The sequence below is a fragment of the Rhamphochromis longiceps genome, linkage group LG22, assembly GCF_057381845.1.
Source record: "Rhamphochromis longiceps isolate RC_006_pf linkage group LG22, R_longiceps_female_GT1.1, whole genome shotgun sequence".
Taxonomy (NCBI): Eukaryota; Metazoa; Chordata; class Actinopteri; order Cichliformes; family Cichlidae; genus Rhamphochromis; species Rhamphochromis longiceps.
This window is the reverse complement of record NC_140577.1, coordinates 27,555,548-27,626,780: the sequence shown is the minus strand read 5'-3', so window position 1 is coordinate 27,626,780 and position 71,233 is coordinate 27,555,548. Positions and strand designations below refer to the sequence as shown.

General features: G+C 39.6%; 4 protein-coding genes and 1 long non-coding RNA gene across 7 annotated transcripts; 2 read left to right on the top strand and 3 right to left on the bottom strand.

The window, feature by feature from the left end:
• Positions 1-2,526: 2,526 nt before the first annotated feature.
• Positions 2,527-4,657, bottom strand: LOC146644241 (uncharacterized). The gene is made up of 3 exons (XR_014909307.1): positions 4,502-4,657; positions 4,336-4,402; positions 2,527-2,716 (listed from the first exon to the last, which is right to left on the bottom strand). It is a non-coding gene; the product is annotated as an uncharacterized LOC146644241 (long non-coding RNA).
• Positions 4,658-10,376: 5,719 nt separating this feature from the next.
• On the top strand, positions 10,377-13,645 carry tbxta (T-box transcription factor Ta). The gene is made up of 8 exons (XM_085396591.1): positions 10,377-10,647; positions 10,914-11,178; positions 11,494-11,628; positions 11,738-11,799; positions 11,886-11,947; positions 12,061-12,234; positions 12,324-12,447; positions 12,541-13,645. Exons 1-8 carry the CDS (start codon positions 10,463-10,465, stop codon positions 12,797-12,799), a joined length of 1,266 nt encoding a protein of 421 aa, XP_085252717.1. The 5' UTR covers positions 10,377-10,462; the 3' UTR covers positions 12,800-13,645.
• A 9,430-nt stretch (positions 13,646-23,075) lies between these two features.
• nudc (nudC nuclear distribution protein) lies at positions 23,076-28,407 on the bottom strand. The gene is made up of 9 exons (XM_085396454.1): positions 28,206-28,407; positions 27,456-27,533; positions 27,137-27,346; positions 26,958-27,029; positions 26,727-26,840; positions 25,529-25,723; positions 25,353-25,436; positions 25,130-25,248; positions 23,076-23,385 (listed from the first exon to the last, which is right to left on the bottom strand). Exons 1-9 carry the CDS (start codon positions 28,278-28,280, stop codon positions 23,334-23,336), a joined length of 999 nt encoding a protein of 332 aa, XP_085252580.1. The 5' UTR covers positions 28,281-28,407; the 3' UTR covers positions 23,076-23,333.
• A 3,243-nt stretch (positions 28,408-31,650) lies between these two features.
• On the bottom strand, positions 31,651-43,419 carry kdf1b (keratinocyte differentiation factor 1b). 3 transcript variants are annotated; one of them, XM_085396384.1, is made up of 4 exons: positions 43,205-43,419; positions 41,367-42,318; positions 41,171-41,257; positions 31,651-34,012 (listed from the first exon to the last, which is right to left on the bottom strand). In XM_085396384.1, the coding sequence occupies exons 2-4, from the start codon at positions 42,310-42,312 to the stop codon at positions 33,918-33,920; spliced, it is 1,128 nt and encodes a 375-aa protein (XP_085252510.1). In that variant the 5' UTR covers positions 42,313-42,318; positions 43,205-43,419; the 3' UTR covers positions 31,651-33,917. The 3 variants fall into 3 exon arrangements, with proteins under 3 accessions (XP_085252510.1, XP_085252511.1, XP_085252508.1); XM_085396385.1 differs by having other exon boundaries at positions 43,377-43,416; XM_085396382.1 differs by having other exon boundaries at positions 31,653-34,012; positions 43,219-43,419.
• A 500-nt stretch (positions 43,420-43,919) lies between these two features.
• zdhhc18b (zDHHC palmitoyltransferase 18b) lies at positions 43,920-60,343 on the top strand. Its single transcript, XM_085395802.1, has 9 exons — positions 43,920-44,745; positions 45,372-45,532; positions 48,980-49,129; positions 49,283-49,420; positions 49,646-49,697; positions 50,129-50,231; positions 50,653-50,762; positions 51,328-51,430; positions 57,587-60,343. The coding sequence occupies exons 1-9, from the start codon at positions 44,495-44,497 to the stop codon at positions 57,941-57,943; spliced, it is 1,425 nt and encodes a 474-aa protein (XP_085251928.1). The 5' UTR covers positions 43,920-44,494; the 3' UTR covers positions 57,944-60,343.
• The last annotated feature ends 10,890 nt before the right edge of the window (positions 60,344-71,233 follow it).

The window sequence follows — 71,233 nt, the reverse complement described above, 5'->3', positions numbered from 1 at the left end:
GTTCACATTTGGATCAGAGTGCTAAGTTATCAGCTAAGCCTAACAGGCTTGGTTAGCAAGCTGTACAGGTGCAAAGGACAGATATATACAGATATATATAGTTTTTGACCCAGCTTTGGTTTCAGAGGTTGTAATTGTATGTTTTGTTATTCCAGAAAGTTTTTACACTTCACTCAAAGCACTGAAATCTGTTTAAAACGAATTTAAGGCCGTGGCTCATCATGAAATTTCAGTAATTTTGCTCACTTAAGTCGATTTCCAGTCATAGCATGTCAGGTTTCCTCTGCACTTTTCAGTTGGGCCCCCATGTAGACGTGTCAGAGCTCAGTTCAAAGGTCAGGAAAATCTCAGGAACTCCACTTCAACTGCTGTGATGCTTACTTCTAAATGTTTGCAGTAGTTTGGGAAGCTGATGCTGCAAATATATTATTTAAGTGCACTCAGCCACATTAAATCAGTTCCTAAATTTGAAAATCATACTTGTAATGATGGAGAAAAGAAAAGGGTTTGTGAAGAAAATATTGGTTTTTACACCCTAAAAAGAATGAATATAGAAAAAAGCTTTTTTCCTGTGGGTTTCTCTGGACTTTACAGGGACAGAGAGCAGACTGATGGAGAGGGACTGAGTGAGAGAAGGAGGAGGGGGGCTAAAAAAAGTATAAGAAAAGAAAAGACACTCCAAGATGAAGGGCCAGCAGAAGAAAAGGGGCAATTACTGTTCCTTTCTTATGGAAATCGTAATGAAGTGGGACATGGGGCTCAGGACAATAGAGGCCACAGGCAGGTTGAGCGTCACCGTGTAAACTGCTTCCTGTTAGGGAGCCATTTAGCCCTCACTTTTACTGACTAACAAGCCATCTCCAGGCCAACTACAAAGAGGCTTCCCCATCAAAGCTGGAGGCTGTCTGTGGAGTCCAGATAGGCTTTTCCCAGGACAGCTCACATCTAACGGCACAGCGCCGGCCTTTAGGCTGCTGCTTTAAAACGTCTGTGTGTTTATTTATTTTGTTACAGGAATGACGTCTTCCCGCTGTGCACATCTCCTAGCTAGTGGTTGTGCAGCTTGATCCAAAAGGTTTTCCACCTTTGACTTTAGGGACTCAATTTAAAATTCAAGGTTCATGTCAGAGATGAAGACGCTGATACCAGGAGGAGAAAAAGCATGATGGCGAAATCCTTTTTGCCCCCAGCGAGAAGCTGTTTTTGCTTATAACAAACATGGCTGCACAGAGAGATGTCCTGTTGATTAAAAAAATCTGTTTTAAAAATTTCATTGACTTCATGTAGCACTACTACCAACTGCACATTTGGCAGCACATTCTTCTGCTGTTCCAGGCAACCATTGATTTTCATTTATTTATTTATTTTCATTTATTTCATTCATTTATTTACACACACACATGCACAATTTGTGTTTTGTCCCATTTCTCATCCATCGTCTCTCCTGCTCCTTTTTCCTCATTTCTCCATCCAGCTGCTTGGGGCTCAGGACAGCCCCTCTCTGAGTCTTTTTCCCTATTAAATTGGAGTTCTTCTTCCCCACTGTCACCAGTGGGGCTCTTTCTCTAATATTCTTTACTATTTTTTTCCCAACATAAATGCTTCTGTCACTATATCAGTAAGATAAAAACAACAGTTCACTGAAGATTTACTTGAGTAAAGCATGTCTTTAATTGATCACAGCAAGCTGTGATTCAAAGTATTTGCAATTTTTTTTACAAATAGGCCCAAAAAGTCACCGCTTCAATAACGATACCATTCTTCCTAATTCAAATGTAATCTGAATTTGATTAATCAACAGTGTCTGCTATAGTGAGAGGGGTTTTTTTGCACCAGGAAGAGCGTCTGATGTAAAAATCTACCACATCAAGTAGTCGGATCAATCTGCTGTGTGAATAAGTGAGCAGCTAAAAGAAAGTTCAGTCAAAGTACTTTGTGTAGCTGTGTGTATGTGTGTGTGTACTTGAGCACACATGTGTGTGTGTGTTTGGGGAGGTGAAGGAAGATATCAGTCCAGTGTTTTTAAAGTTTCTTTTTCAAAGCTGGATTTATATGGGACATAAATGTTGACTGATGCATGGAGTGAACTTGAAAGTGGTGCTTGAAACATGAGAGCTCACACAAAACAGATTTGCATCTATTAAGTGATAAAAAAAATGCAAATGACAAAATATTTGCAGAGATATTTTCTATACGTTGCACTGAGCGGCTCTGCAGCAGTTCACCACAGGACTCACTGAGGAGGGCGGTGTGCTCAGCGGGGATAGGGTGGATCTGGAAGGCCCGTGCTCTGTGGTAAAAAGCACTGGCAGGGCTTGAAGGGGGAGATCTGCTTCTATTGTCTTTTAATGAGAGCCTTTGATGTGGCCCTACTGTTTGCTGTTTGTACACCTGGGTCACTACGCCTGCATTCAGATGAGCTGTCTGCTGGTGAAGGGGAGGCGGGGGGGAGGGGGGGGGGGCGATTAGGCATATTCCAGGTAACACTTTCCAGTCAGCTGCTGCTGCTCTGCCTGGCGTGGGAAGGCAATAAAAGCAGCTCAACCCCCTTTGTTTACCCCCCTACTTCTGTTTACGGTGCAGGGAAGCTTCCCTAACACCACCTCTCACCTATGACGCTGCCTGTCCTGCAGACTCCATGGACACTCAGAGAGGTTGAGGCAGCCTGCCGCAGCTCACAGGCTGTCATGCTTCCTTGCAGCCGAGAACGCAACGCCTGTTGGAAACAGGATGTATAAGACTGAGGAGCAAGGCATCAGTAAAGCTACGATACAGAATCAAAGAAGAGCTTTGTGACAGCAGCAGACGACAACAACAGTGGGGAAACCATAGACAGGTCATCCCAGTGTTAGGAACACATTACAGTTACATCTGAACCTATAAGATTATAATAAAATATATTCTTCATCTCAGGAGCGTCACTTGGTGGTAACATTAAAAAAAGATTAGTAAGACTTTTTCAGGGAGTTATAGAAAACATTCCAGAAACTGGCCCAGATGGAGTAACTCTGGTGGCTGGTTAACTTATAAAATAGCATAACTGATAACTGAACTGAATATTTACTGATCAGCTAGTTACTTGAGTCATTATTAAAGTTTAATTACCAACAAAAGTAGCTACACAACTAGTTCATCTGTCCCCAACACCAGATGACACATCTTATAAAGGTGAAGGTCTCTCTTTCTCCAACTATGGAGTTTTTAAAAGAATGAAGTAAAAAAAAATATTTCTCAGCAATGTGAGACACAACATTGTGTTTTGGAAACAATATGTCAGTTACTGTGGACGGTCCACAGACCTATCTCTAACCCATTTTTGTAAGTACAACTGTTGAGAAACATGTTAGCTTGTGAAATTCTGCGCGTGCTTTCGACTTGCGCTAATGTCAGTAATGCAAGTGATCAGTTTTGTTTTATCCTCTCTTCTTTTGAAGGGCATTTATTTTTCATATTTGTCACATAACTGTTTAAAATGAAGACAGATTCTGAGATCTGAAAGTTGCAATTCATTGAAAAATCCCTAAAAAAAGTCGCCCGCTAACCCAGAGAGGAAACACTAGAATATTAATATATGTAAAGTTTAGATCGTGGCCTTTCAAAACAGTGTGATTTATCAGAGTTATGTCACTGAAACCAATGTAAGGAAACACAAACATTGCACAAATAAGTTTAAATATTTTTTTCTTTCTTACTTCAGTCAGGAGATTAGGAGAAGGAGCAAGGGAGGGGTAGTATATGAACATGATGCTACGTGCTTTCAAATTATAGCTGAAGTTCAAAGGGAATTTAACAGAAAATCACAACAACGATGAAACTCATCTTTCTGTTTGTATTTCACCTTTTACCTTGTTTTGTTAGACACACACACACACACACGCACGCACGCACGCACGCACGCACGCACGCACGCACGCACACACACACACACACACACACACACACACACACACAAGGAAAATCCATATCGTGTAGCGCTTGACTAGAACTCATAGGTTAAAGAAACTGTATGCATTACAGGATCCGAGTCATTTGACTTTACTTATTTTCTCTTTCATGTCTTTTTCATTTCATTTCACTGGCATTTCCAGGTTGGCTGCATATATAATGTCCTGTTACCAATCCTCTGTATAAGATGCTGACAGCTCATTGGTCATGCGCCAGAAGGTGACGCCGTCGTGTGTGAACATCTCATTTTAATTGTGCATTTATAGAGAGAGAGGAAGTGCTGGCAGAGGAAGAGGGTGATGAGCTCTGAAGTCACACGTCCTCTGACTCTGGGTAAATAATGTTCCCGGCTTGCACCTATCATTATTCCTCTCTCTCTTTAACACTTACTGTTTGTCAGTGGAAACTGGCCTCGCTCCTTTTGATCTCTCGCTCCTCTGCCCATTCAGCCTGCTCACTAAAAAACAAAACAAAACAATAAAACTTTCCCTTCCTTCAGGTCTGTACAGAGAGACAGAGAAAGCGCTCTGCATCAGGAACTGAGGTTATAACATACCCAGCAGACAGTGGGGCCCGGTTCAGGTAATCCACCCGGAAATATCTGTTGATATTTACTAATGTCTTTCAAGGCCTCTCAGCACAGCCGAAGTCCATCCCTCTTCATGTCAGACAGAGATAGGCTACAGCGTAACCTCACACAGAGTCTGCTGGTATTATGTGTTTGTGTGCCCGTGGGTGCATGTGCACACAGCTGGGGGCTGCAGCAAGGAGATTTAACTGTGTTTTTTCACACATTGGTGTCTGCTGAACTCAGCTGCCCATATTTGCATCAAGCAACCCCGATCACGCTGGAGAAAAGAAACCTTCGAGAACCTTCAAGAAAATCTGCTTGCTTGTCAGCTGGAGCTGAAAAATACACTTGATAACTCGACAGAGTAGAGCTGGAAACAAGCCAAATCACTGAGCGCATTTAAATGTTAACAAGATTTATTTCTAGAAAGTTAATGAAAGGGCAAAAAACTCTGTGTGATTGCTAAATTTTACTCTGTTGTTTGTTAATCCTGGATGAGGGGCCCCAAATTTCTGATTTTGAATGAATGAATGAAGTTTCTCCTTTGGACGGCAGATTCATGACAGCGTAAACAGCTGTGTCAATGCTCCAGTAAAGATTCAAATCAAACTAGCCATTGAAACTTTACAAATAGTCTGTTTGCTAAATCATTAAATAGAAAAATGTATGTGTGCTCTTTTTCCTTGCTGCTGTAAGTTGAAGGACTCGTCCTGCAGATATTTTTTATGTAATGTGTCCTAAAGAAACGTAATCCCAAATGAAATCACGTCTAGTTGTTTGTGTTTTCATTATATAAAAGAAGGATTAATCTGGGAAAAGGCAAAAAAGTATTTTATTAAGAAATACTTCAGGCTTTATCAGTTATTAGTTTATCAGATATGTAAAAGCTCAGTATGTAGCCATAAGAAACTGTGATTCCTGTGGTCAGCACTTCTCCTTCAAATTCGGTTGGGTCAGTTCCTGTAGTGTCAAAGCTCAGTCGCTTATCATTAGCATGCCAAAGGTCTCAAGATCTACTTTGGGGCACCTAGATGAAGGCTGGCTAGGCTGGGGGTGGAGGGTAGTGGGGTAGGGGGACATTTACTGTCCCCACTAATTATTTTTATCCCCTTCAAAGGGACGGGTGATTAGGAGAGGAAAGTTTAGATTTCCTGAACTTGAAGTGGAAACGCAAAAGTGACAGACGGAGCTCAGGGCTCAATCCACATCTAGATAGCAGGGGACTAGTGTGTGTGTGTGTGTGTGTGTGTGTGGGGGGGGTTTGTGTGCTGGGGGGTTGCTCACTCTTTGCTGGTTTGAGGTTTAAGGAAACAGCAGTTGGAAGTTGTCTTACTTGCAGCTTTTTCTTCTGTCTTTGTAACGCTACAGTGGAAATCAAAGAGAGACGTGAATATAATAAAGTTCACAGAGTTTCAGTCTACTCCACCAATGTAGGATGTTCAGTTGTACTGTACTGTATCAGTGGATTGTATTGTATCGTAGGTATTGTATTATGTCATATCGTATAGTTGCATTCATCACATTGAATGTATCGTTTTGTAAATATAGTATCATGCTGCATTGAATTGTGTTGTAAACCTCTAGATAAAAAAAACAAAACGGATAATTCATCCCAAGTTAATAAACTCTCACTGAGGACTGAAACACATTTCATTCTGTGTCTCTGTTCAGTTAGATCTACTAAAGGCCCAGTTTTTATGATTTGTAGCTTTAATTACTTCCTTTTAATCTTATTATTGATCATTTTAGTTGCTGCCATTAAATTATTGTCTGTGCACGCTGTGCTGTGTTGGTTATCAGAGTAAGAATTTATTTTGCTGTGCACCAAAAAAAATGCATCACACTTAGGTTTTGTAGTATAGATGCACTGCACTTTACTTAGGTACAGTATCGACAGTCTGTACTACTTTATACTATTAAAATTTTCCAAAAAGAAAATCAAATATATTTGTTTTCACTTTATTTATTTATGTATTGAGCAGCATTGTGCTTTCAGTTTTACACAGAAAGGACACGTTACTCAAACAGTTACTCAAACAAATTGATTAAACTAGTTTGTTCCAGCTTTTTACAGCTTTATGCATCTGGACCAGCTTTAAGTATGTGACTATATTTTCCACATGTGGAAAAACTTTATCAGTTAAGTTAATATAATAAGACGTTTTGCTGCCTCAACCTCATGGCTGGTTTAGACTTGATGAATCTTTCTAAAGGCTGTGACATGACTACATAAGTAGCTGATGCTGTTGCCATAGTGCCAGTCACAATAGAAACAGGTAAAATCTTGGAAGATTTTTCCCAGAACATGGCACATAACCCACCATCATGTCAAATACTCACACTAATCCAGAAGCAAAAGGACAATTTAACAGTGTTCACAATTAAGAACAATTCTGCTTGTTTTAAGCAATCTATCTATGGTAGATATACATGTATACTGCTCACTGCCCCCTGGGAGTGGTATATGTGTTTTTATCAAGTTCAGGTCGTCTGCCAGAGGCCTGAGAGTTTGAGAGTTCTGTGCAGTATCTCAGCTGTTCCTGGGACTGCGCTCTTCTGGACAGAGACCTTTGAGGTTGTGCCTGAGTTCTGCTGGAACAACTCCTACAGACCACGTTGGTTCTTACCTTCCACATCTGGCTCAGTTGTGCCTTCAGCCTGTGGTACAGCTTAATTATCTTGTGCTCATTCTTTCTAATGTTGCTGTTTGTTGGGATTACAACATCTATCACAGCTGCACTCTTCTGCCCTCTGACCAGTCACAGAACACCCCACCCCCATAACAAACAAACAAAAAACATTTTATGTATTTGTATATGAGAGAGACAAAGAGAGATAAAGAAGGACACTGTATGTTTTCTCTTCCCAGAGCTGACTCATATGCCTGCCTGTGTTTACTTCTTTAGGCCAGTGCAGTCCTCTGGAAAATATGCATCCATATAACTGTCTCTTTGTGAAGCACCAGACCTCTGTAATATTTCTCACCTAGGTGAGTGTGTGCTGATGCCAGAGCAAGGCCTGAATCAGTTAACCCTCAGCTGTCTGCGCTGCACAGTGTGTGTGTGTGTGTGTGTGTGTGTGTGTGTGTGTGTGTGTGTGTGTGTGTGTGTGTGTGTGTGTGTGTGTGTTTAGAGAGAGAAAAGCGGTGAGAAACCGCTTTTCTCAGGTAACTTTTCAAGCAAACTTCATATCTTGGAGCAGACGTTTGCTCACCTGCTCCTCATCCACACTCTGCCCGTCACCCGGGGAGGATGTTTTCGTCTTGTTTTATGTATCCACCTTCTCACTGGGCAACACATGACAACTGCGTGTTCTGGTGCTGCTACAGAACGCTCACACACGACGCTTGTCAAATGAAATCTTAATTAGGCGGCTCCCTGTGACGTGTGTGTGTCTGAAGGGGGTTAGCGGAGCCCGAAGGCCCGGTCGGTGGGGGATCTGTTCTGTATGCAGCCTCTTTTTAACGCTCTCTGTGTCTTTCTATCAGCCTTCTGAAATAAAAAGAAAGCGACTGTTGAATGATACGGGATGGAAAGGTGTGAGAGAACCCCTTTACATTTATGGCCTCTGTAGAACTGGAGGAAGTGGTGTAGTAAAGTGGAGTCACACTCCAAAGCCCTCACTCAATTCCAAGTACATCACAGACTGAGGACTCAGAGGCAATGAAGAAACAAACGAAAAGAAAAACCCCAAAAGGCTGAGCTCTACAGCAATCAACTGTGTTTTATTATTTTATATGTTAGAAACTGTTACCATAGGTTTTTCCTCACACCTCAAATACTAAAGATAAAACACTTTTTTTTGTTTCGCTTCAGTTGCTTTTGGATCTTTATGCAAATTATTGTTTTTTTTAAATTAGCTAATATATCATTTGTATGCTTAGCTGCAAATGCAATTGAAAAAATAATTTCAGTGTAAGTTTATGGGAATATCGATCCAAGCTGACAGTACAGTAAAAAACATTTTCTTAAAACGTGTTTTTAAAAACAAAACATCAAACGTTCCAGTTTTGTTCTTGCCTCTTCACTGAGGTCATTTATTTGATTCACCTGTGATCCTTACAGCACTGAGACAGTCAGCTTTATCTGTCTGTTGATGTTATTTTCTAAATGTAAAGCTGTCCTAAACACACCTGTAAAACCCTTTGAGACTAGTGTGTCAACAAAATGAAACAAACATTTTGAACCTGACCTTAATGACATTGTTCACTGTTTAATTTCAAGCTTCTGTTCTGTAAACGTGAATTGTTGCATTTTTACAGAGAAAATACCTCATTTAGTACTAAAGTACCTCAGATCATGCACTGAGTAATCTGTTTCACTTTCCCACCATTGAAAGCCACAGACACAGACACAGAAAAGTGGCAAAAATAAACCAGTATAAGTATAAGTACAAGTAAAATGCGGCTTTTTCGTATTATATTATTACACAGCAGAGATTATAATACTTAACCTCTTAATGCCCAGTTCATCATATTTGGTTTGTACAGTTTTTGTGAGTTTTTTTTTTTAGATTTCTCTATTCTCTCTAATTTCCCCCCCCAAATACTAAACAAATTGCATGAATAAATAAATAATAAAACGTGAATAAAAAATAAATAAAATATGATACAAATCAAAACGCATGCAAATTAATATTAATTTTTAAAAACATGTGTCAGAAGTTTAATAAATCACTTTCCAGCTGTAATGTTTATTATTTCATGGTTCAGGCATTAGAGGGTTAACAATGTGCATGTAGTACAACTGCGTGGTGCATCTTTTTATGTCGTATAACTAAAATATTATTTTGATTCTCATTAAAACGATTGTTAATTTTTTTCTGATTTAACTGTATTTAGTGTAAAAAAAAAAATCAGAACGATGTCTTGTTGTTTAACAATTTTATGGCACCCACTGCATCATAGCAGCACACGTATAATTTTGCTATAATGCTATAATATTAATACTGAGTTTAAAAAAACTTTCTAATTAACAGAAATACAATTAGAATGAAAATAGTGGAGACCATCTATAATTATTTCCTGTTTTTTTGTTTGTTTGTTGTTATCTCGCGCTCACTCTCTCTCTCTTCCATGCACAGTTTGACTCCATGTATGTCAGAACAGAAAAACAAAAGTAAAGGAGCAATTCTAAAACTGCACTAACTTAATTACCTTTTCCCCATTTTTGTGCTCAAATTTTGCGTTGGGTGTAAATCTCGTGGTTTAAAATACATTACACAGTGTTTATTAAATAAGTATTTAACATCTAGGCCTTCTGAAATATTTAATATCACTGCCATGAAAAGAGTTTCCACGGCCCATTATGCAAATTCAGGCATCACTTGTTGGGCCATCCACACTTTTGCACGACAGCAGCGCAGAGTCTCCCCTAATGGTCCTCACTCAGTAAACACCGGTCCCCATGTGGATTTGAGACAACAAAAGATTAGCACTATTTGCAAATATGCAACTGAGTTCAAAGGCACGGCTCCCTCTCCTCGCTTCCCTTCTTTTGTTTTGCATGCACAGCTTTGAATGTGTAAGGCTTCAGCTGCAACAAGCTGCAAGATATTTTTGGGGGTTAAAGTAAAAATACCAAACTTTACCCATTAAGTTTTTCTTTTCTGACAGCGGAGTTATTTCGTTGAATTCGATGATCCAATAAATTTAATAAATAGATTTTTTACGTGGACTTTGGTTGAAAGAAATATGTGTTTCACGTGTTTCTCTTTCACAAGAAAGAAAAGAAACTGATAAATTATAAAGAAGTTCGGTGTGAAGTGGGGCGGCGTTTAGAGACGGAGAAGTCCGCTAATAAACCACGCCCCACATCCCCATGAGGTCCCTGAGGGCCCTTAAATGAGGAGGCCTGGAGGTATAGAAACCAATATCTACTCGGGCCTGTCTCGCAGTCTTTGAGACCCTTCCCTTCGGATTTAGGTCTGTTGACACACCTTGGAAATATGACTTCTTCCAACCCTGACCAGCGTCTGGAACATCTCCTCAGCGCCGTGGAGAGCGAGTTCCAGAAGGGCAGCGAGAAGGGAGACGCGTCCGAGAGGGATATTAAACTGACGCTGGAGGACGCAGACTTATGGAACAAGTTTAAAGAATTGACCAACGAGATGATTGTCACCAAGACGGGAAGGTAGGCCCAGCGTGTGGGGAGACCTGGTGGTGTTCTGTGGGAACGGGGCCGGGCGCATTTTACGCGCGGCGTTTTAAATGTGTTTGCAAATTTGAAATTAAATTGAAAATGTATAAAAACACGATTTTAAATCTGACACGTCAGCACGGGAGCGCTGTTTGTGTTGTTTCGGAGGCCTTTGCAGGTTTAAAACATGTTAATTAAACTTGTGTTTCTGTAAACTGTAAATTCACAAACCACATAAATTCTTATTTTTCTTTTTTCAGGAGAATGTTTCCGGTTCTGAGGGCCAGCGTAACAGGTCTGGACCCAAACGCCATGTACTCGGTACTGCTGGATTTCGTCGCCGCAGACAATAACCGCTGGAAGTACGTGAACGGGGAGTGGGTTCCCGGAGGCAAACCGGAACCCCAGAGCCCGAGCTGCGTCTACATCCATCCGGATTCCCCAAACTTCGGAGCGCACTGGATGAAAGCGCCGGTGTCCTTCAGCAAAGTCAAACTCTCCAATAAACTTAACGGCGGCGGTCAGGTGAGAGAGAAACGCACAGTTAAAATTATTAGTTACAATAACAGTAACTTAAAAAAAAAAAAAACTTTTCTTTTAAGAAACAATCATAGGATATGTTTAAAGATTTAATGATGTTCTGGTTTAGACACACCAAAATGGAGTTTAGTGCTTTTGTCAGAATGTTGGATTACTCTGGAGTTATTTCATGGCATCATAATGTAGATGATTTGTTTTAATATACGTAATTCAGTGAATGTTATTACTTTCACTTGACATCATTTGTTGTCTTCTCTTGAGTGCAAAAAAGATGAAATAGTGACATCAGTTCCTTTACAGATCATGCTGAATTCTCTGCACAAATATGAGCCGAGGATACACATCGTGAAGGTGGGAGGCATCCAGAAGATGATCAGCAGCCAGTCCTTCCCAGAAACACAGTTCATTGCAGTCACTGCTTATCAAAATGAGGAGGTCAGTGGTGTTAGAGTAGCCTGAGGATAAATCTCCATCTGAAACTGTTATCAGTGCTTACGTGTTTTACATATTGACTGAAATGCTAACAGCCGTTTGCTTCTTTCAGATCACAGCTCTGAAGATAAAGCACAATCCTTTTGCTAAAGCCTTCCTGGATGCCAAGGAGAGGTTAAGGCCGAGAACTCAGCTTACTCCTCAATGAGTCAAGTTAGCATGCTCTCATGTAGCATCTAATCCTGTCTTTTTGATTGCAGGAGTGACCATAAAGAAGTGTCCGATCATAGCACGGACAGTCAACAGTCTGGATATTCTCAACGTGAGTACTGGATGGCATCTTTGCATCAAGGCTGATGCTGGTTGTTACATGTATATATTTTAATTCTGACAGCTTCCATGCGTGACTCAGTTGTACATGTTTTTCCTCCACAGTTGGAGGTTGGTTCATTCCAGGCCAGAGTCCCATCTGCCCCAGCAGTAGCCCCCCTCAGTTCAGCAGCACAACAGGCCACTCTTCTGGATCCTACTGCGAGCGCTACTCCAGCCTGAGGAGCCACAGAGCGGCCCCGTACCCCAGCCACTACCCCCACCGCACCACCAGTACAAGTAAGACTCCTAGTCAACGTACTATATTGATGAAATAAATAAATGGAAGAACTGGAATTTGATTTGTGGTGCATTAATTTTAATTTCAGATAACTACATGGACAACACTTCAGGGACTCTGCCAACTCATGACAGCTGGTCTGCTCTTCAGATCCCCAACTCCACAGGCATGGGCACTCTGTCCCACACCACCAACTCCACATCCAATTCTAGGTGAGCTTATTTGGTTTTATGCTGCACTTTAGGCTGGGAAATTAGCACTGAAGCAATAAGTCACTCCAACCCTCTTCTTTCTCTGGTCCACAGTCAGTACCCTAGCCTCTGGTCAGTAGCTGGCACCACGCTCACCCCTTCAGGTTCGGCTTCGGGCTCCATACCTGGAGGTCTGACCTCCCAGTTCCTTAGGGGCTCTTCATACACAGGCCTGACCTCCTCGCTGCCTGTCTCCTCACCTTCCCCAATGTACGACCCCAGCCTGGGTGAGGTTGGGGTCGGGGAAGCCCAGTTTGAGAGTTCCATTGCCAGGCTGACTGCTAGCTGGACGCCTGTAGCTCAGACCTACTGAGCAGCTGAAGCTACCTGGCCATCGTCTACAGGGGTCGGAGGGATTTGGAGTAGGACCACAGACATGAACGCAGCTCCTGGAGAATATGTGGAAATTTCACCACGTCTAAAAGGATTTTGTGAAACAGCTTAGAGCAGAGGAGGGCATATAATTTCCCCAAGGAGCCACATGAGAAACTGGGACTGTTGTGGAGAGCCACACCGATTTGCGTATAGAGTGCGGCTCTCCACAACAGTCCCAGTTTCTAATCCAGCTCATTGGGAAATAATAATTGCCCACCCCTAGAGATATTTGAACAAGATGACTTGAATAAAGCTGAGAGAACTTTGAAATTGAAGACAATCAGTTTCCCTCTAAGAGATAAGCTTTAGAATAGCTGCACAGACAGAAATTATTGCTCTTAGTAAATCCTCTATGCTTATTTCATATTTGTTACATGGTTGTGCTGCATCACCACCTTGCTGACATCACACAGCTAAAGTGAACTGAAGAGTATCTTGATGCACGCTAATCATCCAGGTAAGGAAATCTCCCAAACTTGTATCCCTTCATCTGGATGGAGCGTTGCAAAGGTTTCGTCACTCATCCCAGTGACTTCTTCAGTCGTTTCACTTTTATTATTAACTGTATAAGAGGAAAGGTTCTGCTAATATTAATGTGTATATGAGTGTATATAGAATAAATTAATGTCCTGTGTTTTTTCATATAAATGTGCCTTTTGTGAGTCCAATATAAATGTTCTGTGTTCAGACTGAGCGACATGTGCCTTCTCTTCTACATCTTGTAAGGGAATAAAAAGATGCCCCCTACACAAGAGTCTGTATATATAAATCTATCTTATTTGTATCTGGTGAACTCTCTTGAGTTTTATTTATGTCATTTAATAATAAATTATAAATGTTTGTTTTCTCAAATATTTCTTCCTTTTGTATTCTTGGCACCTCATGTTAATGTAAAACAATATAATATATATATTCAGATTCACATTTCAGCACAGAGAGAAGACTATGAACAAATCCTAAGATGCAAACTCTTTCAATGGCTGCATTTTTAATTTCTCTTGGCTATTTGGGCTGATTGGGACCTAATGAATGTAAAAACAAAGAATTACATGAATTTTTTCATGTATTTATTTATTTTTTTACCTGATTTTTGTTTCTGAGAAAAATGAGATCCACATATGAGGACATTCGCTTTAAATTTCAATAGACCAGTTGCAATATAATGTCCTTGTAAGTGGATATCAGGCCCTTGTAGAGCAAAATTTAGTATTTTGGTCTAGACAACCCAAAATGTGATGTCCACATATGTGGACGTCAGGTCCTAGGAGGCTTATGTAAACCATAAACCAAACATAAACCAGGCTTATGTTTGGTTTATGTAAACTACATAAACCAAACAAGTGCCATTGGCTGAATTGCTTTTTTATTGTTCATTACAGTGATTGATTAAAACACTGGTTTAATTAACAGAAACACTTTCCTAATGTACCAAACACCTGTTCTTATTTTAGACCCTACAGGTTTTGTTCTTGAGGTGTAACTTTGTGTCGCTTTGCCCTCAACTTTAAACCTTTGGCCCTGCAACACAACCTCTCTTTAAATATCACCGACCACATGCTTGTACTAAAAGTGAATGTGGCTTCTCTGGCGTGACTGAAATGATGACTTGATGGTCCAATTTCAGAAATTTATAAGGGGTATTTACCATCACTGGCACCCTTTTGTCATAATCTGCATCAATGTGCGACGTACAGTTAGCACGTTCAGAACTGCATGCGAGGAAAGTCAAAGAACATGGACCCAATATGCTAACACCTGAATGAAATACACTGGGATATGCTAATTAATGGAACCATTCATTCAAAGTTAGCTATGTAATACTAGCAGGGACACGGTGGAACAAAACCAGAATCTATTCACTGTACCAAGCTTTTCATTTGGCAGCATAATCTGAACCATCATGTTATAATAATGTGCATTGTGCACTATCGTCAGTTGATCCCACAAAGGTGGGTAACTGTAAATGAAAAAACGGCTTTCATAGTTTATAAATTATTCACATAGTGAATGAATTTGTGTTTATAAACAATAAGCAGTTTGTTAAATTTCCATAATTGAGTAAATACTCAAAAGTATTTTATGTATAAAATTATATACAGAGAGTCTCAAAATTAACAATAACTGGAAAACTGGATCTGAATAACAGCTGGGACCACAGCTTACATCAGAGTGTAAATTAAAAAAGAAGAAGAAGAACAGAAAGAAGAAAAACAATTACAGCTTCAGTGAACTCACACAAGAAAGCCAATTATGATTCAGGTTTCTGGTTGAATCAACCCAATTCCAGGTTCGAGGGGCTTGCACACTCATGTCAGTGGTGTGTGTGTGTGCGTGTGTGTGTGTGTGTGCGTGCGTGTGTGTGTCAGGCCCATGGAGGTTTTGGCCACAGTACAGTGATGGAGTGGTCCTCACCGAGGTGCAAATGAAGGCTGGCGGGTCACGGGGCCACAGGCAAACAGCACTGAAGCAGCAATGTGACCCACAGCTGGTGGGGCAGATCGCAGCAGCAAAGGTCCTGTCATAAAATGTTGATGTCTCCCAACCCTCCACTTTACTGCTGTTCCAAATCCAGGGCCATACGGGCTTACTGCATGCAACAAATGGACACAGATGGACTTTTTCCAATTTTATTATTTATACTTGAATTCAATTCAATTCAATTTTATTTATATAGCGCCAAATCACAACAAAAGTCGCCTCAAGGCGCTTCATAGAGACAGAGAAAAACCCAACAATCATATGACCCCCTATGAGCAAGCACTTTGGCGACAGTGGGAAGGAAAAACTCCCTTTTAACAGGAAGAAACCTCCGGCAGAACCAGGCTCAGGGAGGGGCGGGGCCATCTGCTGCGACCGGTTGGGGTGAGAGAAGGAAGACAGGATAAAGACATGCTGTGGAAGAGAGACAGAGGTTAATAACAGATATGATTCAATGCAGAGAGGTCTATTAACACATAGTGAGTGAGAAAGGTGACTGGAAAGGAAAAACTCAATGCATCATGGGAATCCCCCGGCAGCCTATGTCTATTGCAGCATAACTAAGGGAGGATTCAGGGTCACCTGGTCCAGCCCTAACTATATGCTTTAGCAAAAAGGAAAGTTTTAAGCTTAATCTTGAAAGTAGAGATAGTGTCTGTCTCCCGAATCCAAACTGGAAGCTGGTTCCCCAGAAGAGGGGCCTGAAAACTGAAGGCTCTCCCTCCCATTCTACTTTTAAATACTCTAGGAACAACAAGTAGGCCTGCAGAGCGAGAGTGAAGTGCTCTAATAGGGTGATATGGTACTACAAGGTCATTAAGATAAGATGGGCCCTGATTATTTAAGACCTTGTATGTGAGGAGCAGGATTTTGAATTCAATTCTGGATTTAACAGGAAGCCAATGAAGGGAAGCCAAAACAGGAGAAATATGCTCTCTCTTTCTAGTCCCTGTCAGGACTCTTGCTGCAGCATTTTGGATTAGCTGAAGGCTTTTCAGTGAGTTTTTTGGACATCCTGATAATAATGAATTACAGTAGTCCAGCCTGGAAGTAATAAATGCATGAACTAGTTGTTCAGCGTCACTCTGAGACAGGATATTTCTAACTTTAGAGATGTTGCGCAAATGGAAGAAAGCAGTCTTACATATTTGTTTAATATGTGCATTGAAGGACATGTCCTGGTCAAAAATGACTCCAAGGTTCCTCACAGCGTTAGTGGGGGCCAAGGTAATGCCATCCAGAGTAAGAATCTGGTTAGATAACATATTTCTAAGATTTTCAGGGCCGAGTACAATAACCTCAGTTTTATCTGAATTAAGAAGCAGAAAGTTAGCGGCCATCCAGGTCTTTATGTCTTTAAGACATTCCTGCAGTTTAACTAATTGGTGTGTGTTATCTGGCTTCATGGACAGATAGAGCTGGGTGTCATCAGCATAGCAGTGAAAATGTATGCTATGTCTTCTAATGATACTGCCCAAGGGAAGCATGTATAATGTAAACAGAATTGGTCCTAGCATTGAACCCTGTGGAACTCCATAATTAACCTCAGTGTGTGAAGAGGACTCTCCATTTACATAAACAAATTGGAGTCTATTAGATAGATATGATACAAACCACTGCAGTGCAGTACCTGTAATACCTACAGCATGTTCTAATCGCTCTAATAGGATATCATGGTCGACAGTATCGAATGCTGCACTGAGGTCTAGCAGGACAAGCACAGAGATGAGTCCACTGTCAGAGGCCATAAGAAGATCATTTGTAACCTTCACTAAAGCTGTTTCTGTGCTGTGATGAGCTCTGAAACCTGACTGAAACTCTTCAAATAAGCCATTCCTCTGCAGATGATCTGTTAGCTGTTTGACAACTACTCTTTCAAGGATTTTTGATATGAAAGGAAGGTTGGAGATTGGCCTATAATTAGCTAAGACTGCTGGGTCTAGAGATGGCTTTTTGAGTAAAGGTTTAACTACAGCTAGGCCTTCAAGCCTGTGGTACATAGCTGATCATTAGAGATAGGTTGATCATATTTAAGATCGAAGAATTAATTAATGGCAGGACTTCTTTGAGCAGTTTTGTAGGAATGGGGTCTAAAAGACACGTTGATGGCTTGGAGGAAGTAATTACTGAAGTTAACTCAGGAAGATCAATTGGAGAAAAAGAGTCTAACTTAACATCAATGGTACTAAGAGTAGCTGTAGATAATATTACATCTGTGGGATGATTACTGGTAATTTTTTCTCTAATGATTAAAATTGTATTGGTTGGCTCAATAGAGCTCTGACTTTTTGTCAGCCTGGCTACAGTGCTGAAGAGAAATCTGGGGTTGTTCTTATTTTCTTCAATCAGTGACGAATAGTAAGATGTTCTGGCTTTGTGGAGGGCTTTCTTATAAAGCAATACATAAATAATACCCAATAATGTATAGACGGTTTTTGGTACATACCATAAATGTCACCTTTGCTTTTTTAAAGACAAGATAGATAATTTTTTTGTTTGTAGAAGTCAATATCATTTAGATGTAACGGCATGAATGCTATTTAGAAATGATCCAGCTTTCCGTCCATATTCAAATACTTCAAGGTCACAGAACTTAAGTTGTGTATCTGAAATACCTGATGCCAGACTCAGAATCAGAGAGACTTTATTCATCGCAGAGGGAAATTGAGTTGTCATAGCAGCAGCTCTCATATAATATGAAGTGTGGAAATAAATCCAGATCAAATTTGACTTCTGTATACGTACGCATAAAACTGTTACAAAGTTTACTGTCTGCAGTAGATTATTTACGTTCATGCATCTTCATCTCTTGGCTATATTTCATAAATGCCCACTTAATCCTGCTCTCTTATTTTATTTAAACACACACTCTCACATTAGCTGCACTTCTCATTTACACTGAACTTAGAGGAACTGAGTTCAGTGATTCTGCTGCCTACAAATTTAACAAGCTACAAACATATAAAGCTGTTTTCTCTTATTTCATTATAGTATTTAAAGGGTTATGTTTATGATCACAAATACTTCTTGAACATTTCCTTAATACTGAAAATCTATTGTGTATTTATTGTATTATCTATTTTAAAGCTGTATTTGTTGTACACAGAGCTCTCTTGAAAGAAAATACAGATTTCATTTCATTGACTGATTTTTAAATGAAGGATTTAATACTACGACTAATACTAATTTTACTACCACTACAACTATTACTAATAAAATTAATAATAATAACAGTCCTCCAAGCCTTTGCACATCCTCCTACGCTGTGTCCATGAATACACAATATCTGTGTTTCTGTGTGTTTGTTTGTTTCTTTGACCGTGAACTTTCAGGAACGATCAGGAACTGAGCAACCAAACTTAGCACATCTTAGGTCTCTGAAGGTTCTCATCTGTATCAAATCTCATTATGTTGCCTTGCAATTACCGAGCAACGTGCTAAAATTAGATGTTTCATACCTTTATGCACCTATAACATCTAAGAAAGGCATTGTATAATTTTTATTTGACAGTTTATAGTTATGCACAATATATTATGACATCATCAAGTTGCCTATCAGCCACATTGGAATGGGCTAAAAGTGTAAAGTAAGCTGCTAGAGGAGACAAGAACTTTACTGGTCTTATAAATATGTTATATTCCAGCAGCAGGTGATCAGACATCTGGAGAAGCTGAGCTGGTGGAGTCGGAAAACCAAAGAAAGAAGGTAAAAAACATTAAAAGACTGTAGCGCTACAGGATCAGGTGATATTTCTCTTCAGGTGAGACACAACGAGCCACTTCCTGGACAGAATGCATACATGTTTAAGCCGACTTTAGTATATGCAACAGATCATATTGATTTATAAAGCTGTAAATTAGCTTTGTCAAAATGTCATTTGACACTTTGACATGTTTTTAGACATTTTTCTCACTGGAGCAGTAAAAAACAGACATTTTGTGAGGATTTATGGTTATATTTGGCAACACTAGCATGAAACACACTCTGACTCTTATCTGTGTACAGTATTTATATATTTTCAAACAAAACAAATTAAACAAACAAATAAAAAAATAGCAAAAATTCACTGGACCCTTATTTTCATCTTCAGTGTGTGTGTGTGTGTGTGTGTTTATGAGCAGTTGGAGGATGTTTGCTGTTGGTCTTTGCTCAGTCTGAGTGGTAAACAGGTCCTGCTGGGCTCAGTGGCCCTCTCTGCCTTCTCAGTTAAGGTGTGTGTGTTTGTGTGTGTGTGTTGGCCAGAGGACCCTCTGCTGACTGAAGCCTTTGTCCTCCACGATGGCTGATCTGCTCTGTACACCCGAGCCTGCAGCCTGTGTTGGCCTTTGCTAATTGACAATTGGAGTTTGACTTTGCACATCAGCCTCCTCGCCGTCCCTGGAAGTGTGTGCTCCAAATACGCTTTACAGAGTGTGCTCAGCACCCAGGTGTGGAGGATGGAGAACTCTAAGTAACACATCCACATGCTGGATTGGCTCGGAGAGGTCTAATAATCTGTAACTTCTGTCAGTGCTGTGCTTTTTTGGAAATCGAATTTCCCAGAGGAACCCACCCGAGGGATTAATAAAGTTCTATCTTATCTTATCTTATCTTATCTTATCTTATCTTATCTTATCTTATCTTATCTTATCTTATCTTATCTTATCTTGATTATAAGGTTTTATTCGTGTAGAGTCTGATCCAACTAAGATTTATCAGAAAGAAGCTGGATGCAGACAAGAGGCAAAGTCAAACTTGTTTTTATCATCTATGAATGCACCATGAGCATCAAAATCTGACAGCCTCTCCTAATCCCATCCCATCTTTGTCCTGGTGTACCCTCACATATCCATCCTCCACTTCCAGGAATAATTCCACCAATTAGCCTTACGGAAGAAGGTGAAACAGTGCTCACAAACACCATGACTACAACGGTGAGTCACATTGTGCTACGGGCCTTGTGGGTGATTTACGAGAGGCTGCTGCCAAAAAAACAAGTCGCCAAGTCTGGAACAGCGAGTCAGTGCAGCGGTGAGGAGGTGTGTTTGCAGAACGCCCGCCTCGCCCACCCCAGAACCCCAACCCCGTCCCTCTGATGTCTGTGTGTCTTTGTTAATGAAGAAATTCTGGTACCTTGGTGAGACATTGCTGTCAGCTGAGCAGATTCTGGCTCCTCCGTGCCCTCAGCCCCTGCACAGTCCTACCGCCGCCCCACCCAACCACAATCCCATCAGGCTTCAGGGTGACTTTCTTTGACCAGGATGGAGCTACTTCAAAAACTAAAATGCTAATATTTAATATATATTTATATAAATATTGAATATACAAAGACAAGCAGAGGCAAAAATATGTAAATGAATCAGGATAATAATAATTTTCATACAATTATGAGCTCTGGCAGCTGATTAATAGACCGCACTGTATTATATAGGCTCCATTTTTAAAAATTTGATTGGTGAATGCAGTGCAAATAGGTGTAATACAAATTTTCAATAATAAAAACTGGGACCTGGCCAGCGACCAAAGTGACCTGAAGCTTTGTGAATCCCACACTTCACTGGTCACAGTGAGCTTTCCAGATTAATTATGTTTCTTCTTCTTCGTCTATAGTTTGACTGAGCTCAGACGTCACTTGGCTTAGATAGAAAGAAGAAGAGAGACATTTCTCACTAAAATATATGGCACCAATCGAATTCAACCTGCTACTATGTCAGGGTGTAAACTAACAATGGAGAGAGTGGAGACATAAAGCTGGGTACAGAATAAAAATGGCATTTAAAGCACAAATGAATATTTGACTGTTATTAATAATGAGGAGGGTCTAGTTACCAAAAACTATTTAACTTGTCTAAAGTTCTCTTCAATCAGCCTCAAAGCTGAAAAGGTTATCACAGTTGGTGTAAGTGTTAAACAAGCCTGGTGCTTTGTAATTCAAGCTGGCCACTTTGTGATTTTGTGATTGCTACTTTAACACCATCCAGTCAACCATTGGACAGCCGTGACAGAATAAATGAAAGCCCAGCGCCCTGTAATTTTCCTACAGGGCACCGAGCTTGCAGGAAAAATACTGACAAAAATGTAAGCTCCGACATAGTTACCTGTGGTCCGCAGACAGCAGGCCTGATGAGGCTGCTGACTGCACAGTGTTTTTGAACTACATGAGCTATTTCACACATTAGGAGGAGCTGCTAACCAGCATAAGCTAATGTATGTTCCCTCTGGTAGCTGTAGTGATATTGACAGCCTCTCACCATCCTGACAGCCCAGTCCAGTTAGCTGTGGACAGTCACACAAGCTGAAGAGTCTTGTAAGCAAACTGGTCCTGAGGGAAGGAACATTTAGCAGAGGCGCATGATATCCAGCGTGGTCTCAGTAAGACAGCCTGCCTTTGACTTGTTGGTTATAGCCTGGCTAATAGTCCTCAGAGAGCAATGTGGTTTAATGAATGCATTTAATATGTTTAATTATTGCTCACTGCTATCAGCAGCACCGTTTGCATCCCAACAACTTCAGAAGTGCAACTTGGCAGATTGGTTAGATGATGGATTGCTGCAGTTCAGAGACACAAGAGTGGAAACACTTTTTTTTAGCTGCTCTGTAACTGATCAGAACTTGCAAACACAATCACTCAGAATATAATTAGGGTGGCTGTAGCTCAGCAGAGAGCAGGTCATCTAATACTCAGGGAGTTTAGTTAGAATAATTATATGTATATATGGCTGCTCCAGTCTGCATGCCGAATACCCGTGGGTAAGATACTGACCCCAAGTTGCTCTCTGATGCATCCATCCGAGTGTGAACGTGAGAATGTTAGACAGCACGTCAGCACAGAAAAAAAGTTGCTTGTGTGAGTGAGGCATCGTGAATAAAATGCAATATAAGAGCCAGTCCAATTATTTTATCTTACAAGATGAAAGAGTTGATTTTTAAACATTTTTTAGCTCAAGCACACAGACGCTTATTTTTGCACCGGCTGCAAACAACAAACAAATATGAGCATTGACTGAATCATTTATTTAAAGAATTCTCTACCTTTTCATCACAGTGTGAATTCCCGGTTCATTAATCAGTATGTGGTCACAGATATAGTCGATATTTATGTGTCATTTACTACAAGTATAATGGGGTAGAATAAAGCTAACTTTAAAACATTTTATTATTAAAAAACCTTGCATGTAATTGGCTACACCTGCCCTTATTCACCGTTACCTCAGAATTAAGATTTTAACTATTTAGTGACTCTGTTGTAACAGTTAAAGCTAAAATCTAACGTGCCATCTTCTTCTGTTTCCTATCAGATTGATAGGATTTGTCCTCTATTCAAAAACTACCGAACACTCTTAACGCCTTTGATAGCTCTCCTGATGTTTCAGGAAGACACTGCCCTCTTGTGGCTGAAAATGAAACATCTTATTCAACCTTTGCATGATGTCGCTGCATTTCACTAGCTGGGACCACATCCTCATTTTAGGTTCATTTTAGAGAAGTGAATGAATTGAAAGAGGGGGTGAGGGTGGGGTACGAAGCAAAACGAACGGCTTGTAGCGCTTGGGGTTCCGAGATGTGGTCCCGCCCCTTAAATTCAGATAAATTAGCTCCAATAATTCATGCACTGGAACTGCAGCGTTACGTTTGGCTTTTCCAAGCTCACGAGCTTCTGCAAGCTCGTGAGCGTCCAAAATCTACACAGCAGGAGGAGGAAAAGGCTTCCTGGCTTTATGATTGCACTTCTTCAGACTGATGGTTCAGAACTCAATTACATTTTAAATCCATTTATTAAAAAAAAAAAAAATCCAGACACATCTTTAAATATGGAAACAACATGCAAAGGAAGAACACTGCTGTTACATTTATCAAACTCTTGGATTTAAACATGAATCTATGCACTTCAGACATGCACGTCAGCACAAGCATGTCCAGCAGAGAGATGAAGGGGGAGTTGGTTGGTGCCTGATGTCAGCTCTGGTGTCATTTACATGAACCGTGAATCTAAAACCTCTGACAACAGAAAGCCTCAGCTGAATTTGGCTTTAGAGAAATCCATCTCTGGGTGCTGAGCCATGAACCTGCAGAGACAGAAGGTGTCAGAGTCAGAAACAAAGGGAAGGTGAGAAGGCGAGGTGCAGTCAGCCTGTGAAGTCAGTGAATGGGAGATTCGTTCATTTATGGATCGTGACAGTTGGTTAAACTTTCTGGGAAGGAACAGAGCACGTTACATCTGTTTTCTCACATTTCTATGAAGTGAAATTATTCTAAAAACCTTCTGTATTCCAGGCTGGTCAGAGGAAAAGCCTTTGTTTTCTGCTGCAAAGCGAATGTTTATTTTAATTCTGCTAAGAATGAAAAGCTGTACGCTTCGTCTGAGATGACACCTTCACACAACATGTTTGATTGGACAGACACAATTTGACCTTTGTGTCACTAAAGAAACTCTGAGACCAATTACCTCCACAGCGCTCCCTATGGTAGTATTGTTTAACCTTTATAAAATTAAACAAGATCCTCAGAGGCAGCTTTAACAAGCTAGAAGAGGAAGTGGGCTCCAGCAGACAGCAGAGGAGGGAAAGGGGTCATTCCCAACAAACAGTAATAAGCTGCACATGAACCACTGACTCATACAGTCATTGAAACATCAGTCTGAAGTTTGTTTGTTTCCCCCCCACTCAGGAAAATTCCTACATATAATTTTTATAAGAGGAAAATTAGCAGTACACAATCTATTTCTTTTAAGTTAATTTTAAACAGAGTAACAGGAAATTGTGTCATGTTAATTGTTACCATCCACTGTTTGCCTAAAACAAAGTTTCCATTTATTAAACCGATTGCTGTGAAATTTAAAGCTTCATATATCATTATTATTTGTGTACAAAAACAAAACTGGGTTCATGCACTCATAAATCAATGAGCTCTTTGTGGTTAATCATCATGACACAATGACAAAAATCAACACAACTGAATTCATTTTATATTCAAAATGAGCCGAAATGTGTGACAGAGCACATAAAGATCAAGCCTGGGGGCCATATTTCCATAGACAAGTATCGCCCTCTGGTGGCCATTAGAAAGATTGCAGGTTTAAGGCTTAATTTTTAAGATCCAGAAGCTAAGTCTATCTTTTATAGTGTCTGCGGCTTAAGTTTTGTTTTTCCTCTAAACACAGCAAGTGCAACTTCATGGATTGTCTCTCTCACCAGCAGAAGTAAGGCTGTGCCATTTTCTTGTGTTGGAGAGTGGAGGTGGATAAAGCTCCAAATGCATGTTAACTTCCCTAATGTACGGATTCAAACGTGATAGACTCTTGATCTTTACCATACCACACATGGACCTGCAGCCTACTGGGAATCATACTGTTTAAATATTACTGCCTCAAGAAAGACACCGTGTTACTTCAGCTCTCCATTTGTAACATTGTTTCTAGGCAATTTCACTGACTATACTTACTTATATTTTATTGCCAATTTCCAAAGTATACTACAAACTTTTTTACTCAGTGGTATCAGTTCATTTCACTACACTATCAAAACATGCCTGCAGGAGAAACATCTTTGCAATTTCACATGAAGGCAACCGATTCTTTTCCCATCTTTTTTCCAATTTTTTCGCCATCTTTAAAATGTGATTAACTTAGTTTCATGATATTTCATTTTTTATCATCTCTCCTGCAGCTTTGTTTGGATTCTTCTTTAATTTTAAAAACTGGTGCCCATTTTACCCACAGTGTGGTCAAAGTAGACGACTCCATTATTCAGGTGTTTATTAGCGTCTACTGTAGCCTTCAGACACAAAATCTGCACCAACACTGAAACCTACTTTTTAAGAATATCTTGTTTCTTCTGCTCTTCAGATGTAGGTAGGCCCATTGATTTTTGCCTTTGGTCGTACATCATCTTCTCCACCATACCACGCGTCTCTCCATCCAGATCTGACAGCTGTTCAACAGGAAGCGCGCACAGTGAGGAAGGAGCAGAAAGATCCACACGTGTCAGTAATCTTTTAGTTCCTTCTACAATAAACAGTTCGTGTGAATGTTTACCTTTGAGTTCTCAGGACAGACTTTCTTGGTGTTAATTTCAGGATCTGTAGTGACGATCTTGCTCCACCACTCCATTTTGTTAATCTGAAATCAAAATACGATTTGACGCACTCTCTCTCTCTCTCCAGTTGACTGAGTAATTCCACAGTGTGCCACACATCTACATGTCTTCTTACCTTTTCCAAGTGGACAGTAACCACCTTGCCATCATCGATGAGCCAGGAGCTCTCCTCTACCTTCACCTCGTTGTAGAGCTGGCCATCAATAACTGGAGGATGTCCTTTCAGGCCCACTTTGATGGAGCGCCGCTGGATGTCCACCACCACATCTTTGCCCTTAATGCGGAAGTTCACGCTAAAGGGCACTGCCACCTGTGGGAGGAGTTTAATTATTAATATTTTAATTATACACGCGCACATGTGTTCTTATAAGCTTATAAAACTCTCGTCTGCACAGAAAAAAAAGAAAAGAAATTCCACTGCTCTCCAATAAAACCTTTTTCCACTCAAAACTGTCAGGCTCAACTTGAATTTTAGGCTTTTCCAATAAGTGGTAGTACCTGGTAACAAGCACTTTTTTTAGTACCTAATGAGCTGGAGTGATCTCGGTAGATCTGATAATGTGATTTCAACAGATTGCATGCCACTGATTGGCTAGTCAGTGGTACCGCACGATCACTTATGACAGTGTCGCCTTATGAAAATTAAAACTGCCCTTGAAACCCAGCAACGAGGAATATGGCCACACAAGAAACAACACCGTGCTGTCTGAGTCACGCACCGAGCAGGAAGTATAAGATTACGTCGACGCCCTCCATTTCTGCGCTTGTGTCGCGTACAAATAATGCCCCAGAACTTTCTCGCATGTTGCTATAACAACCCCAAACACATTAGGTGGTACTCAAATGTAATGGCAATGTTAAAATATATTTAAGACAACTTCCAGCACTTTTATTTATCCAGTGTTCTGTATGCATTCTGACTCTTTCCACAACACTCTTGGCATATCTGAATAAAGCTGGAAGGAATAATAATGTAGAATTCACATAACAAGTGTCATGATCTTCCCCTTCTGCAAAGGCCGATGAAAAACAAATACAAATGTGTTCTGGCGCATGCTGTTTAAGGAAACACATCGCCTGAAAGAAAGAGGCGCAGGGCAATGCACAGGAAACATTAAGAGGGTTTTAATATGCATCGTATTGTGCTATCCAACTGGCAAACTCAGGCAAAGGTGACATTATGACGGAGCTGTACGTATGGTGAGAATACAACTGAAAGCTGAGAGATGCTCAAAGAACCATTCAGATGTTCAGTAAACACAAGCTGAGAAGAGGTGAAGTCCAGCATGATGCTGAAACCAGAAAGAACTCACATCGACTTCAGACAGGGACTGCGTCCACTTGTAGTTGGGCAGGTCAGCTCCATTTCCTGAATTAGGCTTCAGTTTATCTTTGTCCTTCTCATCCTCCTCTCCTTCAGAGTCAGACTGAAGGAAAAGAAAATGAACATGAATAAGAGTTAATTAAACAAAACATTAAGCGCACCCCATTTTACTGCTCAGTCAACACTAAGTAATAAGGTACATGTCAAACTCCTCACTCACGCCTTTCTCTTTCTCGGCTTTGTCAGATGACATCTCTGCTGCTGCTGCTGTATTCTCTTCTTCCTTCTTTTTCTAGCATAAAAAATCCGGACATAAATTAACAGACATAACAGTTCAGAGTGTAATTGACTGTTTCAGAGACACACTGATGACAGAAAATTTTGAAATCAGCATTTCACCTTGTCAAGCTCAGTCTGAAGCTTCTCTGCTTCCTCGTCTGTCAGCTCCTGGATTCTTGGACCGTCGTCATTCTTCTTTTTCTTCTCCTCCTCTGCAAGCTTGGCCGCTCTTTCAGCTTTCTCTCTCTTTTCTTTCTCTTGTTTCATCTGCTTCTCTTTCTGGGCCTTCAGTGCTAGCTTGCTGTGGTGAGCAAAGGCATCCTTGACGAGCTGAAGAACATAAGGGATTTCATTTAAAACTGAGGGACGGGTGGAGTTGTGTGCTTATCACTGAACTCTTGAATGTGACACGAGGTATAGATCGAACAGCAATGCTCACCTTCTCTGCTGCACCTGAATCTCCACCAGTGAAGAAATCAGTTTTGCGGCGGAGGAAGCTGAAAAATGTGTTTACTAACTGTTGACAGAAAATAGGTCAAGAATAAGTTACAAAATCCATATAACAGATTACAGCTTTGGACTTTATGGACTTTGTGTCTGAAATAAATTACTGCTTGGATGGGAGAGCCTTCCTTTTCTGTGCTGGGTGTCTGCCTGTTCACGACTCTTAAAATACACCATTGTTACCAAACATTCGTTGCGCTTTAGCTTATGCATCTGTTTCCAGATCACATCCTTCACCTTTTCCTCATAACAGCAGATCTCTTTTAGCAAATACATTTTCTTCCAGAACCTTCACTCATCCGGGACACAACGTCACGTTACTACAGTAAGAACGTTACTTGTAACGAACATTACTTTTAACAGCTTCTATCAGGACCATGGAGCATCTAATAGACATGCTCAAACAGAACTAAGTTCATTTTTTGCTAAGTTGTGCTGTCTCCTTAGTCACATGTATGCCAAATTCACCAGAACACTCCGCAGGCAGTAGCTAAGATAGCCCACGAAAGCCATGATTATTAATAACAAAATCATTTTCTAAACTTTGCAAAACAGTTTAAAACATTATTCTTTGTTCGTGTTTGTGACTGCTCATAGGCATGGTGTACATACTAGCTTACAGGCTAACCATGTTAGCGTTAGTACAGTAGCTTTAGCATGTTAGCACGGCGATGCACTGCTTTACCTCTTGCACCCCTCCTTCGTGTTGCTGCGCCATAACAAGCAACATGCCGTCATATTTTTCTTCATCTTCACCCATGCTGACTGACTGAGAAACGGAATCAGGAACGGCGCAAAAATCAAGCAAAGCAAGTTCTGTTAGAAAGAAAGCAAAGCTGTTCTGTGAGAGTCACGCTGAACACTTCCTGGAAACAACCCCCTTCTTGCTCTTGCTTTGACCAATTGGAGCAATACACTGTTACTGATAGCTAAAACAGCCAATAAATGGAAGGCGCTGTTTTAGGGCGGGACTCGGGCTTATTTGAAGAATAAGAATATTCTAGAGAAGAGAACGGAGCCATGATTGAAACTTTAAATTTATGCAGTTGAATGCTAATCGTCATGTTCATTCAACATATTGGATTAAAATAATAATAAAATCTAGCCTGCTGCCGTGTTATAGCGGATAGATAGAAATAATAGGTGCAATTTGCTGGAAAATGGAGGTTTAAGCAGGTACTTGTTCTTCTTTTTTTAAAAACAATCACAGACATAAACAAGTATGAAATATCCCATAAAAAGCAAGATGAAAATATAAAAAGTCAAATTTCCAACCTTAGTTGTTAAGACAAAGTTACACTGTGATTTTGGTTATGCAACCTGTTCTATGATAAAGAACCACCTCATCACTAACATTCCATAAACGCTATTATTTTTCTGGACAGTGTAGTTAATAATCCAGCCATCCATACACCCATTTACTTTCTTCCACTTATTCTTGGCTGGGTCATGAGGGCAAAAGCCTGAGCAGAGAAGCCCAGATTTCCCTCTCCGGGGCCACCCCCTCCACCTTATCCAGGGGCATTCCCAGGCAAGCTGAAAAAATAATCTCTCTAGGGTGTCTTGGGTCTACTGGGGCCTGCTCCTGGTAGGATATGCTTGCCTGTAACACTACCCAGGCACCCTTGGCACACTGGAGTATCAGCTCTACTGTGAAGCCTGCTTGAATAACCAAACTCCTTATCCTATCTCTAAGGAAGAAGTCAGACAACTTTTTAAGAAAGCTTACTTGTGTCACTTGTATCTGCGATCTCATTCTTTCTGTCACTACCCAAAGCTTGTAATCTTAGGTAAGAGTAGGGATGTAGATCCCCTGTTAATCAACAGCTTTGCCTGTTGCCTTATCACAACAGACCAGTTTACATCACTGCACCTGCACTACTCATCTTACTCATGAAAAAGATCCTGATATACTTAAACCCCTCCACTTGGGGCAGAATCTTGTCCCTCACCTGGAGTGGGCACTCCACCCTTTTCCAGCTGAGGAGAATGGCAAACTTGCCCCCAGTGATGGATCAATCATCCCGCTCGACTTTACTTCCTCTACAGAAAATGTGTAAATGGTATTAAGGAGGTCCTTAATACCTATATCAGTTGAAGTCGGCACCACTCCACTTGCATTATTCACATGTGAGCAGAGTAATGATTTCCCCTCCTGAATGTTTGTCAGAATCACTTCACCGCAGACTGAAAGTCTTTTTCCATGGCCTCACTGAACTCCTTCCACACGGCGTCAAGGTGTGGTTAGCTCACTAATGCGTTGACACCGTGCAGCCCCACGCATGGGCCGATCTGCGTTAATCGCTAACGGAGATTTGCCACGTTAATGCGGTTATGATGTTAACGTCATTTTAACGAGATTAATGCTGACAGCACTAGTGTAGACACAGCAGTGGTTTCCAATAGTGGTTCATCTCTTAAATGCCTTTTTCTATGCTAGAATGATTCATAGGTTAGCCTTAAGTAACTTAACAAAAACAAAACAAACAAACAAAGAAACAAAAAAACCCACTGAATGAAACAATGAAAAACTAGAACTATAGCTCAGGACCACTTTAAAAGTTTGCAGCAAAGGCTGGCATAGCAAAAACAGCATCAGTAGTGCTAAGATAGGTCAATATAATATAATATAATATAATATAATATAATATAATATAATATAATATAATATAATATATTTATAGGCTCATGTGATTATTGGTTGAATAATTTTATGAATTCCCCTCTTGTATATTCAGTAGCTTTTCAATACATATAGAAGAACATAGCACATAGCCGACAGTGCATACTGTCATTTTGTCTTGTTTCAGTGTTTTCCATAGGTTTTCTTTTTTCTGTAGGTAAGCACCATACAGCACACCTCATCTTCAAAGTATAGTAGGTAGCTAAAAAGTGGTGCATAGACTACATAACGGTGTCTTGGCAGCGATAATTTCGCCTTAATGGAGACATAAGTCCAGACATACTTGACAGCTAATGAGGTTGATCCCCGGTTGTTTGCTTCATATTGCTAGGTGACTGTGATCTCAAGAGCAATCCATTATTTGAAGACAACAGAGGAGGAAATGTTACAGATGGGGGAGTAGGACCACAGCACATTAGATTCAAAATATAGAGTGTGCCTATTCCCGTTAATCATAGCTTTTAGCATAGTCAGATGTCACATTTAATGTTAAATGCACATATCCTATTAGACACTATTTGTTTTGTTTTCTGTCTTTTCACTACCTAAGCAATTACCTGGTTGCCAAGAAGGGGGCTCTTGGCAACCATGTGTACTCACCTTCCCCTAGCTGTGCTTACATCACTCCTTCCTTTCGTAAGTTAGCTGTGTTTTCCTGTCAATTTCTTGTATGAAATTGTTATTATTTTTAGTTTCTCTCTACTTTGATTTTCTTGTGTCTGATATCTGTTAGATCTGTTTTATGTTGCTCCCTTTTGGATTTATTTGATATGATTAGTGAACATCTGTGCATGATCTTAGGGCTTAAAGATACAGTGTGTAAAATACCACTGCTAGATGTCAGTAGGTTGCAGATTGCAGTCAAGTGAATTTTAACTTCTTACCCTTCGCAATGTAAGTGCATAATCCTTGCTACAGTGTAGGGGAAACAACTGCTGTTCATCTGTGGTCAGCGTAGGCTGTCTGTCTGCTGTTTACCTCAGCTGTCAGTATGCTGACTGTCCACACCTATTTATTGTGGTGGAGGCTGTAAAACATTCTGAAAGGAATCTAAAAGGAGTTGATGAGTCAGTGAAGCTCATTTCTGTCTGATGACAGCGATACAAGCAATGTTACTTTTGCTGCTATTCACTGGCGTTACTGAGACTTTCTCTGAAGTGGATATAACATTAATGTACACTTAATGAATAAACTCTCATAATATGTGTAAATGTTATCAAACTGTTAACTTGAGGGAAAGTGTGATTTTTAGGACACTCGAGCCTAACATTAGGTGGCATAGTGTTAGCTTATAACCAGCTGTGGTTATTGTTTAGACAACCTTTTTATTAGCTGTCTGGAGATGGGAGTGTCACATGCCTAAATGAGTTGGCAAGAAGTTTTATTACCTGCGCCAATATCAGGATAATGCATGTTTTCATGTGCTGGTGCCCTGACTTTAGTTCTGGAGATGAGGCTTGAGGTAAGGATTAAGAGGATGAGGTTGAAATGAGGAAGGAAAGAGAGCAGTGGTGGAGAAGGAAAAAGACCTAAAGAGAAAGAGATGATGAAAATATACACGCACAAATGTTAAAGGGTCATACGGAGTTTTAAAGCGTTATTTGTGATCTTTAGATTACAAGTAACTTATGGCATAGTACTTATGTGGCTGGTGTCTAGTTACATAAAACGCGATTAGATGGAAATGCTAAGTCTCATCCACTGTTTTTATGAGGGTGGTGAACAATTTGTTGGAAGACATAATTATACACTAATCATTGTATATTTATGAGTACAACATTTTTTTTTCTACGAAATAAGCAAATCTTGTAAGCAATACAAAAATGTTACATTTATTAAGAGAGCTGCTTTTTGTCCACAAAGACTGTTCCTGAATGTAGTGTTCATCCAAGTGTCACGAAAATCACAAAAAATAAACCCATTATTACTGTCAATGGCTGCTTATGTCAATATTATACTTAAACAAATAAACAACAAATGTGAAAACACATGATCTTATTCTTAGCTAGGATTATGCAGGAACTCCAGCAGAAAAAGAAAGAGAGGAAATACTGTCAAAAATAATGCACGCTCTGACTCCCTCATGTGGCCATACTCTCAGTGACAAACAAAACGTCTGTTTTTGTTCCACTTCATAATCTTTATTGGTTTAAAAAAAGCCACATCTGATATCAGAGATTAGTTCCTGATACAACATATTTCTGCTGAAAAAAAAGAAAAACAAAGAGAAACACCTAAACATTCGATCTGCTACAGCTATAATGTGTCATTAGCAACAAAATGCAAAAGACTTCACCAAACAATTCAACCCTTTCAGTAAAGTAAGAAGTATAGTTTGATAGATATAGTCAGCAATTCATTACTTCTTTTAAATTTTGGTCTTCGTGGTCCAAACCAGAACAAGTTTCCCATCATTCCATTCTAACCATGCTGGGGTTGGGCACTACAAAAACCTCAAGTATTCTGGAAGATTTTACAGAAAGATTACAAAAAAACTTTATTCTTTACACATGTAAGTAAAACAGATCGTGGGTGACGCATTGCAGAATACGTGAACTAGTTTACCATTTGTATTAAGTTACTACAGTTATGTTCCTTAACAACTGTAACCATAAACTGATAATGCTAAAGGGCAAAAAAAAAAAAAAATGGATTGAGTGACTCAGCTGGGAAAATCCCCGTCAGGACCCGAGGGTAAATACAGCAAGTACATTTGTTGTCATGAAAACACACCTTCACTTCATGAGTCAGCTTGAGATAAACATCGCTAATAAGTTACAGCGCACGATACAACCTACAGTGTCGCTGCAGATCACGCTGGCTCACATAATATTTGAGAATTGAAAGCAAACGGTAAAACAGTCACAATCAAAATGTATCCAGCACACAGTTAAGATACGAGCTTAAGAGTTATCAGCTTTGTATGAACTTCATGTTTTGAAACAAATAATAAACTGATTTGAAAAAACAAAAAACACATTCCATGTTGTCTGAATATTAACTAATGATATGAAATATTTAAAAAAACAACACCTGAAGGCTTTTTTTGCAGCCTTCAACTTGTATTTCCAATTGGACGTAACGAAACACAATACAATTACAATGAAAAATCTACTTTTCCTCTACATAGAAAGTATGCAGTGACACCAACCAGGTGCTTCACTTAGAAAATTATTCAAATTCCGGAAACTATCAGAACTTTATGTAGACTCATTAACTAAATATTTGCGACATAGCCACAAAACTGAAAGCAAACACATACTCATCAAATCAACAATAATGAAGGCATTTGAAATGTGCAAAACAACAGAAACAACACCAACGACAAACTTTAAATCTAAGAGTAAAATCAGAGCAAGCTCGTAGGATCCTAACTCCTTCAAGGACGAGGGGACGGTTATACAACATGTATGATACAACACCTAAGAGCTGCTGATGACGTCTGCCTGCAGGACAAGCTCCCCATTAAGCAATCCTTCAAACACAAACATAACATTTATGAACCAGAAATATCTACACACAGAGCCCTGAGTTCACTGAAATCCTTCAGACAATGTGAAATTTCACATTTTCCTTTTGCCACAGCAAAGCCACGGTCTCTGCAAACAGCTTGGCTCAGCAAGGCACTCGTGTGCAAGTAGGGTCTCCTTTCGACGTCCCGTATGTCACCTTTTGGACACAGTTTGACAAATAAAGAAAAATGTGGTGAGTGAATCATGTTCTCACATAGGTGCGGATCAGCGGGACACCTGAAGAATTTGTCTCTGTGTGTGAAGTGGAGTATGATGTCGGGGAACTAGAAGTGTGACCTGCAAGAACACAGAAAGAAAAGCTATCATGAGCATGAACATGCAAACGTGGCAGACTCATTTTGCTTCCTTGCATATCATACAGACAATACACATAATGTTTGTGTGGCAGTAAGAGTAAAGTCACCAAAGCTGATACTTTCAATACCGATCCAAGCAAACAACAGTACTTGTTTTTTGACACACAAGAGTAAAGTTCGCTGTGTGGTTTCCTGTTGTTTGTTTTGCTTCACATACAAATGGAAGAAGATGCACTTAAACCAGTGTACGGGTTATGCAAAACACAAACCTGACTATGTTTCATACTGTTCCACTCATCTACAGGCAGCACTCACACTGCAGGGAAGGACACAATCAAATAACAACACTGGCAACCACCAGTGCTACCCTTCAGCTTCCTAGTAGACATACCAGTTTCAAAATGCTACGTCACCTTGTTTGTGAGTTATTGCATTCGCAAGGTTTTCAGAAAATTGGACCTCCGACCTTGAGCTCAAGGTTGCTGAGATTCAAACTCATCCAAGATTTTTAATAGATGCACCTATTGTATCAATTTGAAGGTCCTACATCGCTTGTTTTCAGGTTATTGCATTCACGAACGTAGGTGTCCACGCCACCTGCTCACCCAGAGCGGTGCCTTTCACAGGTTAAAGACCACTTGCTGTTAAAGGTCTTAATAACTGCTTAGTTTTGTAGATTGTTGTTAGTTCCTTTTCTCATTTCTCAGATCAGGTGTGAATCACCATCTACTTAGAAACATGAGTTCTTGGTGTCAAAAGGCCTGTGTTCACTTTATGGCTATAGAAATCTCTAAAATTTCACAGAAGTCATATTTTCAATAAACTACTCTGCTACTGTTGGTGTAGTGGTGTAAGCTTTCTACACAGGAGTGGAAATATATGTATGTGAATGTTTCAATATCTCAGCAAGTGCTACTACTGCTTAGTTCCACATGTGACGGTGTCGGACCCTTCCATGGTTCTGTCATCTGTACATTGTAACGCACTTTTGTTAAAATTTTGTTGAAATTTTTAGATGGATGGTCCTTTAAAAATTTCGACCGTGGTTCAGGGGGTTGGGAAGCTCATCTTGTAACCGGAAGGTTGCCGGTTCGATCCCCAGCTCTGTCTGTCCTGGTCGTTGTGTTCTTGGGCAAGACACTTCACCTACTGCCTACTGGTGATGGCCAGAGGGGCCGATGGCGCGATATGGCAGGCGTGCTTCTGTCAGTCTGCCCCAGGGCAGCTGTGGCTACAACCACCAGTGTGTGAATGTGAGAGTGAATGAAAAGCGCTATATAAATGCAATCCATTATTATTATTAAATGTGAACCTCTTCCAAATGTTCTTGAACTGTGTTTCTTACCTACTTAATACTTGTATGTATATTTTTTTATATAAAAGATGAAAATTGCTTGCTATTGTTATACAGATAAGCATAACTTCATGATATGTTTTGTAGTTTTGCTTCCGGCTCAAACAACCAAGATATGATTGAAGTGCAAACTTTCAGTTTTAATTCAAAAGGTTTAACAGAAGTGCTGAATTAACAGTTCAGAATTTACAGCTATTTTTATAGGACCTCATTTTTAGAAGCATGAAAATAACTGCAATTGACTAACAGTCAGTTTCATCGTCATGTGAAGCCTGTTTTCTTGTTGTTTCATGATCAATCACACAGATAAAAGACTGGATCTTTTTCACTGGATCTGTCAATATGACATCCAAAGAGCTTCGGAAGACCACAGAATATATGTGATTTCAGAACAAGTAACCAAGTCAAAAACACTCAAGGTCTTACAAACGAGAGATGTCTTCATGAATGGAAATGCAGATAATTTACAATAAGGTGCAAACCACTGGTTACATTCAAGAACAGAAGTGCTAATTAGACATTAAAAACCTAATAAAAATTTAAAAAAGGACAGACGAAACCAAGATTAACTTGCACCAGAATGATGAGGAAAGTATTAAAAAGGAGAGAATCGACTCATGATCTAGTGATCCAAGGTATACCACATTATCTAACATTGTGGAGGCAACATTTTGCCATTGCCATGAATGGCTGCCAGTGGAACCAGAGTTTATTGATGATGTGAGTACTGAGCAGGACGAATTCTTAATTGTACAGGGCTATGCTCTCTGCGCAGATTCAAATTCTGCAAAACATACACACACTCTGTGTTGCTTAATAAACTTTATTTAAATGTTTCAGATGAAGCCAGCTAAAAGATCTAAAAAACCAAAAACAAAACAACACATCATGCCACGATCTGAAGTTACTTTAAGAACAGATAAGAAACACAGTCATGGACATTTATCATCTATCAGTCTGGAAAGGGTGACAAAGGCCTTTTTAAGACTTTGATACTCCAAGTTCCACAAAAGGAGAAAAATTGCAAAAGTGGTGATCCTTCCCAGGAGTGGCCAGCCAATCAAAATTACTCCAAGATTGCACCGATGACTCACAAAAGAAAAAAGTTTAAAAAACTGAAAGTCAGTGTTCATGATTCCACAATATAAAAAAGAGAAAGGACATCAAGTTTTGGTCTGCAGACTGAAAAGAACACAAAGGCTTGTTTCACATTTACTAAAAAAAATATCCCAATGATCCCTAAGACCACCACCAGGCCCTGGCTAGGTGGTGGAATCAAACTCAGGCCCTTCTTGCTGTGAGGCAACAGTGCTAATAACCGTGCTACACCTTTTAAACCAAAATCTGTTAAAACCAGCGCCGCTCAACAAAAAGTAGACCATGACTACAGAAGAGCCGTACAACATATCATGATCATACCCATATTTAAAGTCAAAATATATTTTTGTGCAATTTTTCCAACATTACTATTATTAAGAATTAATTTGTAAAACACAATGGAGGCTCTGTCATGGTATGGGACTGCATTTAAGCCCGTGGTGCTAAGAATTTTATCAAAATTGTAGGAATTATGAACACTTAAAAGTATCTAAGATACCGCCATGTAAAACCATCTGAAAATCATCTAACAGGTCATGACTTTATTTTTTTTTTAGCACACCAACAATCACAAACCCACTGCTAATACAGTAAAAGCATTAATGGAGTCACTGTCAGTCATGGATTGGCCTCCTCAGAATTCAACATTATTAAAGCAGCGTGAGATCAAGTTGATAAGAAAAAATTGAATAACAGGCAGCAAACATCCAAATATGAGCTTTGGAATGTTTTTCAAGAATCCTGTAGATTAAAAATGACAAGAACAGAGTTTAGGCTGTTTTAAAGAATAAAGACAGTCATTCCAAACTTGTTAGAAGTGTACACTCTGCTTTTGCTTTCCATATGGTATTTGCATTTACCCATGTTTCAATAAATCGCTGCACCTATTTTCCTCAAAAATATAAAGAAATATGAGAAAAGCTAAAGCAGTGCTACACAGTACTGCAGTTCAGATTTTAATTATTTTTAACTGTGTTTTAATTGTTTTTAAATATTCTTTTGTAAGTATAAGTGACATGATGCATCATAAACCGCTTTTCGGGGCATTCATACGGTAATTTAAATCCCATACATCAAACAGGAACTTTTGGCTGTAACGAACCAAGTTGGTTGAAATGTTTGTTGTGAGTATACCATGATTATAAGTTAGTTATTTGTTATCAGTTATTAGCTAGTTATTTGAATTAAAGGAAATTAAGGGAATCACAATCACAATCTGCTGCAAATCTCATTCCACCTAATCAATGTACAGCACAAAGCTACTGTATTATGTGCAATTTTATCTTCTTTGTAAGAAAAAAACAAGACTATTAAAATACTGAAATAAGTTCAGTCCAGAACCACTTTTGCCATTTATCTCCATTCACTCCAATCAGTTCATAGTGGATAGTCTTAGCCAATAGCGTGAACCCCTTGTTGGTAAACTGTGGTCATTTTGGGCAAAAGATTATTAGAACTCTTTAGGATCCATATTATTTTAGGTTCTCATCACACTCATTGCTGATGCCAGCAAATTTGCCACTCTGGCTAGAGCTACAAAAAACAAACAAGCATAGGTGGAGTAATGTTTATCAATGGCAGCCATCTGGAAATGTTTCCAACAGCCCAGCACCAAACACAAACAGTTCCACAATATGTAGTACAGCGGCTATATTTTCAAGGATACAAATATGCAATAAGCTCACTCTCAAAGATGGAAAGAATGGTAAGAAAGAGAAGACAGGAGAGGAATATAAGGGAACATTTTCAAAGTGCTCAGTGACATCTAATAAATCTGAAATGTAATGTTTAGGTACGGTTCTGAAGTATGCTGGAGTTTTAAAATTAGATATTGGATCAAACATGATGTATAGCTGTAGCATACATTTTTATTATAAGGCTGGATGAAAATATAGACCGTTCAGTGCAGTTCAGTGCAGGCTAAAAGTAGCTAGTTTGCAGTGTTGTGGTAAAGTTTACAGTAATGCATGTTGTACTGGTGCAGGGCAAGCTATGGTTTTGATGGTCAATGTTACACCAAGCCAAGTGAAACTGTGCTTATCTCTTTAAGCTTATCTGTGCGATTATGTTACTGAATTCAGTTAACACTACAGAGAGCAATAAAGCTTAGAGCTTACAGCACAGCTCAGGTGATCACAGCCTGTATGCAAAAAGAACAAATCTACTGTAGCTTACAAAACAAATTTTTTTACACGTCTTCTTTCTAGTGAATTCCCCCCATGCTTCATTTTTACACTGTACCCCACACGTAGAATCTCACATTAACCCATGAATAAAGCAATTAGTACAACTTTGATACAATTTAGGATGTTTTATTTAGCTATTGACTATGTGCACGTTAGCATATGCTACTTCCGGTGCAGAAACTCCTGTGGGGAGCTTTGTTTCCGGTGTCCTATTCGCGCCTGGTTTACGGTCCAAAACAAGTTAAGCAAATGAATGAATCAAGCGGCGATTTACATTTCTATAGATGTCTTGGGCATTTACCCAATATATCTGTAAATGATGTTCATCGACTTGTCGATATTTTTTCCCCGCGGCTCAGGGCAAAAGAGAAAAGGGATTCAAATGTTATATTTCTCAGCTGTCCCTCGTTTATCGCGGGTGTTATGTTCTAAAAATAACCAGCGATAGGTGAAATCAAGTAGCCAATTTTATTTTTTGACGGTGCAAAACGTTTCGTGGACATACAGTACTGCACTTCAGAGTCACACTGCTAGCGATCGATGCAGTGATTCTGTACTGTACAGGAGAGACGTCACGGAGGAGATCGTCTGCAGCGATCAGGACGCAGTACACAATGCGACGTAAAAAAAATAAGCATGCAAACTTGCACTAAAAAATCTGCGAAACAGCGAGGTGAAAGGTGAACCGCGTTACAGCGAGGGACCACTGTAATTTTTAAGGTAAGTCACAACATACCCTTCGTACATACTAATGTATAGAAACCCTTACCAGCAATCATTCATTTTTTGTGTGGCTTTTTTCACAGTTTGTTAACATGCTGTGTAGGTGTGTACTTGACTAGCTGATATCGACATAACGGGAAACATCTGGTTTGACTATTGTTCACCTGTAGTTTGAATGCTGAACATTTGCCTGTTTACATCATAATAACTGTCACTATACAAAGATGTGCTTCTGAATGTGGACGATGTGTCTTCTGCTGCAGTGATGCAGTTCTGCTTGTGTTGAGTGATGTAAACAACTGATCGATCTAAATGCTTTAAACGTCAAAATTGATCATTAGATTTTTTATGACACAACAGTGGTGAGTGTTCCCACCTTCTCCTCTTTGTAACTTAACGCGATCTTTCCGTTTTTGAGTTTTGGACATGATTTTGGAGTATATCTTCGCAGTAGCGATTGACCGCAAAGTAAAGCTACCGGAAATGTACAACCCCACATCCGGTCTCAAAGCAGGAAGTGAGCATTTTCTCGTGCACAGGGTCAATTGTAATTCCCACTGATTCCCTTTTATTTGATTTGTGATAACAAACTTAATTACATATGAATTAGGTCGTGAAAAAAAGAGAATGAAAGGAAACAAAGGTGTGAGAAAATGTCAATCTTAGTTTTGCCAATTGCTAAATGCTTTTAGAAAAAAAACCCCCAAAAAACAACGTATTCCTTAGTCTTCGTAAATATTTAACTTAGTGCTAACCTATTTCTAAACAAATCTTTTCTATTGCCTGAACTCAGTTATCAGTTAATGACAAAAACACATAATTGTGAAAGACAGATCATGAAAAACATTGATTAGTCAAAAATCACAAATGTTAGCTTTCTTTTTTTTGGTTATCTAAATAATCCAACCACACTGCCAGTGTAATTTATGTTTGGTAGCTTGTAGTTTGATATGATTTGTTTTTAAATTTACTTCAGTCATAAAGTGCACAGATGAACTGTTAGTGTGAAGCAGTGGTTCTCAAACCTGTTCTGGCATGTCCTGCTTCAAAACATTCATGCCCCAATAATATTTTTTTATGAATCATTAACAATAAAAACGGTTCAAAATGAATTGTAAAATCACTTAAATACTGACCTAATTTCACTTCATACTGTTTACCTAGCTGTCAGTGCCCCACCTGCAGGGGCTCCACGCTCACTGAAATTGAGTGAAGCAACTCAATAGAAATGACGCAACTGCTCCAAAAGCTACTTTTTGACTGGTGCAAAACAGCAGATGTCTGTTCCTGACTTACTGAGAGATGAAACTGCACAGCTGCTCACACATATGTGACAAAGTGTGACTGTAACATTCACTGATGCACATTATTTTTTTTTAATCCATAAAGGCTCTAAAACAGAAAAGTTACAGAAAGTATAAATGTAAAGAAAACTTGAATGGTTGAATTGAATCCTGTGCCCCTCCCACATCCCACTTCTAGTATATAGTAAGTAGTACATAGAAGAGCCTTAGCAGGCCTCATCTATGTAACCTCATGGTGACTGAAGCATCTATAATCAGTCTTGATAATGAATAAACCACTCTGAATGTTATGTAACACCATGACTGCAATGTCTGTCAGCAGAGTGGCGGATTTTACTTGCAGTTTCTATTTACTGGCACTGAATGGCTTATATCGTCTATTGTACAGTGAAGCTAGTCTAATAAATTGACTTTATCAGAATAGCTCGTTTAGGACAGACTTTCAACAAAGCAGAATAGTGCAGATTTCTTACCTCCATTGTTCCTCCAAATCTCCCTGGCACACTGATCAGAGGAGGTCAAATCTGATATTTGGATATTGGGATTTGATTTGTAGTCATCTTAGATAAACAGAGAAAATGAGATTGTTACTTGATGGCACTGAAGCATTTCCTAGATGCCGGCAGGAACACTGATATTTCTGTAGTAAAGGAGTCGGTCAGGACTTACTGTTGTTGCTCAATGAAAAGGACTCGCTCTCCCTCATCGTCTCGTTTCCGCTGTCCGACAGTGTCCTCTCATTCCTGGAGATGTGCGGCCTCTTCTTCGTACTCTTCCGAGTGCTAATGCGGATGATTCCACGCACTAGCCGACACTCGGCCTCCTGCTCATCCATTTTATGTTCCTCAGCCAGTGAGTTGATGAGCTGGTTGATGGCCTTGCTCTTTTTCAGGAACACCGAGTCTGAGGTGCACCGGGCCAGTTCTTCAATCTGATATTCAGAGTAGAGCTCCAGCAGCTTCTTAGTAATCAGGGAGTCCACATTCTCCTCCCCATCCTCCCAGTCATCAATCCTTATAGACTCATGCAGCGACTGGTGGCTCGGCAGTGTCTGAACACCAGGAGGTGGCACGTATGGCAAAGTGGGAGGATTGGTTTTAGCACCTAAATACTCTATTGTGCTGTCCACTTTGACTCCAGCAATGTGGAGATCCTCCAACCAGGGTTCTTCTGCAGTGTACTCTTCTTTGTTGTCTCTTGAGTTCATAGCTTGGAGACTCAACCTCTCTGGTTCATCTGGTGAACTCTCCTTTGGTGCCAGGCATGGAGCAAGGATGGAGTTCTGGCAGACCCTGTACAGGCCGCAAGTAAGTATGCTACATATAAAAGTCCTACAGCTTCTTGGAGAAGCGCATGGATTGCAGGTTTGGGTTGCAGTGGATGGTTCAGCTGAGCCAGGAATGAAGCCAATGGTCTCATACTGTCTGCCATTAGCATCCTTCAGGTCAGCTTTGTGGACTCCTTTCGGCTCTGGGTTTTGTGCTCTGTCTTCAACTGGGTCCACACAACGTTCTTCATAGGACGACCCCTGGCTGTTGCTCCGGCTGGACCGAAGCCTGTGGCCTGCGCCACGTCCTGAACCATGCGTAAGGCTGCTGGAGGTGCCAGCAGACATGATTGACTGCATCAGAAAATCCAAGAACAAAAATGAGAAAAACATTGAGGTCATCTGAGGTTCAATTAAATGATGAGACAGGGTTGAAATAGTACAGCTAAACAAAACGCTTCTTATAAATCCACATTGTCAAGCAGGAAATAAGTGTGCTCCTAAGCACCTGAGGGCATTTCTCGTCAAAACAATCGTGAAACTAATATCCGCAGGTGGCAGGTAATGCAGCCCAACAGGTTTTACGGAGTATGTGTACACACAGTCAAACACAATTACCCGTTCTTATATCAAATATACTGCATGACATCATGGAGATCACAAAATACTCATTGAAACTCCAATGAGTACACTTTCTGGTGATTCACACCTATGTTCATTTCAGAGTTATATAGTTTTATTTCCTTTTACTCATTAAGAACACATAACAATGATGAAGGCTACTCTGTGGATATGGATATGGATCATTAAAATTAATTTAACGACAAGTGTGGCTATTTCGCCAGTCATTAAAACAACCTGAGTAAAGACGAATTATTTCCCTTATTTTAAAAAAAAAAATGTGTAATTATAAATTATAATTATTTTACATTTGTATTTATTTATTTATTACATGAATCTTATTAGAAAACGACAATGTTGCAATTCTTCAGTAGTGTTTGGCAACCTGTGTTGTGACGATATACGCCTGGACATTTATCAACAGTATGACTTAGCTTTTAAAAAAACAAGTCAAACGGGACTATAGTATTGCGGTTTTGTCTTTATCTAATCACAAACTCGATTTGACGGTAACTTTAGGAACATATGAGCTCGAATTTCGTCTCAAATACAAATATTATTTTCACTTTCATGGCGACTTGTCATTGCGGCAGTTTCCTCCATTTGAGGACTTTCTCACCTAACATTACTCACAGTTTACACGGTGCGTCCACCGGCCGTCTCCCGAATTAATGCTAGATTCTCCACTTTATGGTACGCATTTATTTATTGTAATCCATTTCGAACGTTTCGTGTATGAATTTCGGCCCAAAACGCCAGTTTCAACAAAGTTTTCGACCAAATCTGTGTACCTGAGCGTCAAGGTAGAAGAGGCGCACCAGGTAGCTACAGCCAGAGGTTGGTCTTCCGGTTGTAAGTGACTCACAAAATAAAATGTACATCAAATTGCCAATGTAATTTTGTATCGTGCACGATAATAGCGCATCACGGGCGTCTTAACTTTTCTCAGGAAGGCAATGATAAAAAAAAAACAACAACAGTTAAAACACAGTTATACCCAGCCTACCATTATAAAAGGTAATTTTTACAGTTTTATTTTTTTTTAACAGATTTCCGGTGGTTATTGTCCTTATCTGTGAACCAGCGTCAAGTCACCTACACTGGTCATTGAATTACCGGATATTCCACATGAAAGTATACTGATATTTTTTTTTTACATATATTTGAGAGAACAATTTAGTAACAACAGTGCGAGTAAATAAAGTACATCTTTAACCAATATTTTCGTATGACTTTTATTATTATGGTACATAAAATATAATATTGAATGTTGTAGTTTATTTAGAAAGAAAACCAACCGGAAATACTACATTTCTTTGCGTTTACTTTGACAACACGGCTCGTTTTATGGCAACGTAGCTAAACAGCAGGTAGTCACGAATGTGTCAGGACTCCTCCTAGTAGAGCGATATGCATTAAAAATAACAAAGTTTTTGTGTTACATGTCATTTACTCATAAAGGACCGCCGGAGCTTAGCATAAAGGCCGGCAATAATCTATAAGTCGAGGAAGCTAACAAGCTAGCAGTGGTAATAGCACTTTGGATTTACTGTTGTTAAATAACTCCGCAGCTGGATGAGCTTGCTAGGATGAATGGGAAAGCTAAGAAGCTAACGATGGTCATTGTGTTATAGGTTGGATTTGTGCTGTCTTTTTGGAGATAAACTTTTATAAATAATAAATTAGGAGTTATGAGAATAAACAGATATGTAATTTCGAGCACGGGGTCTCGTGGTTATTTACAGCTGGATATCCTCGGTGTGGGATTAGCTTATTTTCTCCTTGGAAAGACGACATTCGCTCCTTTCAGCTACCTCAAAATACACGGGAGTCGGTGATGCTGTCGGTCGCTGGACAAATGCACCGGGTGTCCGAACTAGGACAGAGCGGCCAGACTCCGTTATAAACAATGAAAAACTGCGAGTATCAACAAATAGACCCGCAAGCACTTCCGACGCCCACCCCGACCCCTCAGCCTCATCATGGGAATGACACGGAGAAGAAGAAGGAGCCGAGAAGACCCAGGAGAAAGTGGGAAGTTTTCCCCGGAAAGAATCGCTTCTACTGCGATGGACGGATCATAGTGGCCCGACAGAGTGGGGTCCTTCCCCTTACCCTGGGTCTCATCCTCGTCACAAGTGGTTTATTTTTTATATTTGAGTGAGTTCGTCTTATATTATATGGTTCTGTAATACTGATTGCGAGTTCCGTTCAAAAGTTGTCCACAGATGATACAAAGCTGCTTTTTAATCGATATTTTAATGAACTGAGCCCTGTCTGGCGCATCAAATCTGTTTTATTTATTTATATTGTTTGTCTGTTTGTTTGTTTTTTCCAAAAGCAAGAGACTCGCTAACATACAGTTGGACTTAGCAGGATGATATTTAATGATGCAGATTGCTCAAAAAAACAAAGCAAAACAAAAAAAAAATACTGACCAAAGCGCATTTTTGACCCTGCACTGTATCGATATTTGTTTTAACCTGTGTGTTGCAATTATGTTTATTTTTAATGTTTTTTTTCTTAATATTTGAAGCTAAGTGCACATTTTTAAGAAGTAGTGCTTAATAATAGAAACAAGATTCTTTCTGCCACAGTAGAGTGAAAATGTGTTCAGTCTTCTGGGAGTTTTATGGCAATTAAAAGAGTTGAATGTTAATTAAAATTAGATCCATCAGTGAGTTAAAGAAAAGAAGAAGGTAGGCTCAGTTATATGTGACAGAACATTGTCTGCATCTTTTCCCAGTGTGCCTTGGTAATTACCCCTGCCTGTGTTTGTTTCTCAGTTGTCCATTCCTGGTCAAACACCTGACCAGCTGCATACCTGTTATTGGAGGAGTCCTCTTTGTGTTTGTGCTCATCACCTTGCTCCAGACCAGCTTCACCGACCCCGGCATCCTGCCCAGAGCAACACCAGATGAGGCTGCAGACATTGAGAAACAGATTGGTAATGTCTAACAGCTGCACTAGTAACTATGAGGTTGTCTGCAAGGCCTTTGAATTTGACGTCCCGAATTGTTTCCTACAGACTGACATTCTGTTGGAAACACTGCTGGATAATAGGAGGAGTGGGGCTATATGCACTTGAGTGTACTGTGCGCTAAACATCAGTCTCTGGGGCTGAAAAGGCTTAAATGCCCAATATCTGCAGTTCCTCAAATAGCCACTGGAGGCAAACTCCAAAAACAAGCCAACCCAATGGTGGCACTGAGAGGTCAAATGGACTGCAACTCAAGAAAAAGCCTGCATATAGAAAAATGCAGTAAAAGCACTCAAAATAAAACACAAGTGTTTCTGAGAAGGTGATAACGTGACAGACTAGCTGTGGCTGTAACGAAAACCAAAACATGCGATTTATACACATGAATCATGTGATTAGATAGCAAGATACATTTAAAATTGCCTCTATAGTTCCCCCCCTCATAATAACTCCATGGTGGATGGATTTTTGTATACAGTGCTTAACAAATGTATTAGACCAGCTGTCATAAAAACAGAAAACACAAATATTTTAGAAATTTGTCAAAAACTTGTTAAAAAAAGTAAAAACATAATATTATTTATTATCCATATTTTTATATCCAAATCAGAGAAGAAGTCAGAAGTGAATCAAACATTAGATTCAACCATTAAAACAATTTTTTTTTCTGTTCAGGAATTCAACTAAATAGCTAATTTGGCATCTCAATAAAAAAGAATAAAGGTGGATTAACATTGCAGAAATACAAAAAGGGATTTTGGTAAGCAGCTGTGAGGCATCTGTAGCATAAACCTTACACTGGGTGGTGTAAGGCTTTCTAATTATCAGCATACTGGTGGTAGGGACATGACCCTCTTGATTGATATGTCTTCTGATACAGAGAACTGTAGTCGATACATCTCGCCTTCACTACCTTTTGGTGTGTTTTCTGGTTGTTTCATATGATTGTTTGATAAATAATGTGCCTTCTTGTAAAGTACAGCCCGTCTAAGAAGTTTGTGCTTCGGATTTGGTGAGTAATATTTTAGTCTGTGCTGTGCTAGCAGATATAAGTGTGTTTGTTGTACGCGTGCAGTTTATGTAAGTAGCCTGCTAATCAAGCATGCTAGCATTAGTTGGTAACCTAGCACCCTGTTATACAGATTTTGTCAAACAAGAATGATAAGAATTGTTCTTAGTAAATCAGCCATGTTGGTAATGATGGTGCTCACTGACACATATGGAAAAGGAAAAATTAGTCACCAAATATACTTGGTTGGCCTAAAATCTGTGTGCAGGAAATGCTGTCCAGTGTTGTCACATTTTTTCTCTTTTGGGATATTTCTGCACTGTGTTTTGGCTCTAAAGTTTCGTATAGGACGGGGAATCTTACCCATAAACCAGTACTGCTTAAACACAGCTTATTTTATTCCAAGTTATTGAAGAGTCAGTGGCCTTGACTTTGTTTTGATTAAAACACCATTCATAGTTTCAAGAGAATGAAAGCGCTGTTCTTGTGTGGCTAATTATTTATTCTGGAATCACACATGCGCGTACATTTTAATGGCTCAGTCACAATTTAAAATTCTTCAGGTCATTTTAATGATGCGGAAGTCATCAAGACATAAAAGAACACAAGTGGAATTTGCTGTGTAATAAACGTCATGTTGGCACGTTGAAAAGTGTCTGCTGCCTTCTAATTTTGGTCTGAAGTTTTCACTAGATTTTATACAGATTTATTTCCCCCAATCTTTCACACCTCAGACCTGTTCAAAGCTCATCAGTTATGTTCACTGTCAGTTTTATGCCATGCCAATATTATTTGTACTTTCCATATGACTTGCATCGTTATAATGACCTGCATGTCTAAAGCTGGCTTTCTGTGCACTTTGGAAACTCCTACTCATGACCAGAGTTTAGGCAGTGGTGATGTAAGATCCACATGTTATCCAACTGAACTGTACTACAGCTATTTTTGAAATGAAGATTCTGGCGTGACTGTTGAACATTTATTTGGGCCCCAATGTTTCAGGAAAGATTCTGGAAAGCTCTCTTGTGTAGCTTCTTAGTTTGAATTAGTGCACGGTTTAGTATGGTATGGAATGGATGACACCGACTATTGTAAAAAAAATAAATAAAGAAAGAAAAACCCCCCATAAGGAACCATCTGTAAGTTGCGCAAAAAGAATAGCGGGTATTTCTTTTTTTTCTATTATTTTTCTCATGTTGGTCAACCTCTCAGGCACAGTGTCCAAGTTACTGGGAAAGAGTTTTTGCAGGTTAGTCATTTTGTGAAAGATGACACATCATTTTCCATCTGCTGTTACGAGCTGCACACCTGACACCAGATGTCTTTCTGCTCAGGCTATTATTGGGCTATAATCCACCCCTCGCCCTGAGTAAGAGTGGATAAAAGCGCAAGTTGTTACAACCCAGTGAAGTGGTCAGACCTGATTTTACAAGGATGTGAAGTGTGACAGAAAATGATTATAGGTTGAAATTGTGTACATTAAAACAGGATTCATACGTACACTATGCTTCATTGATTGACAGTGGGAGTACCTGACATCTGGGGTGTCTTTGCTAGTGGGATAGTCAAAGCAGTAACAGCTAGCCATTAACAAGGCAAGCTAATTGAGCTTTAATGATCACTTAGCATGAGTCACACTAACTGCCTGTTGCTAATGTTCTCCATTTTCATGCTGAATTACACAAACTTCCTTTATATTTTAATAACACGATGTGATGGATGGATTTGATTGGCTGCCATGGTGCTGGCATTGGAGAACTTTCTCAACTTTTAAGTGCAAGCACTGAAAGCAAAACAAAGGTCCAGATTCACAGTTTAGTTGTGCACTGCATTTAAAGTCAATGAGAGGTGTGGGGATTGAAGTTTGAAATGCAAATGTGTAAATCCCTGTTTTGTGTGCATGGAGACTCTCCAGGCACTCCAGGTTCTTCAAACTGCCCATAGACACAAGAAGTGTTCAGGTTCATTTGTGTTTCAAAATTGGCTGTAGGTTTGAATATGAGTATGAATGTTTGGCTCCATGTTCTAGCCCTGCGACACACTGGCCACCTGTCCAGGGTGCACTCCCCCTTTCCCTGTGGGTTCAAGTCTGTAGCAGTGATTGAGGGAAAACTTTTTGAAATGATCTTTTAGAGCAATCTTCAAAAGGTTTTTAATGAGAAGCTCAAAGTACTGACCAGAGATGCGTGCAGCCCTAATGATGTGCACGCATTGCTGATAATGTGATGGTATCCATTCACACTTTTATCGTGCTTTAAAGTGGTTTGTGAATGTGACACTTGTAAGTTTGCTGCCATGACTTTGATGGAAGTGGAAACTCGATGCTTACTGCAGCAATAACTGCACACCTACCTTAGATTTAAAGCACAACACTGTGTCCCTATTTTCACTGTTCTTCTCTGTAGACAACACTGGAAACACCAGCTATCGACCTCCGCCTCGCACCAAGGAAGTGCTAATCAATCAGCAGGTGGTGAAGCTCAAGTACTGCTTCACCTGCAAGATGTTCCGCCCTCCGCGCACCTCCCACTGCAGCCTGTGTGACAACTGTGTGGGTGAGCTGTGAACACACAGCGACACTGACATTTACAACCCATAAATAATAAAAAGAGGCTTCACAGAGCTGCAGAGAGCACACTTTTATATAGCTCAGTGCTCTAGAGTTTTTTTTAACATTCCTAAAATGTGAGTTGATCACTGTCTTTCAGAGAGATTCGACCATCACTGCCCCTGGGTTGGGAACTGTGTAGGGAAACGTAACTATCGGTTTTTCTACACCTTCATCGTGTCGCTCTCCTTCCTGACGGCGTTCATCTTCGGCTGTGTGACCACACACCTAGCACTGAGTATGTGGTTTTGCTCTGATCTGCAGGTGTTTCATGCTTGGGAAGTAGTCGGCTTCAAATAGCACCTGCTTGTTTGTTTTGTTTCATTCGGACTGCCAGGCGTGGTTCACAACAGCAGAGCAGTTTAATGTCTGACAAAAGCCATATACGTGGATCAGCTCGGTCATTTCCCACACAAATTAAATTTTATCATCCTGAAATCCTGCTCACTTTCCTCTTTTTCAGGAGCTCAGGGCGGGAAGGGCCTAGTGTTTGCGCTTCAGGAGAGTCCGGGGAGATATCCTGTACCGAATAAGATTTTTTTACTCAAAAAACACAGTCAGTGACAGAAGTCGGATGAAAATCAGTCAGCTTGCATATGTATATATAACATATACATAGACACCATTGCCATCTGTGATCATTTTTCTTATTTGTACTGTTTTTAACCGTGTTTTTCTTCACTTTATATTAGGAAACAAAAATTACTGTAATCCGTAGGGAAGTACAGACTGAGGCTTTCTGGGCTGATATCAGGTTCTAAATAACAATTTGGCAAATATCCAGTGCTCGAATGGGGATATGTTTTAGTTGATTAGCTGTTGTTATGTCTTATATATTTCTGGGATTGTGCCAGTGAAACAAATTTGGCACAATTTTCAAGCCTTTTGTTTTTTCTTATGTAGCCAGTGTTTTGATAACTTTGCTTTCCTTGACTCAGTCTTTCACTGCAGTGGAGCTGGTGATATGTTTCTTTTCAGTTTGGTCCATTTTGGGCCTCTCAGGCTTCCATACATACCTGGTTGCTTCCAATCTTACCACTAACGAAGACGTGAGTACCCAAAGCTGCTTTTATGACTCAGTTTGTTAGACGACATCATGTTATTTTGTTCATTTTGTGATGCTTGTTAAATCAAAGAAAATATACTCTGTATGTAATTTGTAAATATATTTAATATTAATTTTCTGTTAGTGTGGAAGTATATTTAACATTAGAATACTTTTAATTAACAATAACAATAGTAACAACAACACAAATATTAATACTAATATTTTGTTAGTAGTAAGGGAAATCTTGCAGATACTTTTGTATTCACAAAGTGAACAAACTCTACTTCCAAAATAATGTGTTTGGGGAAAAACATGTCATATGTTTTATATCAGAATCAGATCAGAATCAGAAAGACTTTATTTATCCCCAAGGGGCAATTATATGTGATTTGTTTTTATTTTTTATATTTATATTTTTTTAGATTAAAGGCTCCTGGTCAGGGAAAAGTGGAGAAGATGTTACAAACCCATACAGTCATAAAAACATCTTTATCAACTGTTGCTCGGTGCTTTGTGCGCCCATGCCGCCAAGGTTGGTCCTCTTTATGAATTACTCCTTCCATCATTAAATCTTTAATATCGAGTCCAAGTAACAAAGAGAGATGCTTGTGAGGATCCTTGTATATTAGTTTTAGCTATTTTATTACTAATGGGCTGTTTAAGATGGTGCATATTTCATTTGCAAGCATGCATACTTTATGAAAGAAGCAATCACTGATAATTTTTAATAAGTTTGTATGAGTTGATAAAGAGAGCGCAGTACTAATAAACCTGTAGCAATAGCAATCAGCTGGATTGTGGCTATTTTTGAATTACAGAGCTTCAGTTCATTGTTTAATTGCAATTTAGTTTTATGTGTGTAAGTAGCAGCAGTTTAGTTGTCTCAACCACTTACTATTACAAGATAAAGAGTCTCAGATGGAAAACCAGACAGCCAAGAGAGTAAGTAGTTGGAGATGGCGGGGAGGAAGAATTCCTAATTCTTAATCTGTGATGTGCGTTCTGCATTCATGACAAAGATGACAAGATATTGGTATTAATGGAGGAACATCCTCGCCTCATAACCTGAACATTCGTATCTTTCTGTGCCATTTCAGCTTGATTGACAGACGGGGTTTCCTGCCGGCAGATGAGTCTGCCCAGACTGGCAGTGCTGACATCGAGCTGCCCACCCTGGCCGCTAAAAGCGAGATAAATGTGGTAGGAGCTGCTTTTGCATTGCAGAAATCCCCCTCTCCCGTGCCTGCACCCTGTGACTGCCACCAAAACTCTTTCTGTGCCTGAGAGAAACCTCGTTGCCTGCTGTAGCCCCAACCCAGCATCTGTTTGCTGCCTGTTGTTGACTGTCATGTAAAGGTTTGGTGTATTAACACTCTAGTCAGAGGTTTATCGCACAGTATTATGCCTCTTATTGGAAGTTAAAGGGATAGTTGAACGTTATGGCGCATTTGTTTGGTTTGGTTGGTGGAGTTTAAAAAAATGTTTTTTCTATTATTCTATTTCCTATTCTAGTAAAGAGCTGCAATGTTTGTAGCTCAGTTTTACTTATTAATTTATTATGATTATGAAAAACAGATAGGGTACTAGTTAGGAGTACTTACTTGCCACTCAACACCTGTTTTGGTTTTAAACCGAAAGCTGAAGGACCTAGAAGAACATCAAATGAAGAGAATGTATTTGGGGGCTTTTGAAGCAGTACAATCAAAGTTTGAAGACTGCTTAAACTGGGTTACTTTATACATTTTTAATATTTTATGACATTATTACATATCAACATTATTTTGAAACTGAGTTGTCCTATCTTTAAGAACTCCTTATTAACTAAATATAAAAAAAATTAGAGAAGTCTGTTTATGGTCTGTGTGTTTGAAAGATGAGAGCAGTAGTGGTAGACAAGTATTTTGGATTTTTAAATCGCTAACTGTCATTATTGGTGTTCCTATACTGGTTAGACTCTACAAAGGACAAACTATTCTATTTGTTATATTCTACTAATTCTAATGGTTGCCAAACCATGTTTGTATTGATATATACTGAGGTGTCAAAACTCATCATTAAGGGTAGAGGGGGATGTCATCAAATGCAAGAGTTAAAGGAAGAGTCGGGGGAGGGATATAATATTTTTATAAATGATCGAGGGGGCACAACCACACATGGACAACCATTCACACCTATGGGAAATTTAGAGTTTCCAGTTAACCTATCCCTACTAAGTGCATGTCTTTGGACTGCGGGAGGAAGCCGGAGTACCCGGAGAACACCCACGGAAACACAGGGAGAACATGCAAACTCCACACAGAAAGACCCTGGGCCCGACCTTCTTGCTGTGAGGCAACAGTGCTAACCACTGTGCCACCGTGCTGCTCATACATGATTTATGACTTCGTAGAGTGACCACTAGAGGTATGTTAATTGTCACGAAGTCCCTGCCCTGAGGTCTGCTGCTAGCAGGACTCTTTGAATTGCGCATTACTGAATAATTATTAAGTTGAATTGTCAAAGACGCAGACAATTAAATTAAAAAAAAGAAAAAAACTCATAAAGACCAACAGTAACCAGTCACCCAGTAACACCTCTTAATCTTGTTTGTTTCTTAAAAAAACAAAATGTTAACGTATTGATTTATAATTTTTGTTGAAGGCATATCTTAGAAATATAGATGACAAACATGAAAAAGTAGCTCTAATGTCCAGGTTTAAATAAGAGAACTAATGATGCTTTGGCAGGTGCGTATTTTAATTCAGGAAATAGTCAACTGGGGTCCTGCTGCTGTTTTTGTTTTTTTTTTTTTTTTTTTTTAAACTTGAACTGCTTTGTTAAAGTGTAATTTAATATGGTGTCTTTAGCTGTTGTTCAGCCATGTCTACCTCATGGAAATGCACACATAAAATTCTTCTTGTGCTATTTTTAATAGAGAGTACTACTCTCTGTATGCACATTTTTCCTCAGTGTTTACTTCTATGCAGTATCGTGTGCCAGCTCCGGGTGTTTAGAGAGCAGGAGATGTAAGAAGTGTTTCCAGCTCCTCCTCACAGAGCATCTCTCTTGCTGTTCTCTCTGACAGCAAGGGATATAAAAAGATACTTGAAGTGTTTTTAAGCCAGTTTTGTTTACAAGACTTGCCCAGAGTTCAGATAGAGTTGCAATCTGAGCCTCAATATATTCACATATCGCGTAGTACAGTGAGAGTCAGTTGAAGCTGGAGTCTTGTGTCTTTGAGTGTGTATAAGCTAGCCTTTTGAAGTCAGTTGAAAAGCTGGTGACGCTGTAAAGAAAGCTATTTCTGTAACAGCGGTTTGTAAATTTGAGTGTGTGCTGTTTGTTTTCTCCTGTCATGTCTGTCTGCATATAAAAGGTTAAAATGCCAAAAGATTTGTGACGAGGGAAGCTCCTCATGTCCTTCATCTCTTGCTTCCCGTCATGCCTTTGTTTCATTTTTACGTGTTTTTTTTTTTTTTTTTTACGACGTTTCAGTTTTTAGTATCTGTAATGTATAACATAAAATTTTTGTCCATGCAGTTCATCATGTGTTGTCATTTTTCATTTTGTTTCCATCCATCATCACCGTTTTCCTATCACAGTACAAGGAGACATACTTTTCTATATTTTTCCTACGAGACAAACCCAGAATCAGTCCCTCCCTGTGTGTCTGCTCACCCAGTGCTGACTCACTGTTCTCTGTGTGGTGTGTCTCTGTGCCTGCGTCCCTCCACCAACACTAGGAGGAGAAGTGTCTGGACTTTGCTCTGTCCTGCACTGGCTGATTAGCCGCTGTTAGAGCAAAGAAAAGCGAGCCTTGAGCTTGGTAAGCCTGTATAGAGAAAGGGAGAGTGAGTGCAGACAGCCTGTGGCCGCCGTTGTCTTTGCATGCCCCTTTGCTGGGCTGCTTTACTCCTGCATGGCTTTAACCATTGCCAATGTTAAATGCATTGAAGTGTATAATTGATCCCAGTAAAGGGTGCATAGTTACGGATCAAACAACTCTCTTGTGCTAACCACCAGACTGTTTAAAGACTGACAAAAACAACTGTAGGAAGATGTTCATTCAGAGGTCAGTGAAACATAATGACAGCCATTAAACCAGCTTCTTAAGGAATGAACTGCAGGGCTTTAACAGTGCTTAGAGACTTCCCATGTGTGTATAATTTTTAGGTTTAGGGGTGGAAACAGTGTTGAAATATACCCATATGGTGACAGCACATTTTCTCGACCCTGAATTATACGTAGCGTATAAACTTTGAATACAAACTAGCATATGGAGAAAAAAAAAAAGGTTTAGCATTTAAATGAAAAATTTTCCAGAGCTTATGCTGTTAAAATTCATTCATTTGTCAGACTAATTTACATTCAAGGCTAAAGAAGCAAATTCGGGTGAATAGTTGCATTTAAAAAGTGCCCAAAGCAACATTTTATACTAAGAAATGATCAGTTCATGTAAAACGGGTTGCTCATAGTATCAAATATTATCACCAAACTGAACTTCCAGTCAGTTCTGTGCAGTTTAACAGCTCCTTTCAGCTCACTCTTTTGGTTTTACTGGTCTTAGTTTGGCTGAGCTAACTGCTACTTTATATTTTCATTGTGTGTTAAATTGCTTTAGTAATAAAAGGTACTTTTTAAAAGTACATTTGCATGCTTATAAAGATCCCAGCCAATCTCTGTTTAATTCGGTGTTTTTTTATTTGGCGTCAGTTTAAAGCAAAGCATCTCAAGGCAGGTATGTTTATAAGGTAAAGACTGTGTAACGTTACAGAGTGGGATAAAAACATCTGCCAACAAGCAGAAAGAAGTCAGGTTCAGGGTCTGCTGCTGTACTTGTAAACATTTACTGTTTTGAGCTACTGAACCTTTAATCTCAGTTCAGATCAACTTGGATGTGTCAGCTTGAAAATGTAAACCTTTAAATTGCAAAGAACCCACCACACAAATGCACGCTTGATAATGGATGCATTAACAGAGCCAATGCATCCAATCACTTCCCTTTAGCCAGCTTGTCCCAGTGGTCACTCATTGTATACTGTGTATATATATTGTATGTCTGTATATTACAGACAAGAGTTTTTCACATAAACCACAATTATAAAAGTTTATAAAGCATTTACTGAAGACCACTGACTGTAAACAATGCTCTGTTTTATCGTTTTGGTCGGGACGTCTTCGTCTGCAGATGGTTTAAAAAGCATAGAAGATGTTTGTTAAACTTCAACATCTCCCAGAAGAATCTTACAGTTTGTTTTCTCAGTGTAAAGCCTGACCTGAGTCTGATCCTTTGGGCAAGCGTGCAGGGATAGTGATATGGAGTTCTCTTTAATGGATCCAGCATGACGCGTAAGAAGCATCCACACTGGAAGAGCTAGCAGTGATGATACCGTAAAAGATGGACTTATCTTCCTGTTCTGAGAAATGAAGCCTTTAAGAGGACGTGAAACACTACACGTAAAAAGGCTAATCTACATCACGGAGCCCTGCTCTCAAAAACTGTCTGCGAGTCTAGTCACGTTTGTTAAATTCTTTACAGCTAACGGCCGGATTTTCCCATTTCAGTGCAGGAAGCCAAATAATGAAAAGCCAATTACTGCGAAAGAGACAGACAGTGAAAGTGGACAGTATATCCTCGGTTTCTTAACGTAAAACTCATTGTTGCAGCCAGGGACAGCACAAAAGTGATCCCCTTAAACCACAGCTGTCAAACTCCAGTCCTCAAGGGCTGGTGTCCTGAAACCTTTCTGAGTACCTGCTGCAACACACCTGAATAACATTAGGTCATTAGCAAGACTGTAGAACTTGACTGCACGATGAGGTGGCAATTCAGCCTTTTGATTCATGTTACAGCAGCTTATGAGTGAATGAAAATGGTGCAATAACAGTACAAGCTTTCAAACACTTACACTTATTTAAAATTGCTTGAGTAGGGTTAGGGGTTGCCACCTCAACATGCACTCAAGTTCTATAGAGTCTTGCTAATGACCTAATGTTATTCAGTTGTGTTGCAGCAGGGACATATTTAAACGTTTTGGGACACCGGCCCTCGAGGACTGGAGTTTGACACACCTGCCTTAAACTCATTTTTAGTTTTGGTGTTGTTATTTTTTGGTGGCACGGTGGTTAGCACTGTTGCTGCACAGCAAGAAGGTCCTGAGTTCAATTCCACCATCAGGCCGGGGTCTTTCTGTGTGGAGTTTGCATGTTCTCCCCGTGTTTGCGTGGGTTTCTTCCGGGTACTCCGGCTTCCTCCCACCGCCCAAAGACATGCAGTTTGTGGGGATAGGTTAATTGATTAATCCAAATTGCCCATACGTGTGAATGTGGGAGTGAATATGAGCGCAAATGGTTGTCTGTCCCTGTGTGTTGGCCCTGTGACAGGCTGGCGACCTGTCCAGGGTGTACCCTGCCTCTCGCCCTATGAGAGCTGTGATAGGCTCCAGCGCCCCCGTGACCCTGAAAAGGATAAGCGGAAGCAAATGGATGGATAATGTTGTTATTTTTCTCTGAGTTATCGATTCTATGGGCTCAGTCACTCATTTTGGGAACTTGTAAATTTTGGTCATATAAGGGTCAAAAAGCAGGATTATCCAGAGTGCGCTCATTGGCTAAGGACATGTGCTGTTTGAACATGTTCTCCTCAAGGCTTCATAAAAGAATCTCACAAAACAGTCAGTGATGTCATAGTCACTATGTTCATCTTTTATGATATTTATGACAATAATGTGGGAACCAGAAGTAACAGAATATCAATGACATTCAGCAACTTTAACAGCGACAGGCAAAATAACTGCTGATGACATAAAGTGGCCAGGTTCTGAGTTAGACTTCTTACATTCTACTTGAAAGGTGGAAACGACTACCAGCGAGAGTGAAGGATACGGTTGACTGACACATGATGGAATGCTTTTAATGTTCACTAGTGACCAGTCGTCAGTGATGAAGCCACAGGCACCAAGCAAACTGCTTCTTGTGTGGACGCCCTGTTAAAGTCTGAATATTCTGGCAGCTGCTACTTAAACTTCATCAATCCTTTTTTAGAACCAGCTCTTGCAAACTATCACGCTTTGTTTTAGTGCCATTCTAAAAGTTTGGTGTAATAAATAAACAGGCTTCTTGGGCTAAATCAAATATGAAATGTGACTGGCCAGGTTCAATGTGCATGCCTATGCATGTCTGTGGCATGAAATATTTTGGATATCCTGCTTGAGATCACGTGTGGATCCTGCTTGCACTCCTAGTTGGCCTTTGACTCATGTTATATTTGCTGAAGTAATTTCAGAGACTGATGTGTTCCCTGTTAATATCACTAGCTTGTTTTGTCACTTGTTTTATTACTTTTTTTACTTCCTCTTTCTTGCACTGCCCTTGCAGTGCACACAGGGAACTAAAGGTCTGCTAGAATCGGCTGCGCTTTCTCCGCTCCTGTCCACCTCGTGTCCTCAGGGGAAACCTCAGAATGCTCATTCCTGCCCAGAAACCAGCCCAGCGTTGAACTCTGACCCCACATTGGAGTTCTCTAAAGGCTGCAGGGGTAACCATACGTCCAGCTCCCATGGCGATACTTCTCGTCCACGTCACACCAAAGCTCGCTCAAAGAAATGCAGACGAGAGGCTCTGCATATTCCCAACCCTGCATTTGATGTCCCAGTTTCCCCTACCTCTCCGGACGCTGCCCCTGACTCCAAAGCCAGGAGCCACAAAGGAGGCAGCCTCACCCCATTGCACTGACTGTCTTGAATGATGTTTTTCACAAGTCAAACACTGTTTGAGGCTTGCATGCTGTAACACAGTCAGATCCAAGTTATATGATTTTTTTTGTTTGGTTATTCCTGTTGGTTCTCTGAAACTCCAGGAGCGTTGAAGATGTTTGGTCACTGAGTAAGACAATCACAGTGGAAATAGGACAGATTTGATGAAGAGGATTCTAGATGCAACATAGCGTTGGTGTAGAGAAAAGTTCTAAGAAGGTTTGTGAGCCGTAGATTCTTGTGTAAAAAAACAAATTTACCAGCATGTCAGATTTCACCAAATTTGTGAAACAGCGGCTTTAATGTATCAGGTGGATGGAAGCTCTGAATTGTGTATATCTATAAAGAGAGGATCCTTGAAGGGAAAATCCACCCAAAAATGTTCACATCTCAAGCTGTACAGGCAGTGATTAATGGAACAAGTTGCAGGACTCGTTGACTAAAGCACTGTCCTCAAAACACTTTCATGTGGAATCACCCGTTTAGCTCACTGGGTTAAGCAGGCAACCCATTTGCCTCAAGACATGTCTTCCCCCTGGTTTTCTCCCAGGCTTCCTGTCTTTTCTTTGCTCTCCTATTGCAATATAATCCATATAATCTGGTACAGAATTTATATGGAGTAAATATTTAGTCACCACAGCCACCACAGGTGGGTAAGGTTTGGCCACCCCTTCTGCCCAGTAAGTGTGAAACGGCAATGTCTGCAAAAGAGCCTTTACTGTGCAGTGGTTGAAATATCTAATTTATTCATTTGGATTGTTGTAGGGCTTTAGGGGTATGCCTGCTCTGTTCCACCACCTGTCATTGTCTGTTCTGCTAATTTAAATCTCTGAACTGGATCTCTGGGCTGTGTTTGAGGAGGTGATTCTTTTTGGAACATTTTTAATTAATTATTAATACTCTTAATAAGCTTTTGTTTCAGTTTTACTATAGGGAAGTTATTCTTCTGTTACTTGACACTTTTAAAAACTTTTTTTTTTTTTAAAGTTTTACATAAAAATGCTTGTTATGCATGAGTCCTCATGGCATACCTTTCTATGGCAGTCATGCCTAAATGATTAGGAATGATTTGGTACATCTGGTAAGCAATCATTTGGTACTACAACAATCTGTAAAATGGGGAAACAAGAACTAGAAATAGGTTCTGAGCTCAACCTGCCCACCTCTTTAAAAACTATCTGGCTCTGTGGCTGCTTCCACTGGGTTTCAGTCTAACAGAACCTGAGGGTACCAAATGCAGAGATGGGGATATAACTGAACTATGCACTTGTTTTTCCCCCCCACATCTATAATAATGCAGGCAAAGATTTGGTCCACTGACCTTAGTGACATTGAATATTGGATTAATCATTCAAATCTATATGTAAAACACCTAATTTTTCACTGAAGGTGATGACTTTGTGTTCTAAAATAAGCAAAATGTGAATGTTGTTGTGTGGATTTTTCCGATGACCTTGCACAAACAGCACAGTGGATAAGATGTAAATCAGTTTAGTGGTGTGTACTGTTGTTCAGATCTTCGTGCTGTAAAAAGGAATTGAGTGCAACTGCATGGTCATGACTAAAAGGTGTATTTTATGATGTTTCTTTAAATGCATTCAAACATTGCACCATCTCAACACACCTTTTTGTAGGAAACCAGTGTTGTGTTTCAAAACTGAAACAGCATTACTGATTCCCGCTTGTATTCTTGTCACCATCACACAATGATTTAAAGCTCCTTTTCACATGTCCACCTCCTGCTCACACACCTTGTGTCAGTAATAGCAATACCTTCTGTCTTCTCCTTTCCCTAAAATTGTTTTTCTTTGTGCACTTTGACAAATCTGAGACTTGTGTGAATGGAGGATGTACTGGTTTGTTCTCAGGTGAAAGCTTTAGGTTAGGTATTCAATATGCAAGTTCAATGTGACATGTGTTCACACACATTGTGACCCGATGGCAATAGCTGCACAAGAGTGCAAAGACCCCAACTATCATGTACACACTGTCCGTCTATAGTTCACCTAAAGAGTGTCTGTGCAGCATCTGCTGTGTCAAAAGTCACCCCAACACCCTCAGTGACATCACTAAGTGAATGCGAGTGATGCATTTATTAGGAGAAACATACTGTACTGTATTTGTACCAACTGTAAGGTAAATTAAGCCAATGCTCCTGTCAAAATAAAGGAAAGAAAAATACAACTCACTGAACAATCTGTGTATTTTTTAAGCTGACCACAAGGTGGCACTGGTGGTCCGTGAGCGTGAACTGGAGTCAGTAAATCAGTCAGTGAGCCACTGTTTGGACAATTTGGTGTTTTGTTTCCTCTTAGATGTTTAATAAAACGGAAAATAATCAAAAGATTTTTCTTTTTTCCTCTTTGCAATGGAAAAAAAAGATCACAGTACCACATCTGTGCAATTAGTAAAAAAATAAATATACTGTAGAGAATTTGGTGTAGAAAACATTAAGTCTGATTTTCAGGTTCATGTGGAGCCATGTGCTACATAAAAGTTTATTCAATACAAAGTATGAAACTTTTTTGTATTGAATGAGTAAGTTCTGTTTTTCAGAATCGTGAAACAAGCATCAGAAGCAAACAAGCTTCTTTTATTTAAGTCACAATTCTACAGAAGGAACACTACGAATATTTTAAAATATGCTTAAAGGGCCAAAAGTAAAATACTCATTTTCAGTTTATTTATTTTATTGGATTATAACTGATTCCTTGATTTAAGTATTACTTTAATGTGTCAGTTGGAGAGGACTGTAATGATATATCCTATATAATCTTCCTGTTAAAAGGGAGTTTTTCCTTCCTACTGTTGCCAAAGTGCTTGCTCATAGGGGGTCATATGATTGTTGAGTTTTTCTCTGTATGTCTTATTGTAGAGTCTACCTTACAACATAAAGCACCTTGAAGCAACTGTTGTTGTAATTTGGCACTATATAAATAAAACTGAAATGAATTGAATATGCTAATGGGTAATTTTCTATACTTATAAATGTCCTAATATCCTGTGATGTGATGCTGTATATTTTAAAATCTGCAAAAAAAGTAAAGAAAAAACTATGCTGTGGAGTACCAAGTAGAATATTTTTCATTTAGTATAGTAGAAGTGGAAAGTAGAATAAGACAAAAAAAAAAATGCATAAGTTATTCTGTTTCACTGCCATTCAATGTCTGGTTTAGTCATATAGCAATAAATCACAAAACAATCACCTCAAAGTGCTTTCTACTGCATGGTAACCCTACAGTATTCTGAAGAAAATCCCAACGATTAAATCAGCACTTTGCAATGTAGTAAGAAAAAACTCCCTTTTAGCAGGAAGAAACCTTCGGCAGTCCTAAGCTTGGGGAGGGGAAGTCATCTGCCACTACCATTTGGTGGGTGAGGAGAAAAGGAGAAACAAAAAGTGAGGATAGGGATCCAGAAAAAAACACAGACTACAGTAAGAGAGAGTGAAGACAAAAGTTCAATGATGCACTTAACAGCAGAAAGCTCTGCCTCCCATTCTACTTTTAGAACTACGAGTCAGCCGGTAAGTCAGCCGAAGTGGTCTGTTGGGATAATATAGTACAATGAGAAGGATTTTAAATTTCAATTCTGGATTTAACGGGAAGCCAGCAAAGATAAAGTAATTACAGGGGAAATATGATCTCTCTTTCTAGTCCCCGTTAGTACTCTTGCTGCAGCTTTTTGGATTGACCAAAGATTGACTGAGAAAGCGGCATGAACTAGTTTTTCAGCATCACTCTGTGGCAGGATTAAAGAGATTGAACAGATGCAAGAAAGCAACCCTATATATATTTAATGTGTGTGTTGAAGAACATGTTGATTAAAAATGACACCAAGACTCCTCCAGTGTTACTGGAGGCCAAGGTAAGAATCTGGAGAGATACCATGTTTCCAAGATCTTTAAGACATGTCTGTTTATCTAACTGATTTGTGTCATTTGGCTTCATAGATAAAGCTGGGGATCATCTGCATAGTGATGACAATGTATGTTGCATTTTCTAAGTTTAGTGAAGTAGAACTGGTCCCAGCATAGAACCCAGTGAAACTCCTTGACTAACTGTCATGTGTCTAGAAGACTCTCCGTCTTCATGCGCAAATTGGAATTTATGAGCTGGATGCAATTTCAACTATTGCAGTGCATTTCCTTTAATACCTGCAATGTGTTTTGTTTAATGTGTTTGAATTATGCCTGGGATTTAAAGCTCGCTGATTTATTGCTTTCTTTTTATCCAGAGTCGTACACAGTAAGGATGTAAAACTATTAACAAGATCATCTATCTCTGTTGGAGTAAAGTTGGATTGTTGCTCTGGTTCACGTTGTTAATAGACCTCTCTGCACTGAATCTTACTTGTTATTAACCCCTGTCTCTCTTCCACAGCATGTTTTTATCCTGTCTTCCTTCTCTCTCCCCCGCCCCGCCCCTCCCTGAGCCTGGTTCTGCTGGAGGTTTCTTCCTGTCAAAAGGGAGTTTTTCCTTCCCACTGTCGCCAAAGTGTTTGCTCATAGGGGATCATATGATTGGTGGGTTTTTCTCTGTATGTTTTATAGGGTCCACCTTACAATATAAAGTGCCTTGAGGCAACTGTTGTTGTCACCACTGAGAACCTAAATAATCCACAGAAGTTCTGGAAAATCATTAAGTCTCTTTCAGTGAGTAAAAGCTCCCACGCTCTACCCACCTATGTTTTTAAGGATTCTGTTCCTGTTTATGATAGGAAGGAGATTATGAATTGTTTTAACAAGCACTTTATATCTTCTGGCTCTTTGTTTGACTCTCTGAACCCAGTCTCTGTAAAATCTGGCACAAACCTTCCGGTGTACACTGGTCAGCCATTTAACTTTGTTCCTTTCTCTGTGCAGGAGGTCTGTAAAGCTCTTAAACTGTTAGATCCTAGAAAATCTCCAGGGCCAGACTTACTAGATCCTTACTTCTTGAAACTGGCAGCTGATTTTGTAGCAGAGCCTCTCACAACACTTTTCAACCTCACACTGGATACGAATAAAATTCCCTCAGTATGGAAATCAGCTTTTGTTGTTCCTCTATTAAAAGGGGGCGACCCAGCAGTGTTAACTAATTACTGACCAATATCTAATCTATCTGTGCTGGCCAAAGTTCTTGAAGCTCTTGTGTGTGAGCAGTTAAAGGAGTTTTTGCACATCAATGCCATTTTATCTGAATATCAATCAGGCTTTAGGAAGAATCACAGTACTATCACAGCTGCAATTAGAGTGGTAAATGATATTACTATTGCACTTGATAAAAAACAACACTGTGCATCCCTTTTTATTGATTTGTCAAAAGCATTTGACACTGTTGATCATTGTATTTTAAAACTTAGACTCTTCCAGTCAGGACTCTGTGAGAGAGCAGTGGCATGGTTCTCAAACTACCTCAGTAACAGGACTCAGTGCATTAAATCTGACGGTCTATGTTCTGACTTTGTTACAGTGCACAGCGGAGTGCCACAGGGTTCTGTATTAGGTCCCCTTCTATTTATCATTTACGTAAACAATCTTAGTCTACATGTGCCAGATGCAAACTTGCACTTCTATGCTGATGATACAGTTATTTACAGCTGTGGTTCAACTCTTGTCCAAGCCATCGACTCCTTGCAGAAAGCCTTTTCTGCTGTCCAGCACTTATTACATCAGCTTAAACTTGTTCTCAACGCAGACAAAACAAAGCTCATGTTGTTTTCTAAATCAAGGAGACGAGCCCAAACAATCCCATCAGTAACCACTCTTGAAGGTAATAAAATAGAGTTGGTTCACACCTATAAATATCTGGGAATCTTAATTGATGACTCGCTTACCTTCAAACCACATGTAGAGAATCTTGTGAAAAACCTGAAGTTAAAACTGAGATTTTATTTTCAAAATAAGTTGTGTTTCTCTTTTAATACAAAGAAGCGGCTTGTTGCTGCAACATTCTTGCCTGTGCTGGATTATGGTGATATTCTATATATGAATGCTTCTGCTCAATGTCTTCGAATGGTTGATTCTGTGTATCATGCTTCTCTGAGGTTCATCACTAACTGTAAATTTCAGACTCACCACTGTGAGTTATACTCTCAGGTAGGATGGCCTGCTTTGGTAAGTCGGAGGAACTCTCATTTATACAGTTTTATATATAAGGCGATACTTGGGTTGCTGCCTTCTTATATATGTTCCCTGCTTGTAATGAAACATGCTGGTCGGTATTCTCTTCGTCCGCATGGTTACTTGTTGCTTTCTGTTCCATTTGCCCGAACTGAACTTGGTAAAAGAGCTTTTGTCCATTTAGCACCCTCGGCCTGGAACAAACTGCAGAAGGAATGGAAAATGACTGAATTCATTTCATTAAGTGATTTTAAATCTAAACTACGAATCCTTGAGGCCAAGTCCATAACATGCAACTGTTTCAATTAGATTGATTGTCATTTTAACTGACTTTTTATTTTATTTGAATTTTATTGAATTTTATTTTTATTTTATTTGTAATCTTTCACTTATTGTTGCATGTGTGTTGTTGCTGCCTGTGTTTGAGTAATTTCTGTAACTGTGAGACATCTGCTGCTGCCTATCTTGGCCAGGTCTCCCTTGAAAAAGAGGTTTTTAATCTCAATGGGATCTTCCTGGTTAAATAAAGGTTAATAAATAAATAAAAAAATTCTTTGTGAATATCTGTAACAAATAATTTTTTTTTATAGTAGTTAATCTTTTAGGTGGTCTGGGAGCAGATAGTCTCTAGAAGGGTAGGGTTTTGTGTCTAATGGCCATTATTCTGTTTAAATGAATTAGTCTCTATTAAAATTAATTGTTCAGTTTGTGAGTCCATGCTTATTGTAAGTGGTAACTGACTAAGGAAACAAACCTGAGATTAACTAACTAATTAAGAAATCAAGTGAAGACGTAAAGGCATATTAAATTTATATTGCAGTTCTCTAATTTGCTCTCATGTTATGGTGTTATGCAGTGTAAGATTAACACTGTGAGACATTAGTGTTGGGACACCAGGGAAGGCTGGACACACCTCTGAGCAAAACACAATGAAACAATGCTTAAAAGCCAGATTATCCAGTTGTGTCAGAAAAGGACTGGAGTTGAGTCTAGAGACAGAGAGAGAGAGATGAATGCAATTGTTGCTGTGTCTTCCTCTTTGTCACCAGCTTCCTCTGATCAGCCCTGGCTAACCTGTAGTTATATTTTTCTATTATCTTCAGCAGTTAATTGAATAAGCACATTGTAAGGTAAGGTTATATAGGAGATTTTAATCGCTGATCACTAAGACAATGATTAATTATAAAGGAATGCCACACTAATTATAAATGACAGAAAATATTTAATAGAAGAACAGCAGGTTGAAGCTGTGCTATGAAAGGAACCCAATCCAGATTAGTCAAGTGTGACATGCTTGGAGCAGATACCAATTGACCACTTTAGCCAGGGCCATGCTTGCAGGTACCTGATTGTCAGCACCTGGAGTACCAGAAGGTTAATAGGAGGATAAGCTGTTCATGGGCAAAACCCACAAACTCAACTTTGCTGTTCAACCCAAAAATCTATTTTCCTTTCAAATGTGGCACCATTTATGGTGAAATAAACAGCCTTTCTAACTGAATAAGATTTATTGTAAAGAAGCATTAAGTTTATATTATATTCCAGTCACCTTCAGGTCTTTCTCCCTTTGCATCTGGCCATTTAGTATTGCTAGAAATCGCTCACACTGTTGTGCTGATTCATGGTCAAATTAATTTAGATATTATGTCTGAATGAACATACAAAATCTGTAAGCATGGAGAGTTTTTGAAACAGATTATTTCTATTTACCATTTATAGCCCATTTGTATTCCAAGTTATGTTAACACAGAGAGTATAAAAGATGTGACGTCACCTAATGGAGCTGTCAAGTCCTGTTTTGAAGCCTTAAGATAAGATTTGCGGCGATCACCACCTTGGTTGCTAAAAGCCACATTTGATGAGAAGGAGTGATTCTAACTATGTAACTGCAGGTTATTAGCTAATTACTTTTGACTGACAAGTCAAACAGTGTGTAATTACATACCTCCAAAACCAGTGACTGAGCCCATAACCTTAGCAGGCAAGTATTTATAGAGGTCAAAATTAAAAGCTGTTTTTGCAGACTTTTTGGAAACTTGACATGTTTTTGTCAAAAATTTCCAAAGTGCTTTTTAAAACAAAAACAAAAACAAAGGAAAGATGGATATACAAAGTTCTCACAAACATTTCCAAATGTCAAGAACTGGAGTGAGAAGTATCATCAAGAAATTCAAAGAGAGCCAAACAATACACAACAAGCCTGGCAGAGGTAGGAAGCAAACTATTAGAAAGAATGTGGATAGAAACTTAGTTATAGATGTGAACAACTGCTGAGACACAAGATAACGACTGAGCCAAGTTCGTCTCAAAGATGACAATCAAAAGAACCCTGCACAAAATTGGACTATAAGGTTGCAGAACAAGAAAAACCTCTGCAGATGAACCACCTTCAAGCCCACCTGAAGAATGCTAAAGACAACCTGGAGAAAGATTATGCATACTGGAAGCACACCTTTGGGTCAGGTGAGACAGAACTATAGCTCTTTTGTCACAGAGATGCTGCTTATGTTTGAAAGCAGCATCTCTTTCAAACTATAAGCAGTCAGCTGACAGAAAAGTACAAATGGACATGACAGGACTTTCAGAACGATCTAAAAATAAATGAATGAATAACAGCCACATTGAAAAAGGTCATTGGTGCTTTATGAGATGAACAGTACTGAACTGTAAAATCATTGTCCCTGATCTTTGTAAGAGCTCCCAATCACTGTGATTTCAGCTTGAACGAAAATGCTAACAGAAGACTGATTACTGTTTCTGAATTTTGCAGACATGACCAGACAAACACTATCATCTCTTTAAGCCCTAGGCCAGTTTTAAAAATAGACTTTAACCTGAAAAAAAAAATCCCCTAAATTCATTCAGTAACAGATGCAAAACTGTGAGGGCCACAATGAGCAATCGTGCCAGGCCAGAGTTCATCTAAGGATATTGTTGATGAAAACTATAAATCGGAAATTCAAGAATTTGATGTACGTTGATTTAATGGAAAAGGTAACTCCTAAATTTAGGAAAGGTAAAAAATCTTTTAAAAAATTCTGGGATCCAAAAGTTCCAGACTCGAATGTTAATGGTAAATAGGCTGGTACTGGTACCACAGGCTGAACAGAGGGGACTGTATTTCACTCTCCAAGGCACGAAACAGTGGAGGTTGGTAGCCTTGAGATACTTCCAAAGGAGAAAAGCTTGTTGTAGAGAATATCCATGTTATGCCCAAACTCCAGCCAAAACAACTGGGTGCTCCAGGTGGAAGGGTTGGATGAGACAACACGCTGAAGGGCAGCTTCCACGTCCTGATTCAGGTGTTCTGTCTGGCCATTGGTCTGAAGTTGGAAACCAGAAGATACACTTATTTGTGCCCCCAAAGCTGTACAGAGCACCTTGCAAGTGAACTGATGGCCCCGATCAAAGACATTGTCACAGGGTATACCATGAAGTTAGAATACATGTTTAACTAGGATTGCTGCAGTCTGGAATGCTGTTGGAAGTTTGGGGACTGACAATAAGTTAGCTGCACTTTAGAAGGCTAGTCAAAATCCAACAGTGATCAAGGCAGTGTGAGCACAGGAAAAAGTGTGAATGAACTAGAGGCTGAGCTAACGATTCAGGGATGCATTTCTCCATAGCCTCTCTTTCAGGATGTCACATCCTGTTAAGGCAACTAGTGGAGAATGATACGAGATAGGAGGTCTATGGCACAGTCGCATGCCTGCCAGGAGGGAAAGCATGGTATTAAAGGAAAACTTCTGTTAAGTCATGATCTTCAGGGACAGTGGTGAAAGCTATAGTAGAGCCCTGTGCGGGCCTATTTTTAAATTCTACTTCTGTCAATCCCAATTCAAGTCCAGCTACCACAGGGTGGTATGACAGGTAAGTGTTCACTGTTCTCAATGCATGCAAGGCAGTAAATGTCTTAAAACCAAAGTAATGAGGCTGTTCTTAAAAAGAAAGTATCTGTGTACAAATGTAAGGAGTAAAAGTAAAAAGTTGGTGAAAACATAAATACTGATGTAAAAGATGAAAATAGTGGACATCAGCTGTTTAATATCTACATGATAATGTCTCTGCACTCCAACTCATAGGTAACCTGTTCGTCCTACATGTGTTCAACTTATGAGGGAAGCAGGGCTCCCCTCTCACGCTGTCCTCTGAAGAATGTCAAGACAAATTAGGTTACCCTCGGATAAAAGAAGCTGCCTTGTTTAATGAGTTCCTCGGAAGAACAAATAAATGTTTATGGAGAATCTCCCCATCCTGTGTCGTGTATGGCAACATCATGAAAACACTTAACTGTTGCCAAGGAGATCCCATCACTTTTCCTAATGAGTGTGGCCTTTGTGTGTTGCAGGTTAAAACATTTCATCACCCTTTACTATGAATTCACTTCTTGGCTCTGATAACATCTAATCACCCTCTTTGGCTGACTTAATTAACTGTATGCTGTGTGGTCAAATATTTATGCTTGTTTGAGGTATGTCCTTTCTATGTTGTGATCAGTGTTGGGATTGTTATAAAAAAAACAACAACACCCACGCACTTTTCTTTACGACATTACTTAATTATTTCCAGAAAAATGTAATACATACATTACCTTCTCGTTTCTCCGTAAAATGATCTGAAACACACAACAACAATATAAACATATAGGTTGTAGTTACACACAACAACACAAATCCTAATGAGGAAACACATATGATATTTCTCTATTAATATTTAGGTATGAGTATAAATGTGACAGCAAAAAGTAAAGAAGAAAACCAGAACAAAGAGACATCACAGCGATCGGCACGGCGATTCTACCTAAGAAACATGAACAGGAGAACAGGAGAAATCGAGGGTGCAGCCTGACTGCTCATCCGTTTGTAAGCAGTTCAGGGTCTGACTGCTGGGCTGGCGTCAGCATTCGCTCGCTTTTAACACCACTCTGGGTTCTTGGCTAGCTTAACGTTAGCATGTGAAGTTGCGTTAGCAGCATAATGAAGCTTGCACTTTACCATTGCACTCTTGTTCTTTTGTGCAATAAAAATAAAGTAATGTTTAATACACACTGTAGACTGCACCACTATCTGGTACATGAACTGAAAACAGCTGACTGTAATGGAAGTTCAAGTGGAACAGATGAACCGAATCAACAAACAATTCCAAGGAACTGAGCTACTGGGAACTGGTTATCTGCAAGAACCAGTTCTTGATTCCCATCCGTAGCCTCAGAAGAGTAAAATAACTGGTAACTCATATTCACCAAGTTCTCAGAAACACGAGTTTGAGATTTCAGGTTAAGGTTCATCTGTAGGCCTGTATTGAGTCCCATATAGCTACAACCTGTGTCAGGGAAGTCTTGTTTGCATTCATACTGTTGCACTGATGTGTCTACGTTGCAGTGCCATTACGAGTAAAGTTACCCATATGGAAAAGAAATAGAACAAACTTATAAAAGACTTGCATAAGATGTGGCCTACTTCATATAGTGTAGCGGTCCCCAACCTTTTTTCGCGCCATGGACCGGTTTATGCCCGACATTATTTTCACGGACCGGCCTTTAAGGTGTCGCGGATAAATACAACAAAATAAAACTAGTACCGGTACCGAAAAAAAGAAGATTTATTCATAACACACGTGAAAAGACCCAGGAAAACTGAGTTAATGATAAAAACGATAACAAAATAACGCTGAAAACCGATAAAAACCCTGAAAACCATACATTTCACACCTGAGCATCAACTCTCGCGGCCCGGTACCGGTCCGAGGCCCGGGGGTTGAGGACCGCTGATATAGTGAATCATATAAGGCTTATATGATTTACTCATGAAAGTGGCCACTTTCTCATTACTTTCATATATTGTTTTAGTAAGTATCCAAAACATACAAGTCTCATTTATATAAATTTTAAATAAAATAAGTAAGGGATGTTATATCTGTTTTCACTCTTGTATGCTTTTCATACAAGTTTCACACAAGACAGATACAAACTTTATGAGATTTATATATATCTTTTCCATATGGGTAGGCTCATCATTTTGGATTTGGAGGTGATAAATATTGACTTTCCTATAATAAATACAGCACAGAAAGATAACTTTAGAAAACATTAAGTTTGGAACTTCATCTGAGAAATCCACTGTTCATTTAATCCCATTGTAGACTGACTGACTGAATCTCTTATTTAGTGTTTCTTCATTGATTGGCAGACTGACAGCAGGCAAATGGAAACTGTGAACCTTGAGAATACGTGCTAAATAAAAACTCAAAAAAACTTGAAGCATTTGTGACCATGTAGAAGAGAACAAGAGCCATGTGTTTTATTTCTCAATTCGAACTCATGGTTTACTTCCCTCTGAATAACCCCCACCCCCAAACATTTCTCTCTCTCTCAAGTTTCCCCCTCACTGAAACAGAATTACTGTGTCAGGTTTTTTCGTGATGCAATTAGTATAAAGTGTGGGCATTTTTACAGCATGGGTTGGCATTGCCTCACCCACCTCACCACCAACCTTTCAGCTTCTAACACTGTGTGGGGTCCACCAGCGTGAAATCCTGGTGAAAGGGTTGGACTGTGTGTGTGTGTATTTTTTCAGGGAAAGGTTCCTTCTTCTCTGCTGTAAGGTTTCTGCTTATACATACATAGATGCAAACAAATATATGTATATATACAAATTAAATCTGTAGAGAGAAATGTTTAAAGTTAAATTAACATTTTATATAAAAGTGATGCTAGTAATGCAGCAATTATGACAGTGGAGTACCCCTCTATATAATCATCATCATATCATATCAGCTGAGAAAAAAAATTAAAGGTATGTTTTTTGCGTGCACAATAATGAAAGAAATCATTCTGCTGAGCTTTTTTTTGAACTCGGAAGGTTGTTGGGATGGTTTCTGCAATGGAAGCTCTAAATGGACCTGAGCTTGGGTCAGGCCTTTCGTGCAAGCTCAGCCAAGAAGCAGAAAATAAGAGCCTTAAAATAGAGAAAGCACTGCAATTCTGTCAATGGGCCGTGTTGTGTAAGTAAAAATAAATCAGTGGGAAAATATAATCAAAGGGCTCACCGCTCTTTATTCATTTTTGACTCCATGCAAGTCAAAATAAAGCAACATTGAGAGTGAATTGTTGGATTTCTCACAGTGTTCACGGTGCTAAACTCACAGCTGACTTGCTGAAAGAAGAGC

Bases quoted from the DNA above. Each gene is read 5' to 3' on its own strand.
- zdhhc18b (XM_085395802.1), top strand. From the start codon at position 44,495: ATGAAAAACTGCGAGTATCAACAAATAGACCCGCAAGCACTTCCGACG. The intron at 49,130-49,282 runs GTGAGCTGTGAA...ACTGTCTTTCAG, and splicing joins CCTGTGTGACAACTGTGTGG to AGAGATTCGACCATCACTGC. The intron at 49,421-49,645 runs GTATGTGGTTTT...CCTCTTTTTCAG, and splicing joins GACCACACACCTAGCACTGA to GAGCTCAGGGCGGGAAGGGC.
- nudc (XM_085396454.1), bottom strand. From the start codon at position 28,280: ATGGGTGAAGATGAAGAAAAATATGACGGCATGTTGCTTGTTATGGCG. The intron at 25,724-26,726 runs GTGAGTTCTTTC...CTCCTCCCACAG, and splicing joins AGTCCCTGTCTGAAGTCGAT to GTGGCAGTGCCCTTTAGCGT. The intron at 25,249-25,352 runs GTAAACATTCAC...CCTGTTGAACAG, and splicing joins TCTGTCCTGAGAACTCAAAG to CTGTCAGATCTGGATGGAGA.
- kdf1b (XM_085396384.1), bottom strand. From the start codon at position 42,312: ATGTCTGCTGGCACCTCCAGCAGCCTTACGCATGGTTCAGGACGTGGC. The intron at 41,258-41,366 runs GTAAGTCCTGAC...TGTTTATCTAAG, and splicing joins CTTTTCATTGAGCAACAACA to ATGACTACAAATCAAATCCC. The intron at 34,013-41,170 runs GTAAGAAATCTG...GTGTTCTTGCAG, and splicing joins GATTTGGAGGAACAATGGAG to GTCACACTTCTAGTTCCCCG.
- tbxta (XM_085396591.1), top strand. From the start codon at position 10,463: ATGACTTCTTCCAACCCTGACCAGCGTCTGGAACATCTCCTCAGCGCC. The intron at 10,648-10,913 runs GTAGGCCCAGCG...TTCTTTTTTCAG, and splicing joins ATTGTCACCAAGACGGGAAG to GAGAATGTTTCCGGTTCTGA. The intron at 11,179-11,493 runs GTGAGAGAGAAA...GTTCCTTTACAG, and splicing joins AACTTAACGGCGGCGGTCAG to ATCATGCTGAATTCTCTGCA.